We start from the raw sequence: 72,089 nt of genomic DNA, 5'->3' as shown, positions 1-72,089 counted from the left end.
GATATCCCAGGCACTGGGTAGTTTAGTCCAATATAATCCTGACATCTGGCGGTAACTGAATATAAAGATTTGTCAAGAGAAATAGAATACACACACATTTTAAAATATTTTATTATACTGTAACACACAAACCACATTACAGTAGGAAGGATTCAATCAATGTAAAGGTGATGATAATCTACACATTTATGTTTACAGGAAGCAGTATCCTTACAATACTTCTAGGCTGCTCATCACTGCTGACAGGGAAAACATTTTTTATGGTTTTACTCAGGGTTGTGATCTGAAGACCATGCTTTCTGAGCCTGTGAGCACGGCTGAGCCTTCCAAATACCAGAATTAGAAGACTGCATCGATACCCAAGACTGTTCAGGCATGACACGAGGGACTGGTCTTTTAGGATCTTGTCAGTAAAGGTCTGCTGCATGTAGTGGTCTAATGGGTAGTGAACAGACAAAAAAATAAAAAAGGCAGCGTCAAACCAGCCCCTTCTGATAGAAGTTTCTAAATGTATTCTGTTTGTGAGGCCATCTGTCTCATCTCAGTAGTTACTGGGTCGACAAGCCTTTATTTGAATGGCAACAATGCATGATATGGGCAACAGACCCCGTTACATTTCACTAGGTAGCCTATGTAACACAGTATAATGCACAAATGCACACAAATCCAAACAGAAGCCCTGTGAATCCCTGTAAATATGTTTTACCATGTGTTGCCAGTCATTTAGTGTCACCAACTAAGAGAGACATATAACATGACAGAACTCCGATGAGCTTGCTACCAGTCACAAGACCCGTGTTTCCAAATCCTGTTCTTGAGGACCCCAAGGGGTGCACCTTCTTGTTTTTGCCCTAGCATTCACACACTTCAAATATTGCCCTTCCACTTACACACTTGATTGACTTAATCAACCTATCACCAAGTCTTTAAATAACACAGAATTATACTACGCAGTGGACTATGACCTCCCAAAGGTTACACAACATCAAGACTATGTACGGTGTCTTGAACTGACTTGCTTATACTGTAGGGGCATCTGTATGAACTAGACTTTTTAACAGAAAATCTGTCTACGTCCCTTCTGAAACGTGTTAACAATATCGATGCTTCTTGCAGATGTGGTTTCATTACATTTTGTCAGGCAATTATGGCTTTATCTTGTTTTGAGACCGCTGAAGAGGTAAAATGATATGAGCATTTCTAGCTATAATAATCTTTTGCCATTTGTATTCAGAACCTGTACATTGGCTAGTTTAAAAAGGTGGAGACCAAAAGTTGCAAGAGTTTGTGAGATGCTGATTCTACAATAGATGGGTTAACTTTTGTAATACCAAGTATAACAATATGTAAAACAAGTTAAGTATGCTGCCAGTAAATGTCAGCTGCTGTTGCCATCTTTTCTTGATTTTCTTGGTATTCTGCTATCGTCACATTACTATTTTGAATGTTCATTTGAGGGTGGATGCACAACTGAGCAATTACACTCAATGCATCCTTAATAGGCGGCAATGAAAATTGCTTATTGCCATCAGTCTAGAAATAAATTTATCGCATGATGACAACAAAGTTGATTTCTACTAAACTTTGAAATACTGTAGTAATCAAGACCCTAGTGTAATAAAAGAAACTGTTATAGCCCCTGTTTAGGTTTTGACCATAAAATGGCTGCAGCATCTGTAGAATGTTAAAATAATGACATGACCAATGGAGGGAGGATGAATATGATATTATCAATAAAGCAAAACATGTGTCTTATAAGAATAGAATATGGACTTTCCCCATGCTTCACACAGAAACTCAGAAAATTGTCATTATGTGTTTGATAATAGATTCTCTTTTCTTCATGATTATCCTCATGGACACATGGCTACAAAGTGCCTGGAGCAACAGAAATACTTGTTTGACTAATCCAGGGATGTATCTTAACTCTGGTTTTCTCCCTTTTTGTCACAGTAGAAGTGATATGTCACAGAACATGCCCACAGCTTGCAGCACTCACATAAGGTGAAGCAAATTGATAAAAAAAAAACAGAGAAATATTACAAACTCTCTCCCCCTCTCCACCAATGGGTTTTAATAAAGCAAGCAGAGGGGGTGCTGGGAATAGTCACTTTTGACCTTTCTTGTTCCTTTCATAGCTTCTCTGGTCCATACAAAAGTTTAGTATTTATTTATTTAGATTTTCCATGTGTTCTTGTAACAGTCGGGCACGGCCTGTGCCATGCCGGTTGTAACATTTCTATGTTCAGTTAATTTCAGATAAATTTGGACTTGTACCAAACATGTTCTCGCTGCATAGGCTAGCTGTGTACTAGCATGGCTATAGCTATATTTCTGGACAAAAACACTTTTTATAAAATAGCATTCTAAAAAAAACATACAGTGAGGAGAACAAGTATTTGATACACTGTTGATTTTGCAGATTTTCCTACTTACAAAGCATGTAGAAGTCTGTAATTTTTATCCTAGGTACTCTTCAACTGTGAGTGACAGAATCTAAAAGAAAAATCCAGAAAATCACATTGTATGATTTTTAAGTAATTAATTAGCATTTTATTGCATGACATAAGTATTTGATACATCAGAAAAGCAGAACTTAATATTTGGTACAGAAACCTTTGTTTGCAATAACAGAGATCATACGTTTCCTGTAGTTCTTGACCAGGTTTGCATACACTGCAGCAGGGATTTTGGCCCACTCCTCCATACAGACCTTCTCCAAATCCTTCAGGTTTCGGGGATGTATCTGGGCAATACGGACTTTCAGCTCCCTCCAAAGATTTTCTATTGGGTTCAGGTCTGGAAACTGGCAAGGCCACTCCAGACCCTGAGATGCTTCTTACGGAGCCACTCCCTTAGTTGCCCTGGCTGTGTGTTTCGGATCGTTGTCATGCTGGAAGACCCAGCCACAACCCTTCTTCAATGCTCTTACTGAGGGAAGGAGGTTGTTGGCCAAGATTTCGCGATACATAAATGGCCCCATCCATCCTCCCCTCAATACGGTGCAGTCGTCCTGTCCCCTTTGCAGAAAAGCATCGCCAAAGAATGATGTTTCCACCTCCATGCTTCACGGTTGGGATGGTGTTCTTGGGGTTGTACTCATCCTTCTTCTTCCTCCAAACACGGCAAATGGAGTTTAGACCAATGTTGGGTTCAGTTTAGTTAATGTTGGGTTCAGTTCACCAAACATCTATATAGTCTAATTTGTCTAATGAGAAAGAACCACACCAAGAGTCAGAAAGACGTTTCAGAAGTCACTTCTGCAGAAGGGAGAGAGCCATTGATCTCAACTGAGCCAGGAACGAGCCTGCCAGTAGGATTCAACTCAGCCACTCACACTTCTCCATGGGTGGACTCGTTTTTATTTAGAAGCACAGCGTTCAGTAGTCATAACACACATGTATCTCTAGTTGTTATTGCATACTGGAACATCTTGTTATTACTCAAAGGTTGTACTGTCTCTGAGCGTTATAGGTAGGAAGCATGTGGACAGTAATGAAAACCACATAACTGTTTCAATTGGAACATGTTATTCTAGGCTTATACTGAATGTAATTTAGATAGACTGGTGAAAGCTTTCACAATGATTGAGACAGATCCTATATGAAACATTAACTTCTTACAACCAAAAAGCTCTATTTTTGTCTCATCAGACCATATGACCTTCTCCAATTCCTCCTCTGGATCATCCAGGTGGTCATTGGCAAACTTCAGATGGGCCTGGACATGGGCTGGCTTGAGCAGGGGGACCTTGCGTGCGCTGCAGGATTTTTATCCATGATGGCGTAATGATTTTCTTTGAGACTGTGGTCCCAGCTCTCTTCAGGTCATTGACCAGGTGCTGCTGTGTAGTTCTGGGCTGATCCTTCAGCTTCCTCATGATCATTGATGCCCCACGAGGTGAGATCTTGCATGGAGCCCCAGACCGAGGGAGATTGACCATCATCTTGAACTTCTTCCATTTTCTAATAATTGCGCCAACAGTTGTTGCCTTCTCACCAAGCTGCTTGCCTATTGTCCTGTAGCCCATCCCAGCCTTGTGCAGGTCTACAATTATATCCCTGATGTCCTTACACAGCTCTCTGGACTTGGCCATTGTGGAGAGGTTGGAGTCTGTTTGATTGAGTGTGTGGACAGGTGTCTTTTATACAGGTAACGAGTTCAAACAGGTGCAGTTAATACAGGTAATGAGTGGAGAACAGGAGGGCTTCTTAAAGAAAAACTAACAGGTCTGTGAGGGCCGGAATTCTTACTGGCTGGTAGGTGATCAAATACTTATGTTATGCAATAAAATGCCAATTAATTATAAAGAAAATCATACAATGGGATTTTCTTTTTTAGATTCCGTCTCTCACAGTTGAAGTGTACCTATGATAGAAATTACAGACCTCTACATGCTTTGTAAGTAGGAAAACCTGTGAAATCAGCAGTGTATGAAATACTTGTTCTCCCCACTGTATAAAGGGGCTTATAGTAAGTTAAAAAAGTTAAGCTATAGTCGTAAAAAATTTTGTAAACCTTAGCAAATTGTTTACTGTACCCCATTTTCTTTCAATTAAATAATTAGCTTGGCACTCTTAAAAATTAGAATTAAATATTTTCAAGCGTTCTTTTTAACAAAGCATGTTTTTAATCTTCTACACAGACAACGATTAAGCCTAATCCGGGACAAAGAAATCAAGCTAAATAGATTTTCTACAAAATCATCCCAAAGTGTCAATAGTTCAGAAACAGTGTTATAACCATAGGTTAACTTCAATAAACAGTAATAAAAAACAGGTTCAACAACGAACTGTTTAACATACAATGGTAAGTACTTTAGTCTACTGAAATGTCTGCTGCTAGTGGTTGTCCTTCTTTATCTCCTAAACAGTCTCCAAATCCAGTACTGAGGCCATGAATGAGGTGATTATCCTGCGGTGAATGAAGTGCTTATCATGCTCGAAACGCTGGACATCAAGTGTCTTCAAGTGCAAGGCATTGTACTTGCTCATGAATTTAATGTGCTCGCTGGGTGCACTCGCAGTGTGCACTCTCTTCCCCATATGCAAGCAGAAGTAATGAAATCAATCAATCAGACTTTATTTATGTAGCACATTTCTTACAGATTGCATTTCAAGGTGCTTATCATGTAAGTCAGAATAAAAATAGTTCATAAATAATGCTTTAATAAAATGTATGAATTACAGCAAACATATCTATGAAATAAAATGTAAACATAAAATATAGAAAATACTAAGGGGCTAAATGACTACATAATATTAATATTAAAACAAGTGGATGAAAATCTTTTAGACAGCCAGGCTAAAAAAGTGTCTTTGTTTTGTTTTGAATGTCGGTAGTATCTGCATCCCTCAGATAAGTATTCAGGTACAAGGCCATGTAGTGATAAAAATCAATAGGGCAATTTTGCAATTAGTTCTAAGATTCACAGACAGCCAGTGTAAAGTAAAAGAGATGTTATGTGTTCTCTCTTTTTGGTATTGGTAAGAACACATGCAGCTGCATTTTTCAACATGTGCATGAATGGCAAGGTACAGACTCCAAAGTGAACATAAGGGAAGGCATTGTAAATATAGTTTTGTTCTCACACTAGGTTTCATCTCCGGTATTACATATTATCCAGCAAATGCCAGTCTGGGACCTACTAGATCTAGGAACCATATACACCCATGATCATTAGTCTTGAACATAAAGGCTATGGGCACAGGTCCCTAATCCTCCAACCGACATGGAGTACTTTTAGCACATCAGTCCTTATGACTTTCATTCACATTGGAATAATTTCCAGTTAATCATATGAATTTCCAGTATCTTGCTAAATATGTTGGCATCATATTGGGAATACCTCATCTTATCTTCCATGAAAACATGGGCTCAGTGTTCGGGTCCCTGTATTCCTTGGTAGGGATAACAACAGTATTTTGCTTTAATAGCTACAGCACAAATTAAACTGAACTTCAGATTTGCATCAAAATGACAAGGCACGTTGAAATTTGTGAAATCGCATTAGTCCCACACAAAGAATAACAACAAAAATCCCCAAAATGCCCTGACGACTTGTGCCAATCTTATGACCACTCACAATGTATTCAGTTAACAAATGTGCCATATTCTTTGTTGTTGTCTTTCAAGAACTGTAAGTGCATTTCAAGCCATTTTGCCAGTTAAATGTGAACAGTTTAATCCTTCAAAAGGTATTGTTAAAACTTGTAATAGAAAAATGCTGGCGATTGTGTCAACAGACAGTTGAAAAGGGATCCTCGTGTTTAGTAGATGCTACTCGGTTGAAGCTCCTCTAGCATGTGCATCTTTGTGGATATAAACTACTAAACAGACTCCCATGCTGGGTGAAACACTAAAATCCTGATGTCTAAACCAAATTGTTCACGGCTCAGAAAACAAGACTCTGGCCCTGGGTACTTATATAATTAAATCAACTTACATTGACTATGGCGATGTCTCTTACTTTAACATTACTCCCGAACCTAACCCTGAAATCATTAGCTCTAAACTTTACAGTATTCCCTAATGTTAAACATTCTCCCTAACCTAGCCTGGTGCCACACACACACAAACACACAAACACCGTTCATGGATCAGAAACCTAGTGGTCACTGCGTCTCGGGGGGGATCTGTGCATTCTTTGTGACTTACTGCTTTGTGCTGATAGTGCTGATCACACCAGGCCAAAGGGGCGGCCATATTCAGTTCAATGCGCGTTATCACCATTACGCAGCACAAAGCACAGAGGACACACACAAACACAGAGGCACACAGTTTCCACTGTATTTGAACCATGATCAACAGCAGTGAAAATACACATCAGAGGAATGATGTTCAGGCTGATCAGTTATACGGCAATGGTCATTCTCTCCACGTCAAATTTAATTCCATCATCAGTAATGACATTTAGAGGATTCTAGTTTCAAAATATCTATTGCTGCATCTTACAGACAGTCTAGTTCTGCTTCTGCCATCTCCCATCTAATCATTTAGCATATACTGTTATCTGGAATCTACATACATTATTTTTGTACTTGGCTTCACAATCGCCAAGCTCTTCTATCTACAAGACCCTCTCCCTCCTAGAAGAGGTATCAACTTTTTGCTATATTCATTAAGTCATGTATTGATAATTTAGTTTACAATAACAACAACTAGGTAATACTACTTCTGTCTGACATTTGGATACAAACCTTACATTTTGGTGCAGGAGATTTTACATTTGTTACAAATCACTAGCTTCAAATCTGTTTCAAATCCTCAAATTTTCACGGTTCCCAGTTCGGAATTATTTGCTTTATTGTAAAAAAAAATGTAAGCCTTGTAGTTTGACTCGGACATAGTAGATTGGTGGGATTCTCGCATGAAGAGAGAAATGTTTTTGTTATTAGTATCAGAAAGTAGGCAACCCATTCAATCACCAAAAGTAACCCATGGAGTGACCAATTACAAAGATATCTGCCTGTGTCTGTATCGTGGCAACCGTCCAAAGCTTAATATTATTGCTGGTTAGCTTTTTGTCTGCACGCCCTATTGCTACACTCTTCTCTCACTGACACCTGAATGTTAATCAGAATGAATGAGCATGTCCTTGGCTGTGATATTCTCTGCATGCACACACACACACACACACACACACACACACACCCACACACACGCTCACACAAGCAATCTGTGGGATGGATTAGCCTTCTTATTACTATCCCCATTAGCCTCACCAGAAGCAACGGCTACTCTCCCTGAGGTCCAAACATAAATCAAACAACACAATATAAAATATATAATATAAACAATAACAATACTATATAATAAGATACTAAGATGCTATGAAATACAATACATCATACTACATCATACTTCAAAGTCCGCATCTTTCTAGTTGTTGTTTTATATGGGTTTTATATCTGTTTTTATTGCTATCCTGAGGTGGTAGGGAGTTTCTATGTATCGCTCTATTACTGTAGGCCTCCCACCCTCCATTCTGGCACCATACTTCAACTGGCACATCTTGCATGGTGTTGGTGAATGCTCGAGCTAAGTGATAAGTGTCATAACCTTCACGTAATTGATAGTCACCCACTGTAAAACTGACGGATGCTCTTTGTTTAGGGTTCCAGTTGTGACAAGATTTACAGTTTTTGCTGACATGCATAATGCTGTATTAGAAACATTTTATTCCAGGTCAATGGAAGGTCATTGTAGAAACAAAAAACAATAAAGACCCAAGCCAGCAAGTCAACCGTGCTCTTGTTAACGATGCTTCCATTAATGAAAACTATGTTCTTTTACTTATTACTCTCAATCCAATATATGGCCGAGGGCTTAAAGCAATCAGCAGTAAATTGTTTTTAGGAGCGGCTTGATAATAATATTTAAAGCTACAATAAAATCTGAAGGACGGTTTCGTGTTTGGACAAAAAAATTAAAATCAAGCACAGTGAATAATGGAGGAAAGTTAGCATTTTTGCCCAGGATTGTTATCTAAAGCCTTTTGCTTAAAGTTTATTTGTTGTTGTATAGTTTCTCTTGGTTTCATAGTGGTTTCTTTTACTTGTTGATTTCTCGTTTAACAGATTTTACTATGTTTGGCAATCCTTTTTGTTCTCAGACTAGTTTCCTATTGGTTTTTAATCCTTTTTGTTCTCAGAATACAAAAACAAATGTTTTCTGTAATTAATCCACAATAATATAAAATGTAAAACAGCAATTTTTAATAGGTGCATATTTCATATATAATTGTTAGGATCAATTTCACAAAGTGTTCGTCACATAAACACTATTTAGGTCCCGATTTCTTTTAAGTTTATTACTATTTATAGTGAGCACTACCAACAATGTGCTAGTACTGCTCAAGAGCACATTTCTGCAAGAGTGGTTGAACAGTTTTTTCATGATTTATTTTGCTGAATGAGGATTTTTCTCTATTCAGGGTATTTGAATGTCTTCAGAGCCAAATGCATTTGAGATCTATTCTGTCTCCCTCTCTCTCTTGTTCTCTGACTTCCCCTCCTTTACTCTCTAATATGTAAGATGGCATCTAAGATGTAAGTCAGTCTTTAAATTGTGCTCTGTTTCATGTCATCACACTTTTGTCTTGCCTTTTAAGTTAAGCAGGGCTGTCCTGGTAAGTCCCTGGATTAGAAACCAGATGCTGCTTGCAGTGGTGTTGCAGGGCTAGTAGGGGCACTCTTTCCTTAGGTCTGAATCCCACCGCCCCAGGGCAGTGAACGGGACATTTGCCTGCATAGGTTTCTGTCTTTCGTATGGGATGTTAAACGTGTGTCATGACCCCTTGTGATCACTTAATATCCCATGGCCATTATAGTAGTTATGTTAACCTTGGAGTCCTGGCTACATTCCTAACCCGGCACCATTTTCATTGTGGCCTCCCTTCCCATTCATTCATAACTTGCATATATTCCCCCTTCTTTCACCCCCTCAAAGCTGATATTCAGAATGTGTTCTGACAGGTTGGTGCTACAGTACACCACAGTTGGAAGAAAAACTCAAGACCTTGCGTAAGTATTCCAAACCCTGACAAATTGTTCCATGTTATTGAATAACAAATGTTACATTAAAACATAAAAATGTATTATAATGATGTGTCATTCGAAATGAAATATGGTACTTCCATAAGGTTTCAAACCCTGTGCTGGGGAAGCTCCAAGTTTACAAAAATGAAAAAGATTGCCCAATCGAAGACATAATTACATATAGGACAATAGTTTTTTAAATATATACACTACTGTTAAAAATTTTTGGGTTACCTAGAAATCTTGTTTTTGAAAGTAAATAAATTTTTTTATAAAACTTGCCTTCTTTAGACTAGTTGACTGTTACTCAAACTAGACACTAATATATTTGTCCTCTTGCTCAGTTGTGCACCGGGGCCTCCCACTCCCCTTTCTGTTCTAGTGGAGACAGTTTGCGCTTTTCTGTGAAGCGAGTAAGACACATTGTTGTATGAGATCTTCAGTTTGTGGCAATTTCTCATGGAAAAGTCTTCATTTCTCAGAACAAGAATAGACTAATGAGTTTCAGAAAAAAGTTATTTGTTTCTGGCCATTTTGAGCCTGTAATCAAATCCAGAAATGCAGATACTGAACTAGTCTAAAGAAGGCCTGTTTTATTGCTTCTTCAACAGTTTTCAGCAGTGCTAATCATGAATCGTAAAGGTGCAGTGGTCTCTTAATTTTTTCCAGAGCTGTATATATCAAATTAAAGTATTACATGCAATAGTAGTGAGATTTTAACATGTTTTTTTATTAAGTATATATTGAAAAATAGCTGTCTGTGTTGGGATTTTGTTGGTGTACCCTACTTACAGAATGTTGTGTGGTTATACCTATAATAAAAAAATATGATCATAGTTGTGTGCTGACTCCACCACTGCTAGACTACTGATTGGGCAGTTCATCCTCCAGAATATTACATAATTTTTCCACATAATTATTTAGTTACTCTTTTGCCTCATGTAGGGGAAGTCACCAGGAAACAGAATATAAACTTTTACAAGTAAGATTTTCACAAGGTAATTAATTTAAAGTTTGAACAAAATTCCCTGGATCTGGCCCAGAAGCCCATTCATTTTGGCCCATGTGTGGTTTGAGTAAATAAATAATTGACATTTAAATGAATAAACCAAATAAAACTGTAGAAATTAACCTAAATTCAGTCTCTTCATCTAAACATCTCCGCCTAACTAAACATGGGCTAGACAGTCATGAAGCACTGAAAAAGTGACAGATTGAGCAACATTATATTGCAAATGCTGAAGGCTAGGAAATACAATCAGAATTTACTATGAACCTCCTGTGTAAGTTTGAAACACCTGGTTTAGAACACAATTCATAGTTCTCACCTCCTTACATGGGAAAGAGAAGGAAGCCACTGAATGTACTTTGATTGAAGTCATTATCATAGATTGCCATGCCCGATGGGAGGCTCATGTGTATCCAATCCCTTTCCTCTAGTTCTAGAGTGACAGCATTTGAAATGTATGTAAAACCTTCCTTTTCTTTCCGCTCTACATTATACATGACTTTTTGATTGTTCTTGGACATGTATACTCCCATGTTGACTTCACCACGGAGGCCGCACAAGGTAAATCTGATGTAGTAGATGCCTTTTACTGGTGCTGTGAAGAAACCTGCACCAGAGGAAAGAAATACCAAGTCAGACAGTTATAGACACAGCCAAGTAATATTCTCCCTATTTCAGCATGTGGCCAGTTAATTTTAGGGTGGTCATTTGCTTACCTGTAGTTGGGTCGTAGCTGTTGCCAATGTTAGTGTAGACATTGCTGTACTTTAGAGTAGTATCAGTGGTGAAGGGTCCTATATATCCTGAATCAGTCAAAGCCGTGTAGAACGCCACCTTTGGTGTCACTACGAACACACAAGAGACAGCGCTTCAGATTTGTACTGCAACAATGTAAGGATGAAGAGGCAACCGCCATCTCACAAACCAAACAGTTCTCTGCAGTTAGCACACTAGGATTCATTTAAGTCCTAGTCTCACAGAAAACAATGATGGCAATAAAGTGATGGCGATAGACGGTGTTAAGTACATTTTACCTGGATTCATACTCTTCAGCTCCTCCATTTGGCTTTCACTCGCACTCACTCTAACAGTCAGGGCTGACAGTTCTGCTGCTTGGGCTGGAATAATAATTGGAGAATACTGAGATTGTATACACAGAAACAAATTTGTATGTATGTCACGTGCATTGTCTACCTGTATTCTCTGTCTTCAGCTCCTCCAACCTGCTCTCAGTAACATTCAATCTGCTCTCCAGCGCTGACACTTCTGCTGCTTGGGCTTGGATGAAAAAAGATGTACCCTTGAGCAAGGAATTTAACTCAAATTGCTACTGTAAGTTGCTCTGGATACGAGCATCTACATCTACTGAAATGTACAGGTATATGTAAAAATTATGTTGTTAAGGAAATACAGAGCTGTTGATCATCTATTAATTAACTGAAATGTACAGGTACATGTAAAAATTATGATGTTAAGGAAATACAGAGCTGTTGATCATCTACTAATTAGCCATGCTGTAGATACCCATAAAACATATTTTGTAGTAACTGCTGTTTTTGTTTACCTGCATTCTCTGTCTTCAACTTCTCCACCTGGCTTTCACAAGCACTCAGTCTGGTCCCCAGTGCTGACACCTCTGCTGCTTGGACTGAGAAAAAGAAAAATGTTCACATTTAACTAATCTGTATATCCATTTTTTTTTTTATATTACATGCATTTAAAAAAAACTAAAAAAACAAATCCCTAACTATACCTGCATTCTTACTCTCCAGCTCCTGAATCTTGCTCTTGTTGATTTGTAGTTCATTCTCACTGGCCGTCAATCTGGCCCCCATGGCTGACAGTTGGAACAAAGCATACAGAGCTGTTTATCTCGTTAATTGAACAACAATAAAAATATTGATTTCATTACCTGCATTTTCCATCTTCAGCTCCTCAACCTGGCTCTCTCCGGCACTCTGTCCTCCCCCCATGGCTGACACTTCTGCTGCTTGAGCTGGAAGATCAACATCAGACATAGCCCATAGTAATTGTTATCCTTTACTACAGATACTATTATTAATAATAATAATATACACATTTCTCAAGCACTTTTCACTACACAAATAATATGCATTGGGAATTGTTTCCCATTTCACCTTGACACCTCTTGCTGGCCAATAAATAATAGCATTTCCTGGCAACATAATTCTTACCAAGTTTAAAATAGATATAATGACATTTCACTTAAGGCAGTTTAGACCAATTTGCTCCCCAGGATGTTACTTCAAAGTTGGCCATATCATAAAGGGTCAGATCGGTTTGGGCTTAAAAAGTTATTTTGACTAGCTAGCAAGCTTTAGCAGTGTTTTATAGTGCTGACATTTTGTATTAAAAAACCCATCCCAATATGTTTAATGTATCATAATTGCAACAAACACTGGTGCACTGTTAATATTTAGCTATTAATATTTTTTTCTTCTTTTTTCATTGCCCTTAATGCCATTCAAGTCAGTCAACTGAACATTCTACATCCTCTAAACTCACTTTTAGTTTTCATACTACATAGAGTAGATATTGCTCTTTGATTATTTGCTAAATCTATCAAGCAAAATATAGCTTGTAGCGGTCTTGTAGTGCACATGCATGTTGTATGTGACTAGTGAAACACTGACATTGATACAATTTTGCGATGCATTGTCTGAAAATGCATTTAGTCCGAGTGGTCAAGGATTGGTCAAGTGGTCTGGGATTTTATAATTTCATATAAGAGCCTTTCCATTCAGCTTCCCTCTCTTGGCCAACTATTCTTTACTACCTTGACCCTTTTCAAAAGGAAAAGGAACAAAAACAAGATCTGATCCTTATGTGGTTATAACAGTAAGCCACTGGCAGTTTCTTATTATAACATAAGTAGATTCTTCTAGAAAATGAAAAAACATTTTATATTGATATATTTAGTGCTCACTGCACAATTGTATAGAACCTCTCCCTTTCGTGAATGTAACATCCTACACAAAAACATTTTATTATATTCTGAATTACAATTCTACAAGGTGTAATGAACTGTTATATGTCTTACGTCTTGAAGTGCATAACAACATAATACCATACCTTGAGGTTTTAAACGCACGCTTTGAAATGTCCAAGCTGGCTTGTACATCCGGCCTTCCGTCATCAAACCTTAATAGAAATAGCTGTTAGAACGCAGTGTTGTACAGCAGGGGTGTTAAACTCTGGAACTCCAAGCCAGTTCCACTCCATATATTCATTGCAACCCCCTAATCAGGGACTTACTTACACATGGGAAACCTGAGTTCAGTGAATGATGTGGTAGATCAAAGCAGCAGGTTCCAGACCTCGTAAGATAATAGTTGAATACCCTGTTATATTGTGGGGTACTACTTTGATTGGAATCTTGATAGAAGAAATACGGTATACACCATACAATAAAACTACAGAACTACAGATACTGTCAACATTAGAACATTATAATTTCATTTTTCATACTAAAACAATTGCTCAGAGAAAAATATTTTGTTTAACAAGTATTGTTGCCTTTCATGGCTTTTTCAGAGACATGCAAATTATATTATTCTGGGGTATGACATCCATCACCATTTAGAGATGCAAATTACAAATGGAAAGAAAAGTTATTTTTTAACAAACAAAATACTGGTATACATACCACAGTGTTAATTGTAGATGAGTGGTAAGTCCCAACTATATGTTGTCACCACCCACAGTTAGGAAGATGGTTTGAGAGCAAATGAAAAGACCAAGGGCCACATAAATGAACTCTACCCAGGACATTTTTGCACAAAATTTTTTTGCATCTGCATGACATGTCTACAACTGAATCTTTCATCAGACAATTACTTTTCAAACACAATTATTTTCTAAAAATAATCATTCAATAATTGATTCATACATTTCAGTAAATGCTGAACTAACTGTGTAGTCTTATTTGCTCATGTTCATGAAGAGTGACGATCATATTGGGTGTTACTGTGCAATGTACACCTACCACTCAAGATGGATAGCTTTCTCCTTTCATGAACCCCTTTGGTTGTATCTCCCACACCTTAAAAAGCACTTGTTGTTCTACAGTATACACTGCATAGTGCCAGTGAACAACCAGTGAACTGGCTATACATTACACATGAAAAGATATCAACTTACTCGCCACAGGTGCGAACTCGACCTCTCCTTGCTTTGCTGGCTTAATTCACAGACATCTTAGTAGGTCTATCACATCCAATAACATCATTGGATGTTATTGGATGTAGCAGCCAACTTATACATCCGGCCTCCCTGTCCTACACCTTAAAAGAGACAACTGTTAGAATCCAATGTTATTAAAGGTGGTATGTTTAAAATGTATACAAATTTGAATACATAGTTAGATACCTGTTGGTCAAGCCTGATGGTCTACTCCCTTTGAGAATGCCAGTTCCTCCCACAGCTTAAAAGAAGAACGTGATCATCTATACCATGCTACAACTGGCGGACTGGTCTGAATTAATTAAGAATATCAACTTACTATATCCAGGTGCTAACCAAACCTCTCCATGACTCTTGACTTTGTTGTGCTCGCTTAGTGCGCAGCCATTTTGTTTTGTAGGTCTTTCCCTTACCTGACACTCGCGAGACAGCCTGGAACTCCTCCCCTTGTGCACTGCTGCATGTATATTTATATGTTTATATACTCTCCCTGCATCCATCTTTTCCATGTGTCTACTGGAGGCTTTCCACGCACTGCTCACCCAGCAGGTGCTACCAATCCTTGAGCCTGGCTTCCTTGAACCTCAGCTCCACCAAAATATCTAAAATCCTTTAGCTCAGCCCAGGAGACTGAGGAGGTTGTCTGGCCGTATACTTGTGGGTCATCTCTGCTCCAGTTTTTTGGGCTGTCAGTTGCAACCTAATTCACCCAGTTCTCTCCCCTTTTCAATCTCTCTGACTGCTTCACTCTCACCCTGAGCCCAAGACAGAACAGCAACACCAGCAACAAACCCTCATTCTGAAATGACAACACTACAAAAAAGTTTCCTTTGAAGCCTCAGGGTATAGAAAGTGTTTACCTAGCCAATACAAAGCCAAGTGTGTATTTGATTGACAGCTGGAAAAAAAGCCCAAGGACAGTGGTAAACCAGAGAACAGGGAGAAAGGTGACATTTAACCTCCTAGCAGGTCATGTTAACGTTACATAAGACTATGGAGAAACAAAATCTATCACCTTAACTAAGGTACAGCCCTGCTTTGGTTGAGTTACCAGTTGCGCTGTATGGTAGCTATGGGTTAGTTTGTTGTACACAACAGTCTCAATCTACAAATTACTCAAATGGTTTATATGCCTCTAACTTGCAAACCCAGCCTACTCATGAATTTTGTTTAGTAACTTTTCTAAGAGATTAAATATAAGTGTTACAGTTGTGATTCTTAGCCTTCTAGTTCGTCACAAATTAATAGTTCTCTCCTTATTTGAAGAAGAACAGGAATCTAGGGAAGGTGCTATGGTTACCATCATAATCAGACTCCACAAGCCTGAGGGGAGCTTCATTAGTATCTGATCCTTCAGCTCTAAATCAACAGCATCAGATAGCAGCACTGGTGAAAAAGTATTATCTATGAAATTGATGCTTTTCAGGAAATTGAAAAGATTTGCATATTTTCCCATGAACAGAACCACAATGGTGAAACTTTTGTTAAATACATTTTCTTGGAATACAATTTTCAAAGTGACTGGAGTAGTTAAAAAAAGGTTGCTTTCAATAAAGGTAAAAAAAGTGTAATTGATTATAATGACTGCTAGGTGTACATCTGTCTTATGTTAACCCATGCTCAGCACACAATGTGAACGGATAGACTCCTCTCACTGTAAATCAGTCTGGAAAAGAGCATCTTTTAAAAGACTGAAGTGTAAATGTAAAATGTAAAGAAAAGAACAATGTCATTCTTTTTAAGACACTGGTGCAACTACTCTAACCCTAGGCTTGCCTTATGTTTCTGCAAACTATTTGTTTTAACATGAAAGTCTAGGTGTGCAGACTGTGTTGGGTGGGTGTCTGTGTGTGTCTGTGGGAGCTTTTTCTCAACAATTTCATAATATCCAATTTGTGATTAAGGCCTTGTTTCATTGCAGCGACTCCCAGCAGATGCGAGACAGTTGATGTTGAGATACGTGTCTTCTAAAGCACATCTAATTCAGTTCTGGTTCTTGTCAATGTGCTCACTCAACCAGAAAGTTTATACCAGAACCCTTAGGTGCAAGACAGAACACACTCAGTTCTGCCTTAATTGGGCCACCTGAGGCCCAACAAGAAGTCACTAGAGCAGAGGCGTTGCTAGGATCACAATACATTCGGTGCTTAGCCCACCCTCTTGGCCCGCCCAGGACAGAAAGTACAGGGTTTTGAATGTACATGCGGAACATTCCGATGTACACGCTGGTGGCCTACACGTCTACATTGTCATAATGCGCGATCGGAATTATAGATGAATAGATCAGGGGCTATTTTTTTTTTTTTTTTTTTGGTCCATTTGAGTTCCAGGGATATTCATAAAAGATCCCGGACGCCCAGGGCAAATGACCCCACTGCACTAGAGTGTCACAAACAAAGGCAACCACATTTGATAACTAACAACCCAAACCCAGATGATACAGGCCAATTTATCCTTCCTCTGTGGGACCCCTGAGTTAGTCCACGAGGACAGGACAGCAACTTGATCTGGTTCCAGGGCCATCTCATTCAATGGGAGGTCAGCTCCTGGAGTAGGGCTAAAATGCTCCGCCCCCTCTTTTAGAGACTATGATTCAGGAAGAAACAACCGATCATTTACACATTTTGGCAACACTGCTGGTTATGGTTGTTGTGTTTTAAAAGGCATACTTGTGTTTTGTGTTCTCCACTTCCAAGAGCAGCTGAGAGAGTATAGTAATTTAGTAATTTAGTATTAGAATGCAGAATGCTTATACCTATTGAATTTTAAATATGTTCGGGTGGACAGAACTTAATCAGTGGACATCATTATTGACAAAAAGCTAGCTTCAGGCACTATGATTCATGCTAAGGCAAACTAGCTACTTTTTTGTTAACAATTAAATAATTAATGTTAAGTGTACCCCGAACACTGTTACTGAAAGACTATGCTACACTGTGGACTTTGTTAAGCAGACTCCCCAAGTATGCTACAACATGGACAAGTTATTACATACTACATGTTGCAATATTAGTTTTGGGATGGTCTGAATGAAATGACTTCCGTACTTGCATTTTGAAAACAGTATTTCCTTAGTTATTTTTAGACCATGTCCTACGACCTGGAACTGGCAGCTACTGCTGCTTGGGAATGGTGAAACGGAGTAATAGTGTCTCAATAAATACGAATGGCTTTACCAGTGGTATAATGGCAATATTCCACAAACCTCTGAGGTGCTGTATTGCTATTACAAACATGTTAACAATTATAACATTTAAAAAAGATTTTTGTCTGAACAGCAGCTGGAGCCAAACCTCTGGGATTATAATGGTATACTATCACCATCCTAACATTTCGTAAAACTAACCATTTTTATTCCATTATTATTCAGACAACTCTCTAAAATAAAGTATTTGATTTCATATTATTATATAATTTATGTAAGTTTTTATAACATCACTAATTTTGGAATATATTGGGTCAATGGATTAATGCCTAATGAATTAATGGAGAGTGTCTAATCCTATGAATTGCAAGGCCAAAAGTTAACACACTGGAATAGCTGGATCTCTGCTGGCCTCTAGTAGAACAACTGAGTAGTACAGTGATTACTGTTTCATTGATGATGGAAGAGGTTATTTCCAGTTTCATTTGGACCAACAATCAGTCTTGTCAAATGTATTGCCAGTGTCAACAAACAATTAAAGCCTGAGATGAATAAAACGTACACTGCCCAAAAATTTAAGGGGACACGTAATCATCACAGTGTAACACCAAGTCAATTAAACTTAAGGGAAATCAATCTGACCAGTTAGGAAGCATAAGCGATTGTGAATCAATGTCACCTGTTTTGGTGCAAATTAAAGTGACAATAGGTGTACTGGTGAGGCAACAGCAAGACAACCCCCAAAAGGGAATGGTTTTGTAGGTGGTGGTCACAGACAATTGCTCTCTCCTTATCCTTCCTGGCTTATTCTTCTCTGATTTTGCAATTTGCTAGTGTTCTTGTCACTACTGGTAGCATGAGGCAGTACCTGCAGCCCACTCAGGTTGCACAGGTAGTCCAGCTCCTTCAGGCACATCCATACATGCCATCGCAAGGTTTGTTGCGTCTCCCAGTAGAGTCTCAAGAGCAAGGTGATACCAGCAGTCATGTCCCCCCAGTCCCCCCGGGATTTCCTCCAATGGTCATGCCCCCATACACATCGATGGAGATGAAGTGGAGAGAGTCTCCGACTTGAAGTTCCTCAGTGTGTTGTGTTCATCAAAGAAGACCTCACTTGGTCCAGGCAAGTGAACTCGGTAGTGAAAACTGTCCCAAAACGACTGTACTTCCTCCAGACTCCAGATATTTGGCATGGCTGCATTACTGCCTGGTACGTCAGCAAGTCCCTCCAGAGGGTGGTGAAGTCTACACGATGCCTTAGGAAAGCACGGAACATCATCAGACTACAGCCAACCAGGCTGGGGTCTATTCACACCGCTGCTGCTGTCTGGTACACACTACCAGGGCACAGAGGCATGCACTTCCAGTTTTTTCCTCAACCAGCAACACTGATCCATTATCATACTGATCTCACATGAACATTCCAAATGCTCTGATGTCTTTCCATGCACATTAAATGTACATAAGAATAGTTTTATATGTACCATGCATAGGCATATTATACTCATTATATTCATAATGTGCAATACTTCTATCCATATTGTTCATATTCCCCATTCTACACATACAAATTGCTGCTAGTTTGTATTATGTATATTAATGCTATATATTGCTTTATATATTTCTTAATTCTTACTATGTTGATGTAGTGTGCCATGTCACAAGAATTTAATTGTCCAGAATGACGCTGCGTTATTCGGTGCATTAGATAAATCAAACTTTGAAATTGACCTGTGCTCACTGCCCAGCACTGTACAGCTCGATTGGCATTTGCCAGAGAACACCAGAATTGGTAGGACCACCACTGGCATCCCGTTCTCTTCGCAGATGAGAGCAGGTACACAGTGAGCATGTGTGACAGATGTGAGTCTGGAGACGCCGTGGTGAACGTTTTTGCTGCCTGCAACATCAACCAGCATGACCGGTTTGGCGGTGAGTCAGTGGTGGTCTGGAGAGGCATAGACAGTCGCACAGACCTCCACATGCTAGCCAACGGTACCCTGACCGCAGTTAGATACCAGAATGAAACCCTCCAACCTATCGTCAGACCTTATGCTGGCGCAATGGGCCTGGGGTTCCTCAGGACAATGAACGGCCTCATGTGGCCAGTGTGTGTAGGCAGTTCCTGGATGATGAAGGCATTGATGCCAGTGACTGGCCCTCATGTTCCCCAGACCTGAATCCAATTGAGAATCTCTGGGACGTAATGTATCGGTGCATCTAACGCTGCCAAGTTGCACCACAGACTGTCCAGGAGCTCACTGATACCCTGATCCAGGTCTGGAAGAAGATCCCCCAGGACACCACCCGCCATCTCATCAGGAGCATGCCCAAATGTTGTCAGGAGTGCATACAGGCACGTGGGGCCATACACACTTCCTGAGTCACATTGAGTTGCCGTGATGAAATTCACACAAGTTGGAAGAGCCTGTGCTTTCAATTGTTTACTTAGATTTTCGGTGAGTTTGATTCCTGCCCTAAATCGGTTGGTGATTTTGGTTTCCATTGATCGTTGCTACGTCATTTTGTTCTTAACGAGTTACACAATGTACAGTAAAGATTTTGATCATTAATATATTTTGTTTATTGAGACCCGATGTGGGACTTAAGTGTTCCCATTATTTTGTAAGCAGTGTATTAAAACCAGGCAAGCCTAGTTCAGCTGGCCCGCAATAGAAAGTGTTGCCATCTCAAGTTTCAAACCCGGGTTGCAAACTTGAAAGACTGTGTAGTTAACCACGACACCACAGAGCTGTACATTTGCTGGTTGTCAGTATCCTGTATATCCTCTTTTGCCACTGGCTGTTTTAATAATTAATTGGCCATTCGTGAATTGATACAGTTAAACTTACTAACTATTCTCACGAAGTTTACCTCCACCACAAATAGCGGCTATGTATTGTTTGCCACTGGCCATTTTAACAGCATATTAGCCAGTAAGCCATGCCAGAAAGTCGCAATATAACCGTATACAGTTTCAGTTAAGGCTTAATATATCGTAACTACGTTGTTAAGCTTGCAAATATGTTTGTCTATCCCGACCCAAAACGCATGCACGGATGCACACTTCGACAATCCACCAGAAACAATCACAATATAACCGTAAACTGTTAGTCTATACGGAATAATTCATAATGCGTACTACGCATCGCCTGCGAGGATATACGAACTCGGGACCTATAGTTCACAAGTCCGCTTCTCTAACCATGACGCTACTTAACAAGGGGTAGCCAATCAGTCAGTCAGTCAGTAAGACATTTGCTCTTCTCAACAAAAAAGCTATACCACTTCAATATTGAAATCAAGAACTGTCAGAAGACAAGTTAATGTACTTTTTATTGTTTTACGCAATAGCAAAGCCCTCAAACACAAAGAAAAACTACATACATGGAAATGTTGACAGATGTTCTATGAACTAGTGGCAGTTAAGACTGTGGGGGAAAGAAAATCATCAAACCTCAGGAAGTCTTTTGCTCACACGGTTCACCACAAGTTCCAGCAGTCAGCAGCCTAGTATTTATGAGGCTGCCTTATTCCCTCCATAGTGCACTAGATTTGGTTGATATTAGTGCACTAGATTTGAGCCCTGGTTGATATTAGTGCATATGAGGAAACGGCAGGGCCATTTGGAACACAGCCAGGTGATTAGTCATCTGTAAGTGTGTAACAGGCATTGGAGGTCATTCATTAAAACATGAACATGTGCTTTTCCTCTCTTAAAAAAAGTGACTTGATACATCTTAAGACATTCACAGCTGATAAACACATGAGTAGGGGTAAGATGAGGCAATAAAAAGCAGGAATGTCACAACATTGTCAAAACTATAGAAAGATAAAACAACTATAGTATCAGATTAGTAAACGGCAAAGCAGTAAACAAACAAGCAGCAAACTAGCTTTTAAAACAAATGTTTTTCAAAACATTTGAAAAAGGAGGAATAAATGAAGAGTTATGGATGTGCGATATTGCCATATGAAAAAACTGGTATCTGCAAATGGAAACGCAACTGTTTCGAAAGAATTACTTATTATCCAATAAAAAGGTGTGAGAAAAAAAAACACTGACACATGGTTAAATACATAGCTGTGTAAGTGTTCATGTGTGTAGTGCACATAGGACACATGTATACAGGTATCTGCCTCCCAGACTGACACCAAAACCTCCTAGCCCTGAAATGTTGCGTAATCTGCCTTGCAGTGTTCCTTTAGGACATCTGACCACCCAAGCCTTAGATGGGATCATCCAAAACCCCAGGAAACTGTTGGAGCAGGACTGTTTAATAAACAAGTAGACTGTTGCTCAGCTAAATCGTTCCTGTGCTGCACTCTCCGCCATCCTGATGTCCAAATAATCATTGACACTGTCATTATTGATACTTGTTAATCTACGTAAAACTCGTTAACCTACGTAAAACTAGTTAACCGTACAGTCTTAACATTCTGTTGGTTTGCTCGTAGATCCCATCCAATATTTGTGATCTGGGGCAATTTGGTACTCAATCTTAGCAGTAGATAATATTATTGGCCAGTATTTTCTGATAATTCTTAAATGATTAACTGCAAAATTTTATTGACTCCAAACCATAATAATTATGGCCTGTAATATTATCTACTACTGAGTTTGAGTACCAAAGGGCATAATAACATAACTCCTACTTCCCTCAGAAGCATAAAACCACTCACTTCACTTTGGCACAGTCTTCCCTTTTTTTAGACATGTCCTTCCACTGAGCATGAAGCAGACTTGATTATAATTCATCCTACAGCCTGCATCCCTGATGACATTCTGTCCCCTACACAGTGCAGCAAAGGAAATAGAGCCCTGGTCAAAGGGGATACATTTAGGGAGTAGGGAGTCCTTTATGCACAGTAACAGGCCCAATTGCAAGAGGATGGCATGTTATTTTACCTTTGCAATGCAACTGTTTTTTTTTTAAAACAGGTTCACCTGAATGTAAAATGTTTCAAAAACAGGTCAAACAACACTCAAATGACAGTGGTTAGAAGCCTTAAGGGCTGGCTTAATGTGAGCCTAGACATATAGACAGCTGTAGAGCTTTCAACATGTGGATTGCACAACCCCTGCTGGTCCACAAGGGTATTGCATCTGGTAAAAGTAATGGTATTATACGCAATTTAACCGAGATTTCGGCAATGCAAAATGGGCCTCTATCTACTACTGTCACATGTACTACATTTCAGTTTCAATACAGTTATGAGCAAAATATATTTGTATATTTTATGTTAGGATTGGCTGAGGTTAAGAATGTCAGTCCTCAAGAGCTTTTGGTGGTGACTTGGTGATCTCTGGAACAGAAATTCTTGGGAATCACTACTTGGAGGTGATCAGAGCACCAAGCTATACCCACAAAATGGAGTAAGTAAAACATGATTTAGGCAAAATGTAGGGTATCACACTAACTGCTGACAGGAGAAAGATTATATTCAGGAAGGCACATTGTGATGTATCAAATAAAAAATTAAAATTCTGTCTCAATCTCTACTACATTCTAATGGGCATTACTTTAGAAAAAAAAACAACACTCAAAGTAAAAATGAACACACACACACACACACACACACACGCGCGCACACACACACAATCAGCACATCTCATAAATATACACACACCCAACGAGTAGTGTTATTCTGGACTGTATCACATATGGCATTTTATATCATCCTTAAAACGGAACGGAATATGTAGTGTTGTAGTGTGTGTGTTGCACTGAGCATGCATGCATGCAGCCCAACATGCTGTTTGTAGCACATAGAAGTGTCACAGTTAGTGTGGATTTGTCTCAGTGTTTTCCGGCACAAAATGTAGATAGATGAAAATAGGCACGTCTGGGTGCCGAGGAACAAAGAGTCACCATGTTCCGCCTCCCTGTCTTCTAATGGCACTTAGCCTATCGCAGTTTTATCCAATGGCAACTGGATCAAACTTCCTCAAAGAAGGCCATCTGAGCCATGTAGGCAGAATTTCTCTGAAAGAACAAAGAACAAATACTTTAGAGATGTCTTAAAAATGAGCCCCTGACTTTTTTCCAGTCAGGTCATGTAATCACAATGGCAAATAATGCCTTAGTTATCCTATATCTGCCAAGATTACATTAGTTAACACTCAATCAGTAATAAGGTGCTAGTGCAGTTAGCATTAACATTCTCAATTAGGTAACGTTGTAAGTAAAACCATGTAATGTTTGAGTTAAATTGCAACTCAAATATTAAGTGATTGTTGAGATCTGTTTATGGAAGCTGGGAGACTGTACCATCAGAGGAATGGTCTCGCAATACCACTAATGACAGAAACAGGAATTACCACACATTGTAGGATGTTTAGTAGGTAGTTCTTACATTACTATGGGACATGTAGGGGGTTCAGGGGGTTCGGAGGTAGTTCTTACATTACTATGGGACATGTAGGGGGTTCGGAGGTAGTTCTTACATTACTATGGGACATGTAGGGGGTTCAGGGGGTTCGGAGGTAGTTCTTACATTACTATGGGACATGTAGGGGGTTCAGGGGGTTTGGAGGTAGTTCTTACATTACTATGGGACATGTAGGGGGTTCAGGGGGTTCGGAGGTAGTTCTTACATTACTATGGGACATGTAGGGGGTTTGGAGGTAGTTCTTACAGTACTATGGGACATGTAGGGGGTTAAGGGGGTTTGGAGGTAGTTCTTACATTACTATGGGACATGTAGGGGGTTCAGTAGTTCCACGATTACCCTGGCTAAAATTATCCTGGCTAAAATGTATCCTGATAACAACTCTGGTTTATAGTTCAAAACGGCTGATCGGATATTCTTCCATTACATAAATGTAATTTATGCATTTAAAAAGCCATTATAGTAAAATAATATCAAAGGTTTTTAATAATGAACTAATACAATAATAACATGTAAATCTGTAAACGTGTATGGTTGCCAGCTTCATTGGCAATACATTGCAGAGGATGTTTAGTGGCATTTAGAATTGCCATTTGTACCACATTGCCTTCATTGAACATCTATACATTGCACATCTGTAACATATATTATACTTTATACACGTACATTTTCACTTCTTGTTAGATGCTAAATGCATTTTGTTGTACTGTACTTGTTCAATGACAAACTTGAATCTAGTCAAAACAATATATATTGAGATATGCGCTCCACCAGCTAAATAAAACAAGTAGTCAGGAACACTTCGGTGACTGGCAAGGGATTTTTCAAGTCACTTCTGAGGATCAGGGGTGAAAATAGGTTTCATTTCTTACCGGTACTGACCTTTGGGTGCATGCACTTCCGTGCACATTGTATATGCATAATAACTTTATAATTCATTATAACAGCTCCCGGTTATGTTGTGCGCATCATGTATTGTGCAGATCATATTGTGTATTATTCCGATTTACGATTATCTGAATATGGAATTTCTCCATGATTCCTTAATTGTATTTTCCATCGTAATTAGTACTAAAACCGTCTATCGTCCAATCCCTATATGGGACATGTAGGTGGGGTTCCATGAGGTGTGAGGTAGTTCTTACATTACTATGGGACATGTAGGGGGGTTCCATGGGGTAGCCACGGGCATCGTTGCGGAGGCTGTAGACGGCGGCTTGCTGCTGCTGCTCTTCTAGTTTCAGGGACTCTATCTCAGACTTCAGCTCCTTCAGCTGGTCCTGCAGGTGCTTACTCTTCTCCATGTACTCCAGTCTGGGACAGTGGAGGTGAGGGAAGGTGAGATGAGTGGAGGGGAGAGTGAAAGTAGTGTGGTGGAAGAGGAAGGACACAGACTGCCTTTAACCGAAGGAGCCAGATCATATGAAATATTTAAAAAAGTCTACACACAAAACGCCAGGTTTTTGTGATGTAAAAGAATGAGACAAAGATAAATCATGTCAGAACTTTTTCCACTTTCAACATGACCTATAATGTGAACAATTCAATTGAAAAACAAACTGAAATCTTTCAGGGGGAAAAATTAAAAATAAAAACCTTACAATAACCTGGTTGCATAAGTGTGCAAATCCTCTTATAATTGGGGATGTGGCTGTGTTCAGAATTAACCAATCACATTCAAACTCATGTTAAATATAAGTCATTACACACCTGCCATAATTTAAAGTGACTCCGATTAATCACAAATAAAGTTGCTGTTCTAGTAGGATTTTCCTGACATTTTCTTAGTTACATCTCAGAGCAAAAGCCATGGTCCACAGAGAGCTTCCAAAGCATCAGAGGAATCTCATTGTTGGAAGATATCAGTCAGGAGAAGGGTACAAAATAATTTCCAAAGCATTAGATATACCATGGAACACAGTGAAGACAGTCATCATCAAGTGGAGAAAATATGGCTCAACAGAGACATTACTAAGAACTGGACATCCCTCCAAAATGTATGAAAAGACGAAGAAAAGTGGTCAGGGAAGCTTCCAAGAGGCCTACAGCAACATTAAAGGAACTCCAAGAATTTCTGGCAAGTACTGTTTGTGTGCTACATGTGAAAACAATCTCCCGTATTCTTAATATGAATGGGCTATGGGGTTGGGTGGCAAGACAGAAGCCTTTTCTTACAAAGAAATACATCCAAGCCCGGCTGAAGTTTGCAAAAACAAACATCAAGTCCCCCAAAAGCATGTGGGAAATTGTGTTATGGCGCAAAAACAACACTGCACATCACCCAAAGAACACCATACCCATAGTGAAACATGGGGGTGGCAGCATCATGCTTTGGGGCTGTTTCTTCAGCTGGAACCGGGGCCTTAGTCAAGGTGGAGGGAATTATGAACATTTCCAAATACCAGGCAATTTTGGCACAAAACCTTCAGGCATCCGTTAGAAAGCTGAGGATGAAGAGGAAGTTCACCTTTCAGCATGACAACGACCCAAAGCACACATCCAAATCCACAAATGCATGGCTTCACCAGAAGATTAATGTTTTGGAATGGCCCTGCCAGAGCCCAGACCTGAATCCAACTGAACATCTGTGGGGTGATCTGAAGAGGGCTGTGCACATGAGATTTCCTTGCAATCTGACAGATTTGGAGCGCTTTTGCAAAGAAGAGTGGGCAAACATTGCCATGTCAAGATGTCATGCTAATAGACTCCTACCCAAAAAGACTAAGTACTGTAATAAAATCAAAAGGTGCTTAAACAAAGTATTAGGTTAAGGGTATGCACACTTATGCAACCAGGTTATTGTACGTTTTTTATTTTTCCCCCACTAAGCTTTCAGTTTGTTTTTCAATTGAATTGTTCACGTTATAGGTTAAAGGTGGGAAAAAATTATTTGTCTTTGGCATTTTAACAGGGGTCTGTAGACATTTTATATCCACTGTATGAATGAACAATGCCATTAGGGAGGGGAACCAATTTAACAGCCAGAGGCCTCTAAGATTAGGGTTCCATCTGGGGAAGAGTCCAGCTCAGGGTACCATCTGGGGATAGCTCACCTCTCCCTTTCTATTTCCATGGACAGCCTCTTCATGTCAGAGTCTTTGAAGTCTATCTGCATCGATCCGGACTCCACAGCTAAATCCCCTCCCTCTGGGGGAGGAGGTGGAGGGGAGTAGGCCGCTATTATCTGGAACAAGCACACGCAAAAAAGACAGTGTTAGTAAGGGGGTTCAGCAGTAGGATGGAGTCCTCTACAGGATATTGTTCGACATTACGATTAACATTAAGTAAATGGTTTTGGTTATGGTGTTGAGTATTAGATAAATAGTCTTGTTATGGAGTTGAGGATTAGGTAGATCTTCTTGGTCATGGTGTTGAATATTAGGTAAATGGTCTTGTTATGGTGTTGAATATACTGGCTATCCCAGGCTATTGTGCACAGTGCACCTGAGCCACATGAACACCTTCCATTGGAAGAACATAGCCTTTCAGGAGGGAATATATCATTCTGTGTAATGTACGTCATGTTTTTATTGCATCGAAATGTAGTGAGGTGTGGCATCTTGGAGTGGCAATTTTGACATTTCACCAATAAACAAACTTTGATCACATCCAGTTTAATTCGAGCCAGTCACATCAGCCTACAAAACCTTATCATAATAAATATGTTTTAAGGAAGCAAGAACCGCCTGTTGAAAGTACTGGGAGAGGGGTCTTGGTTAGGATTATAGTCATCTCTACCGGGTAAGTAGTCTTTGTGATCTCCAAGAGTTTCTGCTTGGCTCTCCTCTCTGCATCTTTGGCCTCCGTCAGGTCCTGCTTCAGATGGTCCGCTTCCTTTGATCTGCAGTGGGGGAGCCTTTACTCACAGTTCATTTACTTTACCTATCTAAATAAACAACTACTTGTACTACAGTACTTACTGACAATTGTGCGCCTACTACTGTCAATATTAAGACATCCTACTAAAACACATTAATATTAACAGAAATATCTGTACCTGCGCTCTGACTGTTCCACCAGTTTGACAGCCAGCTGCTCTGCCTCTCTCATTTTCTGTTCCATCAGTCTCTTCTCTTCCTTGGTCTTCAGGGCTGTGACCTCTAACCTCTGCCTCTCCTGCTCAGCCTCGGCAGCCTTGTGGGCCAGCAGCTTGGCTTCCTCCTCTGCGATCTGGGCCTTCTCCGCCAGCAGGTCCGCTGTCTCCTCGGAACGAATCTACAAACACATAACACCCCCGTAACCCCTCAGGACACCCCCGTAACCCCGCAGGACACCCCCGTAACCCCGCAGGACACCCCCGTAACCCCGCAGGACACCCCTATACAGCAATCAGCCATAACATTATGACCTCCTGTCTAACATTGTGTTTTGCAGCCCTGACCCGTCGAGGCATGGACTCCACTAGACCTCTAAAGGTGTGCTGTGGTATCTGGCACCAAGACGTTATCAGCATCTTTTAAGTCCTGTAAGTTCTGAGGTGGGGCCTCCATGAATCGGACCTGTTTGTCCAGCACATCCCACAGATGCTCGATTGGATGGAGATCTGGGGAATTTGTAAGCCAAATCAACACTTTGAACTTGTTGTTGTGTCCCTAAAACCATTCGTGAACAATTTTTGCTTTGGGGCAGGGCACATTATCCTCCTGAAAGAGGCCAATGCCATCAGGGAATACCGCTGCCATGAAAGGGTGCAAATGGTCTGCAACAATGCTTAAGTAGGTGGTACGCGTCAAAGTAACATCCACATGAATGGCAGGACCCAAGGTTTCCCAGTAGAACATTGCCCAAAGCATCACACTGCCACAGTCGGCTTGCCTCCTTCCCATAGTGCATCCTGGTGCCATGTGTTCTCCAGGTAAGCGACACACACACACCCGACCATCCATGTGATGTAGAAGGAAACGTGATTCATCAGACCAGGCCACCTTCTTCCATTGCTCCATGGTCCCGTTCCGATGCACGCGTGCCCATTGAAGGCGCTTTCGGCAGTTGACAAGGGTCAGCATGGGCACCCTGACTGGTCTGTGGCTATGCAGCCCCATACGCAACAAACTGCGATGCACTGTGTGTTCTGACACCTTTCTATTAGTCCCAGTATTCACTTTTTTTTTTAGCAATTTCAGCTACAGTAGCTCGTCTGTTGGACTGGACCACACGGGCCCACGTGCATCAATGAGCCTTGGTCACCCATGACCCAGTCGCCGGTTCACCCCTTTTCCTTCCTTGGACGACTTTTGATAGGTACTGACCACTACAGACCAGGAACACCCCACAAGAGCTGCAGTTTTGGAGACTCTCTGACCCAGTCATCTAGCCATCACAAATTGGCCCTTGTCAAAGTCACTCAGATCCTTACGCTTGCCTATTTTTCCTGCTTCTAACACATCAACTTTGAAGACAAAATGTTCTCGTTACCTAATATATCCCACCCATGAGATTATCAGTGTTATTCACTTCACCCGTCAGTGGTCATAATGTTATAGCTGATCTGTGTAAGATGACAACACCATAAGCCGACCCCATCCCTCTGAAAAAATACTAACTTACCAGTGCCTCATTTGCCAGCCTGGCCTCATCCTGCAGCTGGAATAGCCGTCGCTCCATCTCCTCTTTCGCTCGCTCCGCCTCCTCCCTCATCTGTTTCTCACGCGCTAGGATTTGACGCTCAACCTGCAGACGGACAGGAAGAACAGCCAATCAGCCACAGACAGTATTGTTCACAAGGAGGATTTCAGACTGTATAAACCACTGTATGTCCAGCAACTGATAAGAGCTTTCAAAACAGAAGAGCACATAGAATCATTGCATATCTGAGACAGAATGTCACAAAAACACAGAGGTGGTAAATCAGTATGGGGTCACTGAGAGGTCACCTTCTTGCGGGCCTTCTCCTCCTTGGCCTGAGCCTTCATCTGCTGCACCTCGATCGAGTCTACCTTCCGCCTCCTCATGAAAAGGTCATGGTTGCCAATGCACAGCTGCAGGATCTGAATAGGGAGGCAGTTTAAACTAGGCCTTGGAAGATAATGGCTTGAAACGCAGATTAAAGCTTGGATTTGACAGTTTCTACAAACCAGTTTGTTGACTCTCAGTTGGGAGGAGTAGAACTTGAAAACGTCCTTCTTCTTGTCCAAAGGTTTTATTGTGAACTGTAACAGGAGACAAAGTTAATAAACACATTGTGGTGGGCGCAGAAAACATTTGCACTGTGAAACCAGACTGTGTCTGTTTCGTTGTATTTTATTTTAAACCAAATGTGAAACAGAGGTGCTAGAGAAAGTTTTATAAATATATTGATGATGTATGAAATAATAAAAGAGCAGATTCACCGTGGTTACCTCCTTCTCGCTGTAGGAGATGTTGCGGATGCCGCTCCACGGAAAAGACTTGTTGGGATTCAGTTTGCTGTTGGGGCTGTAAATATGAAGGCCCTGGGCATCTACACCGAGCTGCAGGTCTGTGTCTCTTTTATTTTGCTGTGGGGATATCATAGGGTCAAGGTTTAGAGGGCAGTGGGGATATCATAGGGTCAAGGTTTAGAGGGCAGTGGGGATATCATAGGGTCAAGGTTTAGAGGGCAGCGGGGATATCATAGGGTCAAGATTTAGAGGGCAGTGGGGATATCATAGGGTCAAGGTTTAGAGAGCTGTGGGGATATCATAGGGTCAAGGTTTAGAGAGCTGTGGGGATATCATAGGGTCAAGGTTTAGAGAGCTGTGGGGATATCATAGGGTCAAGGTTTAGAGAGCTGTGGGGATTACTCACTGTGATGGAGAAGTAGCTGACTCCATACATCTCCAGGTCCTGAGCTATCTTCAGGTAATCCATTTCAGCCTCATCCCTGAGAACAACACAAACATATCACAGCTGTTGTAGATGCCACCCAAGCACACCTATTCTGAAAACACCCAAATAGAGGAACTGTGTGCTTGTCTGGCGCTAAACAAGAATATGTACCGCTGAGAAACAGCTCAGCACCAGAGTTGAGAAACTTTCAGTGAACTCTCTCATAAATTTTTTTCTCTCCACTGGTTAGCTGTTCTCACCTGGCAATGCCTCGGTGCTCCGCATACCAGGCTGTGATCTTCTCCTCCCACATGTCTGGTGTCATCTGGTACTGCATCAGAACCTGACGCACAACACATCAATAATGCACATTGCCAGATGCAACCGCAAACAATTCTATTTCCCAAAATGGCACTACTTACTCTTTTAGGTAGGAGCTCATCTTGGGCCAAGAAACCTGGCTTGTGAAAGTTTGGGTCATAGTCTCCATACTGCATCAGAGGGAAAATAAATGAATGTAGAGGATTTAAGATGCAGACTAACATAATTATGTAACCTTTCTCCTTCAACATAGAGGATGTTCACACCAACATCCCTTCCTTACCTTGGCTTGAACTGCATACGATGCCAACAGAACAGAGGCTTCAGGGGAGCAGAAAATCTCCTCGTCTAATATCTGTTTTTTCACCTGGAGGGAAGCAGACACAAATGTTTCTGTTCCATGAAATGAATGTTTTACCCCCAAACTATGTTTCAGTATTTAATTAGACCCCCAAAAAGCATACATATCAGCAATATTTTATTTTTTTGTAACTGATACGCTTTAGCCTGGAACCTAGAATGCTGACTTGCATACCTTTTGGGTATGCGTTGGAAGTGGACTAATGAACACTAGTGTGTTTTGGGGTAGATACCCTTCAATACAACCCAATTTGAAGTGGACATTCTGCTACCAGACTCATTTTAAACAACTCATTAATGCTCAGACACCTGCTCAGACTCCTGTTACTATTACTACAGCAAAAGTTATTTGCTTGATTATATGACCAACTTGAACAGTTGGCATGATAACAGACTCCTCTGGACAGTAACATCAGAAGGAATAAATCCTAAATGATGATCCAATTCACATGTTTAGACTCACTAAAAAGAAACTGTAAGACAGTTTTGATTGTCAAAGAAATGTGGTGCACCTGCAGGAAGAAGAGATGCTGTGTGATTTCCTGGACCAGCTCTTCTTCTACCTTCTCTGGGAAAAATTTGGCCAGGAAGTGAAAAGTTATAGGTGAGTCTTTAGGGACCTCCTGATCCAAGACCTTAACCAGAAAAAAAAACAAAAGAGCAATCAACAATGTTAGGGCAACAACACATACAGTATGTCCCCTCCCCATTATTTCAACATCGTTACTGTACTCATCATATCCTATCTCCCTCATTTAATTTCACACTCACCCGTTTCTCTGGCTTTAACCAAGCGTAGGTGTCCTTTACTGTGTACCGGAGCCCAAAGAACCAGGTTTCCCTCAGACCCACCGTCCGACAAACAAGATCAAAGAGGTCTTTCCCTTTCCATTTCACCTGAGATAATTGTTAGTGAGGAAAATACAGGCTATTTTGTAATGGGATATTTTTGCAGACTTTGTTCACTATGTTGTTTTCACAATAAAGAATTGTACTTTTATAATAGTGTGCAAGTGTGTAAAGAGACACAGGAGTGATCGCAAGCCGACTTTCAGCTGGTGTTTGTTGCGCACACACATGGTCATCAGTGCAATATGTTAAAAGTCTTTTACCTCACAACTAAACTCCATTTCTGCATCCATAGTGATGACTTTGACTTTAAAAGTCTTTGGTTGTTTCTTTTTTAATCCTAAAATCGACATTTTGGAGGCCTCAAAAACTAGTGAAATACCTGTAGAGGAGAAAAGATCACAGAAAATGTTTTTATCAATGAACTTCATAGTCGGGTTAATCAAAATAACCTCACACAATGTCACTTTATTCCAGGCGTATAGCTAAATCAATGCAGGGATTTCTATCTGCTTTTAATACACATGCGCAAAGTGTAAACTGGTTTGGTCTAGGTAAACTAGCTAGCAAGAGAAGAATACAGATTGGCTTTTCATATCCAGCGCAGTCAGAAATTATTAACATCACGTAGCGTGCATACTGTAACGTAGTGAACTGCGACTCGTCTTTACCTTAACAAGTCACCAACGTTCATAGACTAGGCCAAATCCCTGGATTGAAGTTATCCACTCCTGCAGTCCAAGAATTCACACGTAAGGCTGATATTCGCCGTATGCTAAGATAGCTAAATAGCTATGTACTGTCTGGCTACGATAACACCAACAAGGTTTACGCCACGAAAGCGGACCAAAACAAATTCTGGGACGGTCGAAACTGTAAGCAATCCTCCCTAGACATAGTTGGTGAAAAATGGCCACTCTGCTAAAGTTATACAGACGAAACCTTTGAAAAGGACGGGTAAGCGGCTAACTTCGCTACCGTATTGCTTAAATTAGGGTATTTTCTAGAAGCTAATGCTATTGTTTTGACTCGCGCTCTACAGGTGGAAACATGAATAACAACTCAAATACGAATTCACTGTTGCGCGTGCGCCACATGCGACGAGCTGTTCAGCAGACTTAAGACTTTCAATAATAAATGTACCTAGTAGCAGTTTCGGAATTAAGCTAGGTAGAACATTAGTTCAAAAACAACTATACATGCCTCTCCAAAAGTTAGTAACATGTTGTAATCATGTATTAGTTAATGCGATTTATAACTGCAACATTGGAAAAGTTTTGAAAGCGAACATGCCGTAATTGTCCAGACATTATTTTGCGTGGACCGCTGTGTTTGGCTGGTCGTAGTAAGTTCATTCACTTTGATTGAGCCAGACGGGTTATTAAAAAATATATGTATATATATATATATATATATATATATATATATATCCTGCGTTCTTGTGTTGTAATTAATCGTTTTAACGTTAATACGTAATAATAATAAGATATGCTAGAGGTTTCTTCAAAAGCACCTTGTAAATTAAAAAAAGTGTCATACATAGAGGCCCAACCCACCTTTTCATACCATTTCCAGTGATGAGTCCTAAGACTATAACCACATAAATCGAAGGGCCCAGTAGACAACTAATGGCTTAAGTGTAGAATGTGAGGCTTGCATACAGATTCTGAGGGAGGGAACAAGGTGCCACACTAGGGACATTATATGTCATGCACATCCGTGAATACAAATACAATCACACCTGAAAACATTTTCTGTGCTAAAAATTACCAACCTATACCGGTCTTCACTGATTTCAGAAACGCATTTCACAGGGACTATCTGGACAGATGGATATTGACTTGTTGTTATACTGTGATGATTACGGGATTACATGTTCCATAATTCTTATGAGAAGTGTATTTGGATTTTTTAAAACGCTGTTATTGTTTTGGTGGAGTTTAGTAATTACATTTACATCTGCAATTGTATTTACGTGGCCGTGGTGGACGTCCATGTCGCTATAAATACTGGTGATCCCAGACTCAGAGCTTTCATAGCCTGTTTCCATAATTACCAGGATATGGAAAAACCCTTTTCAGGACCAACAGAGATCAGTTGCTCTTTTGTGGTTGTAAGGAGTTCATCTTCCCAGTAGCAGAGAAAAGGATGTCACTTCTTGACGTGAAGCGCAAGCTCTATGAGAAAAATGTCTGATTCGACTTAAAGACGTATCCTGCACGTCATGTTTTGCCTGTTTGTGATTTGACTGATTCAAAAGAATGAGACAAAGATAATTTACTTCTATTGGGTGGCCAATTTTCAGAAATGTACGTTCTGGATTCATGCCTCGGACTGCTGGTGGTGCCATCTTGAGAAAATATCTTGCATCTCACACTTCTCGCCTTACTTTGCCCATCTCTCCCTACATCACCCTCTTGCTACACTGGTAACCCAAAAATAAAATAAAATATGGTACCAATTTCGTTTAAATTTTAAATTTTCCTCTGCGTCTACCCTGGACCCCATTGATAGGAATCACGCATTTCACCCATCCCTAATAGACACTGCTTTCTCCCTTTGGAAACGAAAGGGTGTTGTGTCCTTCCATGACTTCTCTGACGAGGGAGGCTTTTTTAGTTTCCACGCTCTGGCCTTCAGATATTCTTTGACTCCATTTCATTTCTTCGTTACCTTCAGATTGGACATTTTGTTTTCGTCCCATTTTACAGACTTCCCTGCCCTACCCCCCAGCCTGCCTACTGTCTACTGTCTCTGCTACCTGATCAGACAGGTTTAATTTCTCAGATCCACTCATGTGTTATGTCCTTTTGGTACCAACAAGTCTAGATTAGCTAGGGAGCAGGAGTTGGGAGTTGAGCTTACTCTGGAGTGGTGGGATAAGGCAGTTGACAGGATACAATCCACTACAGCATGTGCTTGCCTGAGTCTTACTCAATTTAAGGTTGTACATAGATTTAACTTTTCCAAGTCTAGACTGGCTGAGATACACTCACCTAAAGGATTATTAGGAACACCTGTTCAATTTCTCATTAATGCAATTATCTAATCAACCAATCACATGGCAGTTGCTTCAATGCATTTAGGGGTGTGGTCCTGGTCAAGACAATCTCCTGAACTCCAAACTGAATGTCAGAATGGGAAAGAAAGGTGATTTAAGCAATTTTGAGCGTGGCATGGTTGTTGGTGCCAGACGGGCTGGTCTGAGCATTTCACAATCTGCTCAGTAACTGGGATTTTCACGCACAACCATTTCTAGGGTTTACAAAGAATGGTGTGAAAAGGGAAAAACATCCAGTATGCGGCAGTCCTGTGGGCGAAAATGCCTTGTTGATGCTAGAGGTCAGAGGAGAATGGACCGACTGATTCAAGCTGATAGAAGAGCAACTTTGACTGAAATAACCACTCGTTACAACCAAGGTATGCAGCAAAGCATTTGTGAAGCCACAACACACACAACCTTGAGGCGGATGGGCTACAACAGCAGAAGACCCCACCGGGTACCACTCATCTCCACTACAAATAGGAAAAAGAGGCTACAATTTGCACGAGCTCACCAAAATTGGACAGTTGAAGACTGGAAGAATGTTGCCTGGTCTGATGAGTCTCGATTTCTGTTGAGACATTCAGATGGTAGAGTCAGAATTTGGTGTAAACAGAATGAGAACATGGATCCATCATGCCTTGTTACCACTGTGCAGGCTGGTGGTGGTGGTGTAATGGTGTGGGGGATGTTTTCTTGGCACACTTTAGGCCCCTTAGTGCCAATTGGGCATCGTTTAAATGCCACGGCCTACCTGAGCATTGTTTCTGACCATGTCCACCCCTTTATGACCACCATGTACCCATCCTCTGATGGATACTTCCAGCAGGATAATGCACCATGTCACAAAGCTTGAATCATTTCAAATTGGTTTCTTGAACATGACAATGAATTCACTGTACTGAAATGGCCCCCACAGTCACCAGATCTCAACCCAATAGATGTGCATCCCACAAATCTCCATCAACTGCAAGATGCTATCCTATCAATATAGGCCAACATTTCTAAAGAATGCTTTCAGCACCTTGTTGAAACAATGCCACATAGAATTAGGGCAGTTCTGAAGGCGAAAGGGGGTCAAACACAGTATTAGTATGGTGTTCCTAATAATCCTTTACGTTAGTGTATATCCCAATGTGAATGATGGGTGTGATAGATGTTATGCATCCCCCTGTGACCTCACCCATATGTTCACTCAATGCAGTGCCTTACAACCCTATTGGAACTCAATTAAAAAAATTCTGTCCAAGGTGCTTGGACTTGCCCTGCATCCATGCCCTTTGATAGCAATTTTTTGGGTGCCAATGGACTTGACCTCTTTGAGCTCTGAACAGGTTGACATTGTTGCCTTTATGTCCTTGTTGGCCAGACGCAGAATCCTTTGGATTGGAAATTGGCGCTCCCCCTTCTGCCTCTCACTGGCTTGGAGATTCTTCCTAAAGCTGGGGAAAATAAAATACACACTCAAGTGCACCATTGCTGGCTTCACAAATGTGTCAAACATTTATTTCCTCATTTTGCAGTTAGTAGATACTAGTTAGCTTATTTAACACAATCCTCAATGGAGTCTAGCGACTGCAGAAACTTGTAATGCCGTGGTGTAGTGGTTAAAGACAGCGTCTCTCATATGAAGGACCCATATTCGAATCTATTGATAGCAACAACATTTATTAATTATTTCTGGTAGATTCCACGATTCTCCCGTCTTTTCACTTGATGAAAAAGTTAGTTATCTTTGCCTTTATTGATAGATATTGTATAAATGTCATTCACGAATGAAAGAAAAAAGTATGTTGTTTTGCCATGAAATAAATAAATATGTTCCTATGCAATGAACTGAAATAGCTTTGGCAGACTTTCTAGCAATTGCTCAATTCTTATGACTATTCCAGTAAGTTAGTAGATACCGGTAAAACGTATTACTGGCTAATATGCTGTTAAAACGGCCAGTGGCAAATGCCATACATAGCCGCTATTTGTGGTCGAGGTAAATTAAGTAAGAAACATTAGTCAGTTGAACTGTATCAATGTCATACACGAATGGCCAATTAACTATTAAATGGCCAGTGGTAAAAGAGGATTTGTTCAGGATAGAGACAAGAGGCTATACTGACCCCCGGCAAAACGACACAGCCTTACAAGTGGGCGACCCGGGTTCGAATCTCGAGATGGTAACACTTTCTTTTGCGGGCCGGCTGAACTAGGCTTGCCTGGTTTCTTGTTCTTATTTTACACCACTATTACTTGTTTTTATTACTATATTATTATTATTATTACCATTATTACCATTATTAATGTCCATGTTTTTCTGTTGTATGTGTCACATGCGTGTGGAGTTGTTTGTCTTGTATGGAACAAAAGGGGTGGGCTGTTTTGATGGGTACGGGAGGAAAAGCTTAAATGTGACTAGCCGGTTTATTCCCTCTACTGTACCTGTCGTTGCCACCTGTCAAAAAATCTATGACTACTATTTTCTACTTCAAAAGTCTTGACAAGGACCTACAATGTCTCATAGAACATTTGAGGATGTGAAGGATGTAATACTATCAGCCCACAAAAACACTGAGGCCGGAGACAAGGTCAACTTTTACAACACCTGGGCTGAGAACTATGACCAGGTAAGGGATTTTTCATTTTTTCCCTGAAACAATTTTTCTTCATTTGAAACACATTCCCAAATGTATTTTGGTTGTCCAAAAATAAACTGTCCCAAAATAAGCTATTACAACCAAAACTAGGCAAGTTGACAAATTATAAATTTTTTACCAATGACCTGAGCAATTTGGTTTACCTACCTTGCTGTGATAGACCAACAGATTTAACTTTAACAGCTCTAGTAACCTTTACTCAAATCATTAATTGTAATTAATTAATTTTTGATTTTGTTTTACAGCACAGCCTTAAAAAGAGTGTGCTGTGGTTAACTCTGTTAGCATTTAGGCATGCTTTTCTTGTTACAGAACAAAAAGATTTATATAGCAACTAATTAACATTTTTAGTCATTTAGCTGCACTCTTACACAAAGATACTTACAGTAATGAAATCCCCCGTGGAACCCACAACCTATGGTGTTGCAAGCGCCATGCTATACTTACAGAGCTACACATTTAGAATAGCATGGTGGGCGTCTTTAGGTCTTAAACAGCATCTACTTCAATTTCAAATGTTGAGATGATATAAAAACATACACTCACCTAAAGGATTATTAGGAACACTATACTAATACTGTGTTTGACCCCCTTTCGCCTTCAGAACTGCCTTAATTCTACGTGGCATTGATTCAACAAGGTGCTGAAAGCATTCTTTAGAAATGTTGGCCCATATTGAAAGGATAGCATCTTGCAGTTGATGGAGATTTGTGGGATGCACATCCAGGACACAAAGCTCCCGTTCCACCACATCCCAAAGATGCTCTATTGGGTTGAGATCTGGTGACTGTGGGGGCCATTTCAGTACAGTGAACTCATTGTCATGTTCAAGAAACCAATTTGAAATGATTCGAGCTTTGTGACATGGTGCATTATCCTGCTGGAAGTAGCCATCAGAGGATGGGTACATGGTGGTCATAAAGGGATAGACATGGTCAGAAACAATGCTCAGGTAGGCCGTGGCATTTAAACGATGCCCAATTGGCACTAAGGGGCCTAAAGTGTGCCAAGAAAACATCCCCCACACCATTACACCACCACCACCAGCCTGCACAGTGGTAACAAGGCATGATGGATCCATGTTCTCATTCTGTTTACACCAAATTCTGACTCTACCATCTGAATGTCTCAACAGAAATCGAGACTCATCAGACCAGGCAACATTCTTCCAGCTTCAACTGTCCAATTTTGATGAGCTCGTGCAAATTGTAGCCTCTTTTTCCTATTTGTAGTGGAGTTGAGTGGTACCCGGTGGGGTCTTCTGCGGTTGTAGCCCTTCCGCCTCAAGGTTGTGCGTGTTGTGGCTTCACAAATGCTTTGCTGCATACCTTGGTTGTAACGAGTGGTTATTTCAGTCAAAGTTGCTCTTCTATCAGCTTGAATCAGTCGGCCCATTCTCCTCTGACCTCTAGCATCAACAAGGCATTTTCGCCCACAGGACTGCCGCATACTGGATGTTTTTCCCTTTTCACACCATTCTTTGTAAACCCTAGAAATGGTTGTGCGTGAAAATCCCAGTAACTGAGCAGATTGTGAAATACTCAGACCGGCCCGTCTGGCACCAACAACCATGCCACGCTAAAAATTGCTTAAATCACCTTTCTTTCCCATTCTGACATTCAGTTTGGAGTTCAGGAGATTGTCTTGACCAGGACCACACCCCTAAATGCATTGAAGCAACTGCCATGTGATTGGTTGATTAGATAATTGCATCAATGAGAAATTGAACAGGTGTTCCTAATAATCCTTTAGGTGAGTGTATATTCCCATATAAGAATAACCTCCGAATACAAACATTTGTAAGATATTGCAAATTTTCATTCCTGATTATTGTCACAGAGTGAAAGAGCAAGATTGTGCTATCCTTTTTTTCAGTACATTTTGTTTGCCTCATGTGCTATGGGTGTTATTTGAGATTTGCCCCTTCAAACTGTATTGTAAGGCATTATTACTCCCCTAAATCAGCAGTGTAAAACAACCAGGTGAGGGGAGGTCCTGATTTGTTAGTGCCCTTAATGGATTAGCTAAAAAGTAGTAGCAAAAATCCTCAGACACTGTGCACTACATGGATTGAGTTTGACACCTGTGTCCCAGATTAACTGTCCAATAGGTTTTTAACTGGGTATAATTTTATATGATGCACTGTACACCTATGGATAATTGTGTAGGATAACTAAAATAACTGTATATGATTAACTCTCACTGAAGGACGTCAGTCTACTTGATTACCGTGCGCCGAGTCTGGCCGCAAACTGTCTGTCCTCCAGTTTCGATGGTGACCGGGACACGGCGGTGGTACTGGACGTGGCCTGTGGCACAGGATTGGTCGCAGCACAGGTTAAGCCTTACTTAACAACATCCCTTCTTACTTGCACCACATTCTTGAGTAGATTTAACAAAGTTTAGTTGTAGGTTGTAGGTAGTGTTGATAATGTCTCTGGTTTTGTGGCTCTCAGCTGAAGAGGAGGGGCTTCACGCACTTCGTGGGTGTTGACGGGAGCAAAGGCATGCTAAGATTAGCCAGTAAGACAGGCCTCTATCAGGATCTGAGGCAATGCATGCTGGGAGACGAATCACTTCCTGTCCAAGCTGGTACACAGAACTTTGATGTCGATCATTCTCAAAAGTCAGTGAAAGAAAAACAACACATTGAAAGTTTACTACTTCTCATCTCCTACTCACCCCTTTCCTTCTCCTTCCCATAACTCTTCCCCCTCCTCCTCCAGGGCAGTTTGATGTGGTTATAATAGTTGGGGCTCTGAGCGATGGACAAGTGCCAGTGAGTGTCATCAGGGAGCTGTGCCAGGTCACCAAACCAGGTATTATTCGGACTGTTTTGAACTGGAAAAAACATGCTGTACATAACGCATAGCAAGACAATTTACTAATGTATTGTAAACTGTTCGTCAGTATACACTGAACCAAACTATAAATTCAACATACAGTTGTGCTCATAAGTTTGCATACCCTGGCAGAAATAGTGAAATTCTGGCATTGATTTTGAAAATATGACTGATCATGCAAAAACATTTATTTTATTGAAGGATAGTGATCATATGAAACCATTTATCATCACATAGTTGTTTGGCTCCTTTTTAAATCACAATGATAACAGAAATCACCCTGATTAAAGGTTTACATACTCTTTAATGTTTGGCCTGTGGCTTTTAAAATTGCAATTAGTGTCTGTGTGTAGTCAATGGCTTTGTTAGTTCTCACGTGGATGCACTGCGCAGGCAAGATACTGAGCCATGGGGAGCAGAAAATAACTGTCAAAAGACCTGTGTAACAAGGTAATCTTTATAAATACAAATATATGAAAAGATATCCAAAGCCTTGCAAATGCCAGTCAGTACAGTTCAATCACTTATTACGAAGTGGAAAATTCATAGATCTCTTGATACCAAGCCAAGGTCAGGTAGACCAAAAAAGATTTCAGCCTAAACTGCCAGAAGATTTGTTTGCGATACAAAGAAAAACCCACGGGTAACCTCAGGAGAAATACAGGCTCCTCTGGAAAAAGACGGTGTGGTTGTTTCAAGGAGCACAATACGATGATACTTGAACAAAATTAGTTGCCAGAAAGAAGCCTTTACTACGCCAATGGCACAAAAAAGCTTGGTTACAATATGCCCGACAACACCTTGACACACCTCACAGCTTCTGGCACACTGTAATTTGGAGTGAATTTGGAGCTTTATGGTCACAACCTATATGTTTGGAGACAAGGCCTATAGTGAACAGAATACCATCCCCACTGTGAAGCATGGTGGTGGCTCACTGATGTTTTTGGGGGTGTGTGAGCTCTAAAGGCACGGGGAATCTTGTGCAAATTGATGGCAAGATGAATGCAGCATACATACATACATACATCTTCTTCTGCTTCATCCGGGGCCGGGTCGTGGGGGCATGTTATCAGAAAATACTGGCATGCAGTTTGCATTATTCTGCACGAAAGCTGCGCATGGGACGCTCTTGGACTTTCCAGCATAACAATGACCCTAAGCACAAGGCCAAGTTAACTCTCCGGTGGTTGAGGCAGAAAAAGGCAGTGGTGTAATGTAGGGTAAGCAATATACCCACTGTGTGTCAGCTGCCTTTGCGTACACTCATTCTTACCAGTGTTTTAGTGGAGTGTATACGCAGGTATACGCTTTCTACCCACTTTTTTTGTAAGCTGGCATAGCGTACACTGACTTCTTACTGATGCGTATGAATGTAGTACAGTGTACATATATGCAATATACATATACAATATACATAATTTTGTGGTAGATAAAGCATATAAAAAGTAGCATACTAATGCCAGTCGCATAATTATTACAAACGCAACATTTTAAAAACGACCAATAAATAATGTGGCTGAGACCGACGTATGACATAGCTCGGCTGGTTATTTAGAACCTCATGTTACTTCACTTCAGTAAAATTTTGCCAGAATATTCATTTTTTTCCCCCCAGAGGCTAAATGATGTTTCCATAGGTTTAACGTTTCTTCCAAAATACATTATGAAACAAACTCATCAAACAACTTTGGCCTTTTTCCAACCAAATAAACGTTGTTGAGCAGCAGATAAAATTGCCAGCTCTGCTGGTGCTCTTCCAGATTTTGAAAGCAACCGGATCCTGTATTGGTACAGATTGTACGGTACAGTATATCAGTAAATGACGTATTTTTGCCTTAAATCAATTTGTCAATGTTGCGGTTTGGCAGTACTCCCTCGTTAACTGCCTTAGCTAGCTAATGTTTTTTAGCTAACTTTACTGTTGATAATTTTTTTGTTTTGGAAGTAGTAGCTAGTTTAATTGGAAAATGCGGGTAGGGAAGCTGACTCCAGGACTGGTAGCCAGTTAGCTAGATTTCTTATTTAAAACCTTTCAGTTTTCATATGGCCAATAGTTGATCATACAGTACACAGCTTGCTATTTTAATACAATATTGCAATCTTGTGGTGTAAATTGGTCATCTCATTTGCACTTTCTCTGTAAATTACTGAGTATACTGTGTTTTTTGTTCTTCATAGACACCAATGATTGGCCAGCCCTATAGAGACAGTAAAGTAAGTGAAAGATTTACTATGAAGTCCAAAAATCCTCTGGTTAGGATGCAAGAAACTGGGTAGGTTAGGGTAGTTTCCAATGTATCTACATGGTGTTAGTCAAGGATGGGCAGTATTTATGATGCATGTATTTCAAATATGTATTTCAAATACAAAATAGAATTTTGTCATTTGTATTTGATGAAAAAGGCTTCATATTTTCTATCAAAATACTTGTCTTGTGTTTTGTGTTTTGTACCTTAAACATACTGTAAAATAGTTGGTGAAAAGTCAAAAGGATGACATCATAAAAATGCTGCCTCTGATTGGTACCTACTCAGTAACTTGTTAAAATCAGAACAGAAAAGGCATTCATACCTGAAGAAGAAGGTCAAGGTGAGAAACGTGTACTTTGCATCTTTGGAGCATTATCCCCTAATCAAGCACCTTTTTGGAAGTTTGACACAATCATCCCATCATCAGTTCCAGTAGAGCGTTTAATTTATTTTGCTGGACTGGTCCCTTCAGCGACGTCTAAATGCCACACCTTTTGAAAAGTTAGTTGTGCTTAAAGGCATCAGTAGCTAAAGAGACCTCTGCAATATAGGCCACATGGCACACACTTTCATTCAATACACTACCTCTCTCACACACACTCACTCAATCACATGTTTACTTTCTCACCCACACTCATGCATAAGTTTGACTGTTTTTGGTAGAACCTTTAACTGCTTTGGAATACCTGTTCTGTAGTATTCTGTATTGTAGTATTCTCTACTGGAGTTTAAGTAAATGTTTTTACTACACTATTAATGTGTATGTGTCCCCTATACCTCTATTCTACATCTCTCAATGGAGTCAGTGGTTGGAGTTGGGTTAATACTCCTTGAAGTTCTGTTGCTACTTTCTGATTAAGTTTCTGGCTCCATTTAAAATCAAAACAAATTGATCATTTAATAATTGTTGTCAAAGTGCTGAAATGTTTGTTTTCAACTTCCAAATAGGTGTCCAATGATTGATAAATTGTGTCTAATTGTGGCTGTTTAATATTCTATTAAAAAGTAGCTGTTTAATAGGATCATGATTTTGCGTACCATTGCATGAACACAATTTATTATTATATTTATGAATAACAATAAAATGATTAATGGAAAGTAGGCCCTTCATTACCAAACACCAAGTAACTACATTTGGATACAATTATGAGTCATTAGCAAAATCCCAGGATTTCTGACCTGTCTGTAATATTTGGGGGGTCATGACCCCCCCGTCCCCCCTAATTCTACGCCCCTGATTACAGTATACCCACTTCTCCGGGTACCACTATACCACTGAATTACAGTATACCCACTTCTCCGGGCACCACTACACCACTGGATACAGTATACCCACTTCTCCGGGTACCACTACACCACTGGATACAGTATACCCACTTCTCTGGGTACCACTACACCACTGAATTACAGTATACCCACTTCTCCGGGCACCACTACACCACTGAAATACAGTATACCCACTTCTCTGGGTACCACTACACCACTGGATACAGTATACCCACTTCTCTGGGTACCACTACACCACTGAATTACAGTATACCCACTTCTCCGGGCACCACTACACCACTGAAATACAGTATACCCACTTCTCTGGGTACCACTACACCACTGGATTACAGTATACCCACTTCTCCGGGTACTACTACACCACTGGATTACAGTATACCCACTTCTCCGGGTACCACTACACCACTGGATTACAGTATACCCACTTCTCCGGGTACCACTACACCACTGGATTACAGTATACCCACTTCTCCGGGTACCACTACACCACTGGATTACAGTATACCCACTTCTCCGGGTACCACTACACCACTGGATTACAGTATACCCACTTTTCCGGGTACCACTACACCACTGGATTACAGTATACCCACTTCTCCGGGTACTACTACACCACTGGATTACAGTATACCCACTTCTCCGGGTACCACTACACCAGTGGAAAAAGGTGAAGGTTCTGGAGTGGCCATCACAGTCTCTTGACCTTAATATCATCAAGCCACTCTAGGGAGATCTCAAATCTGGTTCATGCAAGACGACTGAAGACTGCATGACCTGGAGGTATTTCGCCAAGATGAATGGGCAGCTATACCACCTGCAAAAATTCAGGGCCTCATAGACAACTATTATAAAATACTGCATGCTGTCATTGATGCTAAAAGGGGCAATACACAGTATTAAGAACTAAGGGTATGCAGACTTTTGAACAGGGGTGAGTTCATTTTTTTCTTTATTATAACCTACATTTGAATGTGAATCCCATAAGAAATTAAGGACGTGTTTTGCCTGTTCACTCATGTTTTCTTTACAAATCGTACATATATTGCCAATTCTCCAAGGTTATGCAAACTTTTGAGCAAAACTGTATTTCATTATTTTAACACATAATATTCAACGATAAAATATATGACCTGAATTGTATTATGATATTGTGAGAAACGTAACTTATATATATCATAAACATATTCAGGGCACATTTGTAAATATATGTTGAGATATCCTCTACATATACAGCTCTGGAAAAAAGAGACCACTGCACCTTTTTCTTTCCTTTCAAAAAAAGCTTAAAAGGAACGTTTTATGGTATGTTTATTTAAACAGTGAGAGACAATAACAACAAAAGAATCCAGAAAAACGCATGTCAAAAATTTTATAAATTGATTTGCATTTTTAATGACTTAGTACTTGGTGGCAAAACCCTTGTTGGCAATCACAGAGGACAGACGTTTCTTGTAGTTGGCCACCAGGTTAGCACACATCTCAGGAAGGATTTTGTCCCACTCCTCTTTGCAGATCTTCTCCAAGTCATTAAGGTTTCGAGCCTGACATTTGGCAACTCGACCCTTCGGCTCCCTCCACAGAGTTTCTATGGGATTAAGGTGTGGAGACTGGCTAGGCCACTCCAGGACCTTAATGTGCTTCTTCTTGAGGTACTCCTTTGTTGCCATGGCCGTGTGTTTTGTGTTATTGTCATGCTGGAATACCCATCCACGATCCATTTTCAATGCCCTGGCTCAGGGAAGAAGGTTCTCACCCAAGATTTGACGGTACATGGCCCCATCCATCGTCCCTTTGATGCAGTGAAGTTGTCCTGTCCCCTTAGCAGGGAGCCTGGCACACCTGGGAGCCAGAAATCTTTCTGATTGAGAGGGCATCAAATACTTATTTCACTCATTAAAATGAAAATCAATTTATAACATTTTTGACATGCGTTTTTCTTGTATTTGTTGTTGTTATTCGGTCTTTCACTGTTCAAATAAACCTACCATTAAAATTATAGACTGATCCTTTCTTTGTCAGTGGGCAAACGTACAAAATCAGCAGGTGATTAAATAATTATTTCCCTCACTGTATATTGATATATTTTTTTATCAATTTAATTCACATATGGAAGAAAAATCGAACATGTCGTGCAATGTAATGTAGCACACTAGCTACGTTAACATATTTTAGGCGCAATCCATTATAGGTGCAGATGTCAATGTTGTAGTCGCTACCTTTGTTCAAGGTCAGCTTTGTCAGTGTAAAGTTTCTCTTTGTCTCGCCCGCCCGCAAACGGCTAGTGGCAAAGGCATGCATAAATATAGAGTAAGTACACCATTCTGAAAACAAGAAAAGGAACCAGTCGAGCCAAGTTCTGCCAGGCTGCGATTAGAATAAATTAATGTTGTTTCCCTTAGTGAGGTGCGAGGGTAGCAAGTATGCAAAAGGAGAGGCAAAAAATAAAAAACTTCTTTAACCACTACGCAAATAAGATGTATGTGTGTAGAGATGTGGTGTCTGTATACTTCTGCATTGTTAAACAAATGAGTCCAAACTACACAATTCTCAAAACGAGTTCCCTTACATTAGCTAAGTTCCAAACCAACAACAGGTATAACAGGGTCTCTACACTACATTCACTGCGTTCAATTAGAAACAGATTAGTGTAGATGGCTAGCTATACAGTAAAGAAAACTATGACTCCATTCACTTCATGGCTGGTTCCACTACGTTACCTGAACTACACTTTGTAAATTGAAATCGAGAGGAATGTGTTCTTTGGCAGGGCTGTTCGTCCATCCCAATATAACCATTAACAGTTTTACATTAGGCTTACTATAGCCAGCAAAGTTTTAGTCTGGCTGTACAGTACCTATAATGAAAATAATTACTCCAATCAGTCCATGGCTGGTTTGTTTCTTTAAAAAACAACGACAGTTGAATAGTCAACAATTACACTATGTGAACTACGCTATGTAAATTGAGAGCAACAGTTGGCTATAGAAGCTTGTAGCCAACTTTTTTAATCTATCCAGAACTAATCCTAATGCCTAATTTGTTTTGTCCGTGGCAAGGATTGAATGCCACTACACTACACTACTATTTATCAATGGGTAATCAATCATCCACCCACCCACTCAGTAAAGAGACATTCGCTCTTCTTGGCCAGCTCTGCTTATGTGGTCTGGCAAAAATACTCACATTGACATCAAAACTGTGTATACTGTGTTCTCTGTGCTGTATATTTGTACTCTGCATGCACACAATTAATCTCCATTGAAATTGACAATAAAGTACGTCATCACAGTCAATCACATTTTTTTTATAAAGCCCTTTTTACATCAGCAGAAGTGCTTTTACAAAACACCTAGCCGGAAACCCCAAGGAGCAAGCAAGAACAATGTTGAAGCACAGTGACTAGGAAAAACTCCATAAGAGGGGCTGAAATTTAGGGAGAAACCTAGAGGGGAACCAGGCTCGGAGGGGTGACCAATCCTCTTCTAGCTGTGCCGGGTGAACATTTTAAGAGTACAAGTTGTAATAATTAGTAAATGCATTTGGGCTAGCTGTGTCCCGGGTCTATAAACCTAATCCAGGTCAGAAACATGACCAGATGAACAAGGACAGGGACACCTGGGTGGAGTGGGAGCTGAGGGGTGGTTATCAGACTGGCTGCTGGAATCATCTGGTATCATCTTGATCTGCAACACAGCCAGGAGGACTTGGCAGCAAAAAGCATTTAGAGCCTGGTACTCAGGAGGTGTGGGCCAAGACCTAATTTCCTAAGTTTGAACAGAGCAGAGACAAGAACATTTAGAGAGTGCCTTCCTTAGGTTTATAAGTGTTTACATTGGAGAAGGAGAACTGACCCTACTCCCCCAGCACATTAATATAGTAGTGTAAGACCTTGGGGCTGAGACAAGGGGGTCCAGTGACACTGTGGCCCAATCCGGGGGAGGCAGGCGCCGACAGGCATCAAGCAAAGAGACCCCAACCAACTGCAACCACCCTGAAATGAGGGCAGAGTATTTCCAGCAGAGTTGCACAAGAGAGTATTGCACCGTAATATGCCTGCAACTCCCCTGTACTGGAACTGTACAGGTGACGCCCTCTATTGGTAGGGAACAGCTGTTTTTGTGAAGGCAGCAACCATTCTTAAAATGTTGTTACAGGCCTACTTGAATTCTTCTGAGTTAATGAGAACATATTTCAAAGGAGTCCTTTCAGGTTAAACTTCAAAGGACTGTGTTGTCCTTGTTTTTTGGACATACCAACAATTGTAATTATCTTCCAGACTGTACACAAATGAAATGCTGAGCTTTTGTTAATAGAAACTAGGATATATTATTAAGGTCCAACAAACTTTCAGCAGATTTACATTTTTGTGAAGTGAGGAGTGCAAACGAATTAAGAAAAGCCTTTGAAATGACAGGATTCTCCATAAACACACTTTTCTTCAAAGACCTTGTCTAAAAGTGATCTTACATGTCACAGACATTTTACCACCAATCAAAAGCCCATTCAAAATGAGGTTCAGGTGAGTGGCAGGTTGTTTGGAGAAGGGGTGCACTGATTTTCAAACCTCTCCTCATGGATCAGCAGCCATTCCATGTTATATTTCTATTTTTCAGAGCTAGCACAAATGATTAAACTTGTGAACTAATTATCACTACATTGATTTAGGTGACTCAGATGAGATAGTTCAGGGCTACAACAAAAATTTGAAATGTCTGTTGGTTCCCAAGGAGAGAATTGAGAACTGCTGTATATATTTGATGTGAAGCAGCCAGTAATGAGTAAACTTAACAAGCAGTACTGGCTAAATGAGCTCCATGGTTAGGCCTTTTACTATATCGTCCTTCAAAATAACCCAGAATAACCAAATGCAAAATTACAAATTCATTTTAATATTTCAGTAATAAAGGGACAAGCTGGCTAAATAAAGGGCTGCCTAGAAAAAAAAAATGCTTTTAAATTAAGAAAACCACACAAACTGCTTTTAAAACCAGCCAAAAAATGACACTGCCCTCCCGTCAACCCCACAAAAAAACACACAATCCTCACCCAAAGAAAACTTTTAATTCTAACACCCTTTCCCCATCTTTGCCCAGTGCCCCAAAGCCCATTCCTTAAAGCTCTATTCTAATTGGTATAGTTTTCAAAAAGGTTGTAAAGGTGGTTTGATGATTTGCGTGCCAAGGGCCTTGTTTCCTTTCATGCCACACCTAAACAAGGCAACACACATTGCAGACTACAACTAATCAACATTGCAAAACCTAAAAGAACACATTGTCAATGGTGTGGGTGTGTCTGTGCATGCAAGTGTGTGTTCCATCACTAGGTGGCGGTAAAGAGTAATATATCAGGGACTGGTTGGTGTTAAAACATCCTTGGTCTATCATATGTGAATGAGCGGATGTGCTTTTTTAACAAAAATATTACTTTTTTCCTTTATAACTTTAAGCTGGTTCAACCAACAACAATGAATGACATTCAACTTTAATTAATAATTAACTTTGACTTATTTCATTGTGCTTTTTTAGGTTAAAGATGGAAATAGAACAACTCACTGTTAACCTACGTAAAGATTTGGAATGCATATTGACTTCATTAGGCCTACACATAATGATCTGAATTCATCCAGTTTCTAATAATGTCATCTTTGGTTTCCTAAGAGGAGAGAAATACTTGATTTAGAAAAGCTGAATTTGATTATTATGGCAATTTTTTTTCATTTTCAAATGTGGGTTCTTAAAACCAACTTCTGTTTTGGAATAAGAATGAAATTGTGTGAATTAACTTTTAAATGAATAAAATCTATGCATGCCTGTGATGTTATAATTGCCTGTTTATTTTAGCCCCGGTTACACCCATTTTTGTCTTTGGTTTTCTTGTTTCATTCATCTTATTGCTTCTTTTCATCTGTTCATTAAAACAGATGTGTTTTTGTTTTGGTCAACAACTACAACAACCGTAACAACAGAAAGCAGAGTCTAGAGACTGGAGCGGATGTAAGATTACTCATTCCCGATACTCACTTTGTTCAATAGTAGAATCTGACATCATAGTCTACCGCAGGCATATTGTAGAATCTTTGTTTTTGTTTTGGTGGTTGTGATTGTGATTGTGGAATGCAAATAGTCAGTAATGTTAATGAAGATTAATATGCTTTTATCAAAATATGTTACATTTAAAGTAGACCATGTTCATAAATGTATAGCTTGTGTTTTCAGGAAAGTTAAAGCACTTTAATTTAATACATTTTATGGCTTATTTCTACTTGCTCTATTTCTATTTTTACCACTTTTACTTTTTCATTTACACCATATATTCTGAATGTCTAAAGTTTTTGTTACATTTTATATGCCAAGCAGAACAGTAATGTTCAATTCACAATTCACATTCAAGAGAACATGCTGACCCAATCTGAAATGCTTCTTTTTAGTGTACTCCATCCACAAATAAGTAAAAAAATTCTTTCTGTTTAAATTCTTTCTTGTAAATGTTGGAGGCAGGATCCCACAAATGTCCCCTTAAATATAAATGATTCAAGATTGTTAAGGATGTGATTCATTCTGCTATAGAAAGGTTTTATACAAAATACTTTTAGACTATTACCCAAGTAATATTGTACTGGGTGACTTTCACAGATAAAATGTTCAGGGTAAACAGGAAAATACAAATATTTGAATAAACCAAATCTAGATGTACTTCCGTTTATATAACCTCATGAAACTCAGATTTGAATTCTTAACAAACACATCATTTGCTCTATGGGCCGTGGTGTACTGATGTAATGCCCTATATAGGGAAAAGAATGTCATGTTTTGAACAGTCATGTCAAAAGCCCCGTCATTATGAGCTCATTCTCTGTCAGACCAGTTTGGCCAGCTGGCTGTGCATTCCAGTGGAACCACACAGGGGGAGCCTATCTAGCCTGGTTCTCAATCTATGGTTCCGATAGTTGCTAACTTGATAATAACAGTACAGTAAACATTGGCAAAACAGCACAAGATCTCAGAGCAGGCTAAGCAACCACCTGCAGTCAACACAGAAACCTGATTCTCCTTTTGCAATGCATGACTAAAGGTGGTATCCATATTGATATTCACAGACAACAATCCAGTTTATTTAATTTATTGTGGCAGAACCAAAAATCATCCCATGAATGTAAATCTACAGGTTTACTGAATTCAATGTGTGATTATTATTAGTAGTAATAAATAAAGGTTTGTATTCGCTTAGGCCTTAATGTGTGTGGACTTAGATACAGTACATACAACAACAAAACATGTACACCTGGTTTAACTTCACGAATACACAAATCTAATAAAAACTAAATGCCTTCTTAGTGATGTCTTCTGTTATATTCTTCATATAAGAATCTATAATATTATTTCAATACACCTAATTCAAATAAAGTACACATTTACCCAAGAAAGTACATGAGGTATGGAAGTAAGAATGTAGGTTTGTGGTTTCACATTGGTTTTGAAAACAGAGCTGGAACCTTCCTGACTGGTAAAACTAAGGTTTTTAAATCCTCCATGCAGTCTTTGTATAATTTGTGGAAAAGATATGAGGGGATGTGGTATATAGCCAATATTCCCAGAGCTAAGTGCTGTTTTTAGGCACGATATATAGCAAAGTGGCTGGAAACAGCCCTTAGGTGTGGTATGTTTGGCAATATACCACACCTTGCCTTCTTGCTAATATAAACTGGTTACTAACGAAATTAGAGCAAATAAATGTCATGTGATCAGGTTTGTACCATCCGGTTTATCATTTAAACAACCACTGTATGTACTGTGAATCATGTGCTTATTAAATATAAAAATAAACAATTGTTATTGTAATCATGTATGACTACCCCTCGTTTTTCTAGCTTCATTCAAAATTGGCGTGTAGGATGTTCTTCTCACATAAACTCTCTGACATCATAAAATTGGCCGAAAGTTAAATTTCAACAGGTAGAAAAAAAAAAAAAAAAAGAATTCTGTATAAATAAAGGTAAAAAAAGAAATAACCTTCTACTCTGTATGATTTAAATTTCTTCTTCATTTCAAAAGAAACAAGCACTTATAGTATTAAGTGCGGACAACACATATTGTTTGCCACTGAGGCAACTACGCATTGAGATATTGAACACTGGGATTGCTTAACTACCAAACTAATCCCCTACTTCTTCCAGATCATCTAAATACTATGTTGCTCCTGGGCTGACTTCTAACCCCTCTGAGATCTACAGATAACAGAACCATATTATGGAAAATGATCACACTTGACTCAGGTGATAGCCACTAAGTGTGTGTGTTTGTTTCTATGTGCACTCAAATATAGCTCTTTGTCGGGTTTGATGTGTCCTGGCTGGGTGCACTCTTGTCTGATTCTGATAAACTCTCACGAGACTCCATTCTCTTCAGCTGGGACTTTGTAGACGATGCCTTACTCCCCTGGGACCACCCAGATCCCAGCCTGTAGTCTTGCTCCACCATAGCCAGTCCATCACCATAGCCAGGCTGTGTGTACATCACTCCCCTGGGATGGTTCATAGAAGGTGTCGCCTCGCTGCCGTGGGACCTGGTGAAGTGCGGGCCGTTGATTGACGGTCCCCTGCTGCGCCGGGAGGATGCTGCCAGGCTGGAGGCAGCCCCGTTGGAGGAACGGACCACCATGTAGTGGACGGAGGGGCTCTTACGCTCGTCTTCGGGCTTGAGGGGGCAGGTGGAGCTGATGAACAGCCCCCCTCCCAGGATGAGCAGGATGGACGACCCCCAGCCGATGTAGAGACAGGCACCAAGCTCCCTGCGCTGGGCGTCGCTGATGGCGCTGTAGAACCCCTGCACTACTGACCCGGCAGCCCACGACGTGGGGATCAGGCACAGCACGCCCGTGACGATCAACAACGCTCCTGCCGCCACGGCAATCCGGCCTTTGACGGCGCTGCCCCGGCCTCTGACCCCACCCCCTTCCTCATCCAGAAATATGGTGCATTTCCCCCCGACGAAGGCCAGCAGGAGCCCAAAGGCGCCCGTGGCGATGGCGAGGGCGGTTATGGCCCTTGCGGCCTGCAGGTCGGAGCTAAGGGCCAGGACCGACTCGTAGGGCTTGCACTGGATCTGGCCCGTGCTCTCAACCACGCAGATCATCCAGATGCCCTCCCAGTAGGTCTGAGAGGTGATGATGGTGCTGCCTATGAACGCCGTGACCCTCCACATGGGCAGGGAGCAGGTCAGGATGACCCCAACCCAGCCCAGCAGAGACAAGGAGCTGGCCAGCATCTGCATCCCCAGAGAGGCCATGTTGGGGGAGGGGCAAATGAAAAGACCTCCTTACCCCCCCTCACTCGGTCTGTCCCCCACAGTACTAAAGCTCTTCTATTGGCACTTCCTTTGTGTGTTGACGGTCTGTGTATGGTCCTTTACAGTCCTTGTGTGAAAGTCCTTGTGTCTTTTACTGGCTGCAAGCGTTTCCCCCCACCCGTCTGATCTTTCTTCAGTTCCTGACCAATTGATGAAAGAAATCCCTGTGTCCCTGCCCAACGGTTACAGGCCTTTAGACCCAGCTCTCTGGTGATACTCCTAGCTACCAGTGTGTCCGTTCCACTAAACCTGTTTCCTGCAACTTCATTTCCTCCTACATCTCCTTCACTCCCTCTCTTTCTCTGTCTCTCTCACTCACCCTTTCTACCCCTCTACCTCCCACTCTCTCACCCGCTTCTCTTTTCTCTCTCCCGCTCTCTGTTTCACTTTTACCTTCCCTTTCTCACCCTCCCTTTACCCTCTTTCAGTTGCTCTGTCTCTCTCACCCCTCTCTCTGTCTCTCTCACCCCTCTCTCTGTCTCTCTCACCCCTCCCACCACCCCTCTCTCTGTCTCTCTCACCCCCCCCCCCCCCCCCCGGCTCTCTCTCATTCATTCTCTATTTTTCAAGCAGAGGCATCAGTGACGTCTTCTCTTGTTTCTCTCTCTTGAATATCCATCAGAGCAGGTATATACCAGACCTACCCTGGAGCGTGAGGGGAGAAGGTGGGGGAGAGGTGGAGGTGCAGAACCAGCCTGACAGGTTCTTCTCGGTACATAGAGTTATGTATACCCATGGAGGCAGATATGCCCTGAAGGTGTAAATAAATGCAAATGTTTGCATTTTAAACAGGCCAAATGCACTGAGAGAGTATTTGACCAAAGTTAGTGCCTGTGCCTAGCTTAAAGCCCAAGTGTCACTGTACCGTTTTAAATCGAAACATACATTGAGTGACTTGGAACGTGAGCTCCACCCTCTCCATCTTGTCACAATTCACATTAATTTCTGATAAATAGATCCAGGCATTGGGTTTCAATTGAATAGTTATTCTGTGGTGTAAGGGACATGTGTTGTCACATTTCCTTATTGTTAAGGTTGCGAGTTAGCAGTGTGACAGGCAGAAAGGACATGTGAGAGGATATGGCATTCATAAGATTATTATTATTTTTTAAACCTTTTAATCTTGTTGTAAAATGCATAATGAGACTTTTTGTGACCAGTGAGCAGTTTATGTTGCGAAATAGCTCTTCAGACTTTTGCAGTTTAAAAACAGCAGATTTGTACACTGATAAGCACTTAAATTAGAAGCAGTGACTGTACAGCAAGCATACATAATGTCAAAGCACACAGCTTCTACTTAAACAGCGCTGCCTGGCTTGTGACTGATCATGTGTGTGTTGTGTCATCAAGATAATTCCCGGCAACCAGCTACCTTAAAGTTCAAGTCTCCTATTTGAGGTTAGGGCATCCAGATACTTTTCAGATTTTGTTACAATTAAATGAACAAAGTACAAGGAATTGTACACACAATGAACACAGTGTGAGTTAAATTCTGTCTTATCAGAAAATCTAAGGTCATATCGTTTATCATGGCATCCAAGGTGAAGATGACTAGCGGTTCAAAAACAGTATGCATAGCCACTATAATTAATTATCTAAATGTAAAGCTAATAATGAATAATATTGCATTTAAAAAGCTATAGGATAGAGTCTGATGCTCAATTATTGAAATATGTAGATGTTATTGAATGAAAACCAATTCAAATATAACATTGTTTTTACTAGGTCTTAATACATTTTAAATGAATGTTTGTTTGTTTCCAAATCTCTTTTATTCCTTGGTTATACTCCAAGGCTGGTGGATCTGTGGCTGCCAGCAGCAAAGCCTATGTCTGAATAGTGAGACCTACCACTCCCACAGTCGGACTCTCCAGGTCGTTCACTGTGCTGTTTAAATGTTGTTGTTTTTTAAGAAAGGTTTTGCCATGTTCCTTGTACTCATATTGTTTCTCAAAAGTGTGAAATTGCTTATTTTGTATAGGCTTTTGTTTTACTGTCATGCGTATCTATGGTACCACATTGAAATTGATGTTTAAGTTTATATTTGTGAGTTGAATGTGTTTTGGCTAAATATTTACTTATCTACAAAGTACAAAATGTGATATAAATATATGTGTAATATATATGTTTATATACACATAATTATATATTTTGAAACATGTTAACTGTTCAGTAATTGGTGGAGTAAATAGTTAACTGTTGGTGAAGGAGTAAACTGAAATAAACTGTTTTATTACTATTGTTTGGTGTTTAAATGTGCCTGCTTACTGTCACATGGCCAACCTAATATTATTTGTAATGTTATTATTCTGTATTATATGCATCTTCCAATGTATTTTTCTTTATACGAAAACAAGTATTCTGTTATAACAAATAAATATTTTAAGAAACAACAAAAACGCTTTTTTGTTATTGAAAAAAGTGGATCTTTAAAAAATAACATATGAAAATCATAAAGACTTTTGCAGAATCGCAAAATGTGTATATTTGACATACTGGAAAAAGAATGTTGGCCAGTGTTGCCTTCGACTTGAGAATGCAAACAGGTTTGACTATACAAACAGGCTGTGTTGCTGGTTACATAGCTGAGATCAATGTTCCCTGTAAACTGCAACTGACTCTGTAATGCTGTTAGCACCAGAGCACCATGAAAAATAATGACATTGACAGTAGCCAACAGGCAGTCCTTTGGGATGCAATTTTCTATGCCCAAACATTCTTGTTGGTAGTGCAAAATGATAGGCAAAATTATCCTCAAATAGTCACAATAACATATTGATTACTTCAATTCACCAGATATAAAAATTAAAACATTGAAAACGTGTCTAAAAAGGTCCATTGTGTTTATTTACAAAACATAAATAACTTAGTCTGCAGGACAGTATCTCCCCTTGCTGGGGTGAAAACATGTCATTATTCAATACAGATCTCTCCTTGGCAGCTTGTGTGTAGCCTGTGAAGGAGTAGGGAAGGGTGAGATAGATATGTCTTTTTGGTAAGGTTGACTACAAATGGGAATTTGGCTATGACCACACTACCAGCTACAACCAGTGACACCCCAGCAAACATCTTTGCATACCAAATGGAATGCAACTCACTCTCTCCAAGCTCAGTAGAAAACAGCAGGATCCTCTAGTCATTCAAACCAGCATACAGCTCTCCATTAAGGGGCATCTACATGTTAGCTCATTGGCATGTCACTATAACCACTATATCCATATGGTGACCAATATTCGAAGATATATATTATTCATACACTGAAATGAATACAACTTTCTTTGACACACTTTTACTTCACACTTTTACACTTTTACAGCAGTGCTTTGGTTATTCATACCGGCTTGTTGTTATCACAGGAACTACATTTACAAATGGGCATCTCACTATCATAAAGAACTTTGAGGGGTGAGCAATAACTTGGAAATATAGGTCAACATTTATTTAGCTCTTGGTATGATGTTGTCAGCTACCGTAGTTAGGTAGTTAGCTTAGCTATCAGGTTGAAGGCTATGACGTTACTTTGACACTTTCAAAAACCAGCACAGAGACACAGGAAACGAGTGTGGCAAACAGAACTTTACAGAATAAAGACTGTGTAACAGTCAAAACACACAAAAAACACACAGACTGGATTCAATAAACACAGCTTGAGGACAGAACTAACACAGTGACAATAAGCAACACAGATGATGAGGGCTGAGGGATACATATAGATAGTTGATTAGGATAATGGGAACTAGGTGTGCGTAATTGGGAGACAGGGCCTGATTGGATAATGGAAGCAGCTGGTGGCTGTTAAAACACCAGTAATGCAGAGCACAGCACTGAGAGGGGAGACGGGGGAGGTGACCTGTCCTCTTGTTCTTCAAAGTGGAAAATAAGAGTAAATATATTAATTTAAGGTCACATCGTTTATCATGGCATTTTAATGTGAAGATGACTAGCGGGTCAAAAACAGTGGAAACAGGTAGACAACATAAGCAGGAGTTTCAGGCAGAATCTACATCAGGTACACGACCAAATTAACTTCAGACAGAGATAGCCAGAAGTCATTGGGCCAGGTAGTCCTGTGGTGTGGTCCTAGGGCTGAGGTCCTCCTAAGATCCAACACCAGATATATTAAAGGGAGCATACCAAGGATCCAACAGAATAACAGATTAAACTGGATAATGACACCACATGGGACTGACTGGCCCTGATTTATGTTTTATAAATGTTCCATTCAAGAATGCATTTGTTTTCAGCCAATATACAGTACCAGTCAAAAGTTTGGACACACCCATTCACTTTTGACTGGTACTGGTTTGAATGACTAGAGGATCCCGCTGTTTTCTGCTGAGCTTGGAGAGAGTGAGTTGCATTCCATTTGGTATGCAAAGATGTTTGCTGGGGTGTCACTGGTTGTAGCTGGTAGTGTGGTCATAGCCAAATTTTTATCTCTGGTGAATTGAAGTAATCAATATGTTATTGTGACTATTTGAGGATAATTTTGCCTATCATTTTGCACTACCAACAAGAATGTTTGAGCATAGAAAATTGCATCCCAAAGGACTGCCTGTTGGCTACTGTCAATGTCATTATTTTTCAAGGTGCTCTGGCACTAACATCATTACAGAGTCAGTTGCAGTTTACAGGGAACATTGATCTCAGCTATGTAACCAGCAACACAGCCTGTTTGTATAGTCAAACCTGTTTGCATTCTCAAGTCGAAGGCAACACTGGCCAACATTCTTTTTCCAGTATGTCAAATATACACATTTTGCAATTCTGCAAAAGTCTTTATGATTTCCATATGTTATTTTTTAAAGATCCACTTTTTTCAATAACAAAAAAGCATTTTTGTTGTTTCTTAAAATATTTATTTGTTATAACAGAATACTTGTTTTCGTATAAAGAAAAATACATTGGAAGATGTATATAATACAGAATAATAACATTACAAATAATATTAGGTTGGCCATGTGACAATAAAACAGTTTATTTCAGTTTACTCCTTAACTATTTACTCCACCAATTACTGAACAGTTAACATGTTTCAAAATATATAATTATGTGTATATAAACATATATATGAAAAATATATTCATATCACATTTTGTACTTTGTAGATAAGTAAATATTTAGCCAAAACACATTCAACTCACAAATATAAACTTAAACATCAATTTCAATGTGGTACCATAGATACGCATGACAGTAAAACAAAAGCCTATACAAAATAAGCAATTTCACACTTTTGAGAAACAGTATGAGTACAAGGAACATGGCAAAACCTTTCTTAAAAAACAACAACATTTAAACAGCACAGTGAACGACCTGGAGAGTCCGACTGAACGATCCCTTCAGTCCTCTGACCAAGACAGGCTCCCCGGTTGTGGGAGGTCTCACCATTCAGACGTAGGCTTTGCTGCTGGCAGCCACAGAACCACCAGCCTTGGAGTATTTGTAATCATAGTTCTTCTCATTTTTGGAGCAGGAGCTGCAGAGGAGCCCTCCACCCAGGATCATCAGCCCTGCTGCTCCCCACCCAATGTAGAGTGAAGCCCCCAGCTCCCTTCTCTGGGCCTCGATCAAAAGGGGGTTGTAGAAGTCCCTGATGATGGTGTTGGCCGACCAGCAGACAGGAACCAGGACCAGAAGGGCAGTAATCAGAAAGACGACCCCACTAGCAACAGCCACCTTTGCCTTGGAATTCTCGTCTTCAACAAAGTTGGTGCATTTCCCCCCGACGACACCCAGTAGGATGGCAAACAAGCCTGCGATGATGGCGATGACAACCAGAGCCCTGGCAGCCTGTAGATCCTGGGGCAGGGCCAGGAGAGAGTCGTAGACCTTACACTGCATCTGGCCCGTGCTTTGGGTCACACAGTTCATCCATAATCCCTCCCAGATGACCTGAGCAGTGACAATGTTGGCTCCAATGAAGGCTGTCACCTTCCACATGGGCAAAGCACAGATAATGATAGTCCCCAGCCAGCCGATGATTGCTAGGGCCGTGCCCAGCATCTGTAGTCCAGCTGACACCATCCTGGTGGCTCCTGGTAGTTTAGATGGATTGCGCTGATGAAAAGAGTTACAGAGAGATAAGAGAGTATAACCGGAACAGTGGAGAGAACTCAATTGACTGTGAAGGAACTCAATTCCGTGACAACTAAATTTACTCTGACAAAGGGACACAACATGGAAGGAGTTTTAACATCTCTCTGTCTCTCTATCTCTCTCAGACAAAACTGGTTTGAGAGGTATCTCACTGGACCAGATTATTCTCATAACAAAGGCACACACCTGCACACAAAAAAAGCATTCATACACGTGTGCTCCTTTCACCCCACTTCCAACACTTCGGTCTGTATGCGTAAATAGGGACCTCAAAATGCATCCACCTAAACAATCAATTCTACCCGCAATGACATTGGCACCCACCCACCTGAACCAATGCGGGTAGAATTCAGCTGTGATAAGGAACACAGCTGAGGGTAAGAAAAACAAACAGGTGTCCCTACTCCTAATAAGGGAAAGAGGGCACTGGATCTCACTGGCATGTGACACAAACTCTAACTATAACCTTGTATCCAGCTCTTAGCCATGAAATACTAGCCATATACCACACACAACCTACTGTTACATTTTTTGGGATTCAGGGCAAGGCATGAGTCCGGTTGTCTGGTGTAAACCCTCACAGAATTATGTGATTACAAACACTAGTTATACCAGTCAAGCTGCTGGAATCAGTGATGGGGCTTTCTAAAGAGGTTTTCGTCTCATTGGGCCAAAAAACTGAAATCATTGCACAGTAGTGGCACCTGTAAGTCAGGTACAAATATATGGTTTAATGTTTACACTGATGTCTTTTTCCATAATATCCTTCATGGCTCAATGGTTAGGCGTACGCACTGCGGAGGGGAATTAGAAAGTGAGGTACACATCTCACATTCTTCTTGCCTTTCCAGCTTCACTACAAGTCAAAGGTTTGAGAACACCTCCATTGTTCAATTTTTTGTTGAAATTCACACAGTTTAATGTCTTACTATATTCTGAACTTAGAACAAATTAACAATTGGAAACCAAAAATAAATAATGGAATCATTTTGAAGAAGTTCCAACAAATGTGTTGCACTTGTAGGTAGCTTTTGTTCATCCTTCTGTCCAGTTGTTACGATAAAAGGGTTCTAAAGGCAGGTGCAGGTTTCAATGACAAGGTAACAGTGCACAGAATGCATAAACAGAAAAAAACACTGATTGCAAGAACAACCAGACTAAACAGTTCTTAATTCTAAAGGCTTAGAAAGGCAACGAGGGGAGCGCTGCAGGAGGAGCAGGAAGAACAGGTATTAAACAAATTCATGCTAAACCTGCTTGATGGTGTTTAAGTCTGGAGACCATGCTGGCCATTCCAAGATTTGAAGCCTACCATCTTGTTATTTTCTTCTAAGGTAGTTTTGACATAGCCTGGAGGTATGTTTTTGGTCATTATTTTGCTGAATGACGAACCCCTGACCAACTAGGCGTACACCAATGGGTACTGCATGGCACTGCAAAATGCTGTGGTAGTTGTTTTGGTTCAGGGTGCCAGTCACTCACGTTCAAGTCGCTGACTCTGGATCCAGCAAAAGAGCCCCAGAGCATCATGCTTCCTCCTCCATTTTTGACACACTGAAGAACCATCCTTTTGCCTAGTCGATGGTGTACAAAAAACCTGCGTTATGACCCAAAGATAAAAATTAATTATTTATTGGTCTAAAAGACCATCTTCCATTCTTCAGTAGTCCACTGGTGGTGCCTCAAGGCCCAGGCGAGACTCTTTAGCAAATTTTGCCATCTTAGCAATATGTTGTGCAAATTGACAGTAATTATCTAAAAAAGTTCAATGTAACCTTCAAAAATTTATTTTTCACTGATCGTATTTGTCCATTAATGAATATGCAAAAATGTTAACTCATAATTTGTCCTAAACTTTTGAGAACTTCTGATTAATAATGTAAATAAATGATTAACACAACCTACTGTCTCATAGTAAGTTTATGTTATATTGATAAAATAGAAGCGTGCCGGTACCTTTTGTGCTAATACTCAGGAAAAAACAGTTTTACTGCCAGTAGTAGTTTGCTAATGTTGGATACATCACTAGAAATTGGATACATCACTAGTAAGCGATGTGTTATTTTCAGGCAGCTGCGGATGAAAATTATTGTGAAATAATAAGCAAATTCTGAAACTAAAATGGGCCCCGAACCCCTAGCAGTCAGGGGCCCCAAAGCGACCACTTAAGATGCTTATGACTAGAAACGGCCCAGGTTTCCCCCAGAAGCAATTGATCACCAAAGGTCCACTCGAGATGCTTTCTCAAACCCGTTGAAGAACACTTGCCTCCCTCATGTCACTGGTCTGTGGAGGAATGCCTGCCTCCCTCCCGCATGTCACTGGTCTGTGGAGGAATGCCTGCCTCCCTCATGTCACTGGTCTGTGGAGGAATGTCTGCCTCCCTCATGTCACTGGTCTGTGGAGGAATGTCTGCCTCCCTCATGTCACTGGTCTGTGGAGGAATGTCTGCCTCCCTCATGTCACTGGTCTGTGGAGGAATGTCTGCCTCCCTCATGTCACTGGTCTGTGGAGGAATGCCTGCCTCCCTCATGATTGTCCCACTGATAGCACTGACGGTTCTCACATAGAAAGTGTCTAATTACCACAATGTCTACAATTCAGTGGTTGGCACACAGAGAGTGCTTTCCATTCCACTCCTTCGAATTTGATTCTAGCGTTTGAACAGGTTGAACTATCAGCTATAATGACCCCCTAGTTTTCATAAACTTCCCAATATCATGTTGATGCATTTCAGCCACTACAAACATAGACCTAAATCCTTCAGATTTCTGTTTGGTTTACACACTTAAAAAATGTATCTGCGTTATTTGTGTGGTTATTTTGAATCCTAGATTCCAACTCTACTTGTGCTGCACACGGCTGCTTGAATCTTAAGTAGAACAAAAAAAAAATTAACACTGCTCCTGTACTAGCCTCTTTACACTGGCTGCCTGTTAGTGTTATGGCTGATTTTAAGGTTTTATTGATAACCTATAAATCAATACATGGACTTAGGTGTAGCCTGGCCCGGGGGCGTGAAGGTGACCAGTAGGCTTGATACTGTTCACCTTTGCTGTCTTACCAGGTGGGCTCTCATCGCCACTGCCCTCCCTCCAATGCCTCTCAGGGGCGGAGTCACTGGCTTGTTGTTGACTCTCTGTTGCGCACTTGTGCAGTTGGGCTGTACTCTGCTGGCAATACTCAACCCTCATTCAGGGTGATTGCAGCTGGTGGGTGTCCCTTTGGTTGATGCCTGGCAATGTGGTTGGATTGATTTCCTGCCTGTTGGGCCCTGTCCGGGGCCTCCCCCGGGTAGGGCCTCAGTGTCACCGGACCCCGTCTCAGTCCCAAGGTCTTATGCTGCTATACTATTGTGCTGGGGGAGTAGGGTCAGTTCTCCTTCTCCACTAACTTCTCCTTCTCCACTAGAAATCCTTGTTGATATGAGGAATGCATTTTCTGAATTTTCCCAGTCTCCTCCCATTTTGAACTTAGGAGGACATGAGATCTTGGCCCACACCTGCAGAGTACCTGGCTTGAAAGACCTGTTGCTGTCCCTGTCCAAAGTCCTACTGGTTGTGTTGCAGATCAAGACGATACATGACAATTTCTGCTGCCTCTGTGCTGACACCTCCTCCCTCCCCTGTGTTGTCCCTTTCCTTGTCCATCTGGTCATGCTTTTGACCTGGACTAAGTTTAAATAGACTCTGGACTCAGCCCACATGCATTTATTAACTATTACAATTGTAATCTTAATATGTTCACCCGGCACAGCCAGAAGAGGACGGGTCACCCCTCTGAGCCTGGGTCCTCTCTAGGTTCCTTCCTAAATTTTGGCATTCTTAGGGAGTTTTTCCTAGCCACTGAAATTCAACACTACAGTTGTTTGTTCCTAGGGGTTTAAGGCCAGTTGTTTTGTAAAATAACTTTGTGACCACTGCTGATGTAAAAAGCTTTATAAATACATTTGATTGATTGTTAGAGTAATTCCTAGCAACTGTGCACTGTGTGGTTATTTGCATAAGCACTTTGTGACTACTACTTGTGACTACTAATGAAATAAAAAATGTGCACACTTTAATATCTTGTTGGACCGCCTTGAGCTCTGATAATGGCGCGCATTTGCCGTGGCATTGTTTTGACAACCTTATGCAATGTCACAAGGTTTATTTCCGTCCAGAGATTCTTATTATCTTTTTTATCTTCTATTGATGACGGGAGAGTAAAACCACTCCATAAAGTATTTTCCAACACATCCAAAATACTTTCAATTGGGTTTAGGTCCGGACTCTGTCATGGCCAATTCACATGCAAAAGCCTTGCATGATGAACTGAAGATTGCACATTTTTATGAATCAGTCCATAAGACCTTCAATTCTTCAGTAGTCCACTGGAGATGCTTCATGTCCACGGCAAGCCTCTTTTTCTTATATTGCCATCTTAGCAATGGGTTTCTAACTGCATTTCAACCAATCCAACCTGCAACTTTAAGTATTTTCTTCACCGTTGAAACTGAGATTTGCTTACTTTGACCAGTGTTGAGCTCTGCTTGATGCTGTTGTCCTGTGAGCTGCATATCACACAAACTGTTGACTCTCAGAAACATGTCTTCCGATTCTTTTCAGAAACCTCTTCCTGTCAGTCTTTCCTCCAGTTTTACTCCAAGTGTCTTTTGAAGATGGAGGAAACTGTATTCACTGACACCTTGGCGTTCTTTGCAATTTCTCAAAAGGAAAGACATACACTTTTAAAAGTTATAATGGTCTGTCACTCTTCCTTTATTAAATTGCCTTTTTCTCGCCATTATGATAACAAAACATTACTTCCTGCTGTACAATACTGTCCAAACAATTCTTAAGAATGTGTAGTAACACAGTAACTCTGTTCCAATACTGCTTTTATACAGAGAGGGGGTTTGTAAGTAATCCGCAGTAGCTGGGACACCTGTAGGAATTGTTAGCATCAACTTTCAAGGCTTAATTTACTTCCATTGCAGCAGGTGTAAGTTGTTAACCCATTACTTGTTCCCTAAAAATGCCCTTTTATCATTCTGAAATGTACTTTTTTCCCTGTTTTTGGTAACCACATTGGCCAGTTTACCGCTTACTTTTGTACCATTTCAGGTTATTCACGTATTTGAACTGCTTACATTTCAAATAAAAAAACTGAAAAACAGGGGTTCTAAAACTTTTGACTGTTAGTGAATGTTTGGTGTTTGATGCTGTGTGAATTTTGGTGAAATCTTTTAAATGAAAACAGCACTAGTATTCTGCCAGAAGCACTAACGATAAAGTAATATTCGTAATAATGACAAAACCTTCAAAATAACGCACCCATGTAAATATATTGCTATGTATTTGTTTTTGTTTTTAAGATATTAAGTTGTGGGGCAATTTTTCTGTTGTTTTCTAATAAATGCAATTACCAATTAACAGAAAAGGGTATATACGTTTTTAAAAAACTTCAATAACAATATTTACAAAGAAAATTATGGTTTGCTAAAAATATTGCCATATAACAACATCCATAGTTTTTTGCTTTGTGTGAAGAAAATGTGCTTCGCTCTAAAAGCGACAAGCTGTCACTTTCATTTGTTAGCCATGATTGGAGTCGGTAATGTTGTGCTTTGCTGATGACGTTTTCTCTTGAACATGATGATGACCTGAAACTATTCCCTGAAAGATATCCCAAATTCTTTCACATATTTTTATGTATGTGTGATAAAATATTATTTAATTTGAGAATTCTCAATCATTTACAGCAGCATTCTAGATTTTCATTTGGGTCTTAAATGTTAATGCATGCAATTGAATTCTGCGCAAGGGAATGGAAAGAGAATTTAAAACCCTTCACGGACTAACGGGACATGGATGTCCCGAATCCACGAAATATCTTTAAAACAGTTCATGATAGCGAGAATCGGTTAACAGCACCGTTATCCTGACATCGAGCTGATAAAAATCATGTCTGGGTGTATTGTTCATGTCTTTCCTGGTCGTGGTCATCTATCCTAATGCAACCTTTACCCTTATGCACCTGACCAATGGATGGGCTGATGGGTGACAGCATCAATGCAGAATCAACCAATGGAAGGCTGTTGCTAGGCAAAATAGTTTATTTTACCCAATCAGGGGAAGGTTTTTGTTACGTATTCGAGCAAATCAATAGGTTGCGGTGTGGGACATAATGAGTTTGTATTCTAGAGCGAACTTCAGTATGGAAAGTAGTAGCTTTGAGCACAGACATGATAAAGAGTAGATGCCGCATTGGCTGCTGGGCGCGAGAAATACAGCCGCCATCTTGGACCGGTCATACTCCTAGTTGCGTAGCAGCAGAAGCAACAATGCCAGAGCACTCTCCCAGATCGCAATGAGTCGGCGGACCGGAGGCGGTCCTCCAGAGACATTAGAAGCGTCAGAATGTCTAAATCGCAAACACGTTTGCCGGCTCACCGCCAGCGGCAGCCGCTTTTTAAAAGCGGCAGCCACTTTCCTACCGCCTGTGTTCTGCAGCTGGCCCGTGGCCCAACCGCCGTTACACCCATAGACATCATATATAAAGGCTAGATACCTTGTCCGCGCTGTTGGCCAATGGAGGTCGACATCCGCACATGGCGGCCATCTTGCCACAGGCCACTCGCTCACTCGTAACATTGTGTTTTATGGTGCATGTACTTTTTAAATAACCATAACTTTCACATTTTTCTACCGATTTTCAAACGGTTTGGTTTGTTATAAAGGTCAGAGATGAAGTTATGACACTGCATACATATGAACCATTAAAACTATGGACTTCCATATGAAAATATCCTTGAACAGAACCAGATAGGTGTAATGAATATACAAACACAAGGTATTTATGTTAAATCAATAAATAGGCTACAGAATGGCAACAAGACATATACACTTTTGTACTATTATAATAAAATTACTATTATAAAATAAATTTAATTACGACATGTTTTTTCTTTCTGCCGGATAACAAGCATCTCTGAACTGACCACATTTCAGCCCTCTAGGTCACTTGATATGACTTTAGAAACACAACTGAGCCCTAGCACCAGGTCTTGTGAAGCTGTGTGCAAAAGCAGATCAATATAGAATGAAATTGAGTACTTTAGACCATTATTTGCCAAGGTATGGTCATGCGTATTGTAAAATGCCCTATGGAAACTCCCCATAGGACTTTGTCAGACAAAATGCTGACAATAAAATGCTTACTGTGTGGCAACCTCTTCGTGTAGAAGCATAATGAAATGAAATCAAATGAAAGGTAACACTGATGTTACTTGTAGACTATTTGGATTGTATGTCAGGGGTTCTGACACAAAATGACTACAAAAAATATGTAATAATTACACAAGTCTCTATTTTTAAACTATTATAAAAGTGACTTATTTGCACACAAAAAAAAAAGGTACTTGATTCCCCTTTACAAATATCCAAAAAAAGAAATGCTGTAGAGAGAACTACACTACTGTTGAAGTAAAAGAGTACCTTGAAAACACATCCTGTGGGCTAATTGCCTTTGAAAGGGACAGTTTTATTAGGTTTCTGTCGCATGTTTTTGCTCTGTAAGCTGAGGATTGTAATTCTGGCGATGTGGTGCAGCCTTAACTTAAAAAACAGGGACAGAATTATTTTTAACAGCCTATGGCGGTGGCTGTCTATCCCATACTGTCTATCCCAACACAAACATCCTCTGAACCGATCCTTTTTCAGACAATGTAAACAACCTCAAGCAGCCTGATGACTGCCGAATGACCCACTGAGCTGCCCTGGCGACCCTCACGGTTCCCTCTGATGGAATCACCAGACCTCCATTGTTTTTTAAAGTCAGCAGGTGGTAGCTCTGGGTCCTTGATGGCAGATGCAGCATCTGTCACCAGGCTGGCACGGCAGACATCACACGACAGCTTCTTCAGAGCCTGTCGCACAACAAATCCTTAAATTTGAGTTAGTAATATCATAACTTATAACAATAATCATTAATAAGCATGGGGAAATTAAGGGAACACTTCCCTTTTTGGACAATCGTGAGATTGTTTTTCCCCAGATTGTGTCTATTGGCACTTTTGGTTATAGGGAAAATCGACTTTCAGTTAGCGTACACCTGAAATGTACATGAGAGCGTTGTCCACAAGACCATCGAAGTGGACAGGAAGGTAGCTTTGATCATGTACTAGGGCAGGAATGTCAGCAAACGGGGATGGAAGATCTTCTCCTCCTGCTGCAGAGGACACATCTACAGCTGACAGGCTTGTAGAGGTTTCGATGACAGCTGGTAGGGACTCTGTGTGATCCTGTGCCGTCACATTGCCTCTGCATGGTTTAACAACCCCACACTGGGCCATCAGCTTTACATCCTAAAGATGTACTTGAATTGGCTGGCATTAGGGTTGTTATTCCAGTCATCGTTAAAAAAAAAAAAAAAAATAGATATACGAGTATAGTACACAGATATTCAATACATGCTTTAAAATGTTTTATGCTTAAAACATTTTTACAAAAAAATACTAATTGGAACTAGCCACCCCTGAATCATCTTTCCACATAAAATAGGTTGAATGACATTATCATACAATTCAGACTGTATCAGTCATGATAAGTTCTGCAAACAAATAGTCAAACACAGGCATTTAAATACTCAAAATGGTTTGTGACACTTCCAGGTATTGTGTATGTCTTAGGGTTAGGGTGTATGTCTTCAGAAAACACATGTTACCAAAAGTAAAAAAACATATGGACCGACAAACTGAAAACAATACAAGCATTTGCTGACGCTGTGTCACTTAGTGTTGCGGCTGGTAAATATAAATTATGAACCCTACCAGATGCTCTGATGGAGTTGAAGAGAAGCTCCAAGTGGTCCTGGCTGAACCTGCAGGTCAGGACATATTGCTGTCCTTCAAGCAGCATAGGAACCAACCGGATAGAAAATCATGTGCAACTTTGCTGGTTAACAGCTAAACTGTAACGTTAGTTGCCTTAGGTCTCACTCAAAGCTTATTGTTATTAGCCAGCAAATAACTACAACCACATCCACAGATACTGTAATTTAGAAAAAAGATTAGTTGTCATGAAATCGTTATTGGTGTCAGTAAAACCTTTATAATCGAACAGCTCGTTTGTGATATCTGCCTTGATAACTTGCACAAGTAGCCTTGATCCAACTATGCTGCATTATTTAGAAGTTTTTAGAAAAGCTGCAATTTCAACATTTTCAGAAGTATAGCCACGTTAATAACGTTTGGTAAGAAACCAAACAGTTTGTAAATCCGTCAAAGTTTCAGCGAGATAAGAGTATTTGTGTTAGTGCTGATCACTCACCTTACATCAGGTACCACAGAGCCCACCAGGAAGCCTGCCTGTGACAAGATGGCCACTGGTGATGCCGGAAGTGACTGCGCCATGAGACGTCTACCCTTTATATTAGATGTCTATGTCACCACCGTTATACAGAAGGCGGACCTTCCGCGGCAAACGCTATTTTCGAGCGATCTGCCGCTTTATATATATATATATATAGCATGCAGTTTATCGAGAATAATGATTGATCAAACCAGACACATTTCCATTTGGTGTTTTAATTCCACATTTCAAAGTATAGTAACTGTCATTCAAATGTGTCAGATCACTGAAATAACAGGCAGAAAAAAAATATACATATAAATACACACTACAGAACATGCAGGTTTCCAATTAAATTTTGGTAAAAAAAACAGCCATACAAGCAAATTATAACACAAACACAATAATTGTTAATAATATAAAGAGGTCAGCTCTGTGATGAAAATAATTACCAGTAAACATAAGTAATGAGGTTATTTGGTACCAAAGAATTTGCAGGATACCAAATAAATCGATAGAACATCACATTTTCAAGCCATTTCTAACAATAGGAAAAGTGCTAATAATTTAGAGTAAAGCTCTAGAGTAGAATAGACCATTATAATGGCATTGCTGACCTGGAGCACAAGATTTACACCGTGCTGCAATAAGATCTGTGTCTCTTGAATCTGTGATAAACAAAACTTGACATATATTTATATAAAAATACAGAGGTAAAAACAGTAGTAGAACAGACCATTATAACTGCAATGCTGACCTGTGGCACAAGGATTTACAAGCTATATTTAACAACAGAATAACAGTTAAGCACTGTGACGGAATGAAAAATGCTCATGTTAAAAACAGAGTAAGTAGAATATTTGGTACCAGGTAATGTGCAATATCAAGTATCAGAGGTATGAAATAGGATTTCCAAGCTATTATTAACAGAATAACAGTTAAGCACACTGATGAAATGAAAGTAGAATTTTGGTACTAGTTAATGTGCAATATCAAGTAACAGGTATGAAATAGGATTTACAAACTATAATAGAATCGTTAAGACGGAATGAAATAAGCCAATACTAAAGTTAAAATACATCATCATCATCATCATCACTTTCTTCCGCTTATCCGGGGCCGGGTCGCGGGGGCAGCAGTCTAAGCAGAGATGCCCAGACTTCCCTCTCCCTAGACACTTCCTCCAGCTCTTCCGGGGGGACACCGAGGCGTTCCCAGGCCAGCCGGGAGACATAGTCCCTCCAGCGTGTCCTAGGTCTTCCCCGGGGTCTCCTCCCGGTGGGACGGGACCGGAACACCTTCCCAGGAAGGCGTTCCGGAGGCATCCGAAACAGATGCCCAAGCCACCTCAGCTGACCCCTCTCGATGTGGAGGAGCAGCGGCTCTACTCTGAGCTCCTCCCGGGTGACCGAGCTTCTCACCCTATCTCTAAGGGATCGCCCAGCCACCCTGCGGAGAAAGCTCATTTCGGCCGCCTGTATCCGGCCGCCTGACCCAAAGCTCATGACCATAGGTGAGAGTAGGAACGTAGATTGACTGGTAAATCGAGAGCTTCGCCTTGCGGCTCAGCTCTTTCTTCACCACGACAGACCGATACATCGACCGCATTACTGCAGAAGCTGCACCGATCCGTCTGTCAATCTCCCGTTCCATCCTTCCCTCACTCGTGAACAAGACCCCTAGATACTTAAACTCCTCCACTTGAGGCAGGCACTCTCCACCAACCTGAAGTGGGCAAGCCACCCTTTTCCGACTGAGGACCATGGCCTCGGATTTGGAGGTACTGATTTTCATCCCCACCGCTTCACACTCGGCTGCAAACCGTCCAAGTGCATGCTGAAGTTCCTGGCTTGAAGGGGCCAACACGACAACATCATCCGCAAAGAGCAGAGACGAAATCGTGTGGTCCCCAAACCTGACACCCTCCGGCCCCTGGCTGCGCCTAGAAATTCTGTCCATAAAAATTACGAACAGAACCGGTGACAAAGGGCAGCCCTGCCGGAGTCCAACATGCAAAAAATACAAAAAAACAAAAAACAGGGTGGATTTGGTGAGTGTAGTCTGGCACTTCTGGCTTCTTGATGTTACTGACTGCAGGATAAAGAAAGTGTTCCAGTTGTCAGTGATGCTGGGGTGTCAGTAGTCAGCCTAGGTTTAAGGGGTCGGCTGTGCAGCGCCTTTTTCTGCCTTTACGGTCAGATGCTCCTTTCAGGTAACACACCTACAGGGGTTCCCAGAATAAAAGAATAAAGTAGTCAGTCCTGGTCCCTCAAATACTAAACTACGACATTTATATCTAGGTCTACTACATGTACAGGTATTAAACTAACAACCACAGGTGTTGTTTGCAAGTTGTACCTGATTGCCCAGTGAGAGCAAACGTCTTCAACAGTGTCCCTACTTGCTTCACCTGCTCTTGAAGTGAGCCGCTCTCATCCAAAGCTACAAAATCAAAGACTTTGTTATAACTGCATTCCCCTTTAAATTTATAAAGGCTATATTTAGGAAGTCACGACGCTTAAGTGCTGTGTCACGTCCATAACGATTTAAAGAATAAGTTTAGATTGTATAATCATTATTATTACAATTAATTTGAAACTTTATGTACAAAGCCAAAATATGTCCATTCTAGTTAT

General features: G+C 40.5%; 5 protein-coding genes across 9 annotated transcripts; 1 reads left to right on the top strand and 4 right to left on the bottom strand.

The window, feature by feature from the left end:
• Positions 1-10,303: 10,303 nt before the first annotated feature.
• LOC105030882 lies at positions 10,304-14,236 on the bottom strand. Its single transcript, XM_020048155.2, has 10 exons — positions 14,216-14,236; positions 13,829-13,839; positions 13,642-13,710; positions 12,461-12,544; positions 12,302-12,385; positions 12,113-12,196; positions 11,743-11,826; positions 11,583-11,666; positions 11,265-11,393; positions 10,304-11,155 (listed from the first exon to the last, which is right to left on the bottom strand). The coding sequence occupies exons 2-10, from the start codon at positions 13,830-13,832 to the stop codon at positions 10,872-10,874; spliced, it is 906 nt and encodes a 301-aa protein (XP_019903714.2). The 5' UTR covers positions 13,833-13,839; positions 14,216-14,236; the 3' UTR covers positions 10,304-10,871.
• Positions 14,237-21,191: 6,955 nt separating this feature from the next.
• Positions 21,192-33,641, bottom strand: nf2b (neurofibromin 2b (merlin)). 2 transcript variants are annotated; one of them, XM_010904996.5, is made up of 17 exons: positions 33,277-33,641; positions 32,869-32,987; positions 32,528-32,653; positions 32,269-32,391; positions 31,680-31,763; positions 31,498-31,566; positions 31,336-31,418; positions 31,055-31,130; positions 30,619-30,765; positions 30,364-30,438; positions 30,163-30,276; positions 29,837-29,959; positions 28,287-28,504; positions 28,028-28,130; positions 27,343-27,473; positions 25,435-25,603; positions 21,192-23,883 (listed from the first exon to the last, which is right to left on the bottom strand). In XM_010904996.5, the coding sequence occupies exons 2-17, from the start codon at positions 32,956-32,958 to the stop codon at positions 23,836-23,838; spliced, it is 1,779 nt and encodes a 592-aa protein (XP_010903298.1). In that variant the 5' UTR covers positions 32,959-32,987; positions 33,277-33,641; the 3' UTR covers positions 21,192-23,835. The 2 variants fall into 2 exon arrangements, with proteins under 2 accessions (XP_010903298.1, XP_010903299.1); XM_010904997.5 differs by having other exon boundaries at positions 30,628-30,765.
• mettl27 (methyltransferase like 27) lies at positions 33,139-52,366 on the top strand. Of its 4 annotated transcripts, XM_034293249.1 has the most exons (7): positions 33,139-33,357; positions 38,135-38,266; positions 40,505-40,633; positions 40,753-40,888; positions 41,023-41,115; positions 43,321-43,356; positions 50,599-52,366. In XM_034293249.1, exons 2-6 carry the CDS (start codon positions 38,153-38,155, stop codon positions 43,344-43,346), a joined length of 498 nt encoding a protein of 165 aa, XP_034149140.1. In that variant the 5' UTR covers positions 33,139-33,357; positions 38,135-38,152; the 3' UTR covers positions 43,347-43,356; positions 50,599-52,366. The 4 variants fall into 4 exon arrangements, with proteins under 4 accessions (XP_034149140.1, XP_034149141.1, XP_034149139.1 ...); XM_034293250.1 differs by lacking the exon at positions 43,321-43,356 and having other exon boundaries at positions 50,204-52,366; XM_034293248.1 differs by lacking the exon at positions 50,599-52,366 and having other exon boundaries at positions 43,321-44,496.
• Positions 52,367-52,972: 606 nt separating this feature from the next.
• Positions 52,973-54,357, bottom strand: LOC105030878 (claudin-4). The gene has a single exon (XM_010904995.5). It carries the CDS (start codon positions 53,960-53,962, stop codon positions 52,991-52,993), a length of 972 nt encoding a protein of 323 aa, XP_010903297.2. The 5' UTR covers positions 53,963-54,357; the 3' UTR covers positions 52,973-52,990.
• A 4,506-nt stretch (positions 54,358-58,863) lies between these two features.
• Positions 58,864-60,186, bottom strand: LOC105030877 (claudin-4-like). Its single transcript, NM_001311024.1, is given in 1 exon segment — positions 58,864-60,186. A coding segment is annotated over 1 exon segment (636 nt). The 5' UTR covers positions 60,050-60,186; the 3' UTR covers positions 58,864-59,413.
• Positions 60,187-72,089: the final 11,903 nt, after the last annotated feature.

This window comes from Esox lucius, chromosome 7 (genome assembly GCF_011004845.1).
Source record: "Esox lucius isolate fEsoLuc1 chromosome 7, fEsoLuc1.pri, whole genome shotgun sequence".
NCBI classification, from domain to species: domain Eukaryota; kingdom Metazoa; phylum Chordata; class Actinopteri; order Esociformes; family Esocidae; genus Esox; species Esox lucius.
Note: the sequence above shows the minus strand (reverse complement) of the source record. Positions and strands in the feature narration are given on the sequence as shown.

Excerpts from the sequence above, each read along its gene's own strand:
- mettl27 (XM_034293249.1), top strand. The coding sequence starts at position 38,153 with ATGTCTCATAGAACATTTGAGGATGTGAAGGATGTAATACTATCAGCC. Across the intron at positions 38,267-40,504 it reads GGGCTGAGAACTATGACCAG|GACGTCAGTCTACTTGATTA; the intron begins GTAAGGGATTTT and ends CTCTCACTGAAG. Across the intron at positions 40,634-40,752 it reads CAGGATTGGTCGCAGCACAG|CTGAAGAGGAGGGGCTTCAC; the intron begins GTTAAGCCTTAC and ends TGTGGCTCTCAG.
- LOC105030882 (XM_020048155.2), bottom strand. Across the intron at positions 12,197-12,301 it reads GCTGGAGAGTAAGAATGCAG|TCCAAGCAGCAGAGGTGTCA; the intron begins GTATAGTTAGGG and ends TCTTTTTCTCAG. Across the intron at positions 11,667-11,742 it reads GCTGAAGACAGAGAATACAG|CCCAAGCAGCAGAACTGTCA; the intron begins GTAGACAATGCA and ends TTATTATTCCAG.
- nf2b (XM_010904996.5), bottom strand. The coding sequence starts at position 32,958 with ATGTCGATTTTAGGATTAAAAAAGAAACAACCAAAGACTTTTAAAGTC. Across the intron at positions 31,131-31,335 it reads GAGCACCGAGGCATTGCCAG|GGATGAGGCTGAAATGGATT; the intron begins GTGAGAACAGCT and ends TGTTGTTCTCAG. Across the intron at positions 30,277-30,363 it reads AACTGAGAGTCAACAAACTG|ATCCTGCAGCTGTGCATTGG; the intron begins GTTTGTAGAAAC and ends CTCCCTATTCAG.
- LOC105030878 (XM_010904995.5), bottom strand. The coding sequence starts at position 53,962 with ATGGCCTCTCTGGGGATGCAGATGCTGGCCAGCTCCTTGTCTCTGCTG.